The sequence below is a fragment of the Pocillopora damicornis genome, chromosome 5, assembly GCF_964200805.1.
Source record: "Pocillopora damicornis chromosome 5, jaPocDami1.2, whole genome shotgun sequence".
Taxonomy (NCBI): domain Eukaryota; kingdom Metazoa; phylum Cnidaria; class Anthozoa; order Scleractinia; family Pocilloporidae; genus Pocillopora; species Pocillopora damicornis.
The window spans coordinates 6171797-6232744 of record NC_142674.1 but is presented as its reverse complement, the minus strand read 5'-3'; the positions used below and the strand labels follow the sequence as shown (position 1 = coordinate 6232744).

Sequence of the window (60948 nt, the reverse complement as noted above, 5' to 3'; positions counted from 1 at the left end):
TTAAAAGAATGGAGATTCACATCAGTATTGGCCTGCAGAGCAGCCTTAATGAGCAAGTGCTCAGTATTTTCTAGCTGAAAATTTGATTTTGCAATAGTGGAAGGCTAACCAGAGAAAGAAATCTGTTCTAAAGGGGTAAGCAGTGTTCAAAAGGAAGGAGAGGGGAGGGGTGGTGGAGCTCGTCTATTCCTGCCCCCTCCCCACTGTTCACTTTAACTCTATATCAAACATGGCCGTTTGGATGAGCGATCTTGAGATTGTTACACCTGCCCTTATAGGACACCTGTAATGCAAGCTTCATCAGTGTAAGCCTCAGTCAACAAGATGTCATCCTTTTATTTCTCCACATGTATAGAGACATTTCAATTTTTTTCTCTTTAAGGGAGAACTGCATACTTTACTGATGAAAACTTATTGAAGTGACACTATCTTGTATCATCATTGACTTGAATAAATAAATATAACTCATATCTAGATACGAATAAGCCAGATAGAATCTGTCAATATCAAAACAGCAACGATAACTTGCCAACTTAGAACTTGGTTTTCAAAGAGAGCACATGGACTGCTCCTTGTGGAGGAGACTACTATCTCTTCACTTGCCAAACTTGGATAGCTGAGCAGCTTTTATTATTGGTTGAAGCAGTGGAGAGGCAACATCTGCAAGAAATTATATTCAATAAGAATTGTATTGTTTTTTAAATTTTAGATTTTTTTAAATTTTAGCTTAATATCTTTAACTTATAGACCACATTACTTATAATTACTAGTATGCCATTTTACCATACTATGGCAACCGAACGCTCAAAATATGTAGCAGTATTACGATGTGGAAGAAGGCAAAAATACAGATGAAAAGTGGAGCAACAAAATCAAATAATAGGAGAATGATAAATCTCGTATTTTATGGTTAAACACATAATACATTAGGATGAGGGAAAGTGGGGCAACTAAATGAAATAATAGTGGAATTATAATTCCTCTATTCAATTATGGTTTAACATGTAAAACAAGTGGACAATTTGCTTGTTGTTTGAATTTTTCCTTAAACTTAAAGGGGTGATGAAAATACCATGCAACTCCCAAAAATATCCATGCATATTACCATGTCAAGCCATCAGATAAGGTGTATCTATTGACTAAGACTCTGATCAGTGTCTAGGCAATGTTTAGTTTTGTGATTGAAGGAAAGGCAGTAAATCCTAGGATAAAATTCTCAGAGTAAGGATGAGAGGCAACATCAAACTCAACCCTTATGTGGCCCAAGTCCAGTTATCAAAATCAAAACCACAGCAGTGGGAGTTGAACATTCTCACCACTGTGCTATCCTCATCTTCCTATGACAAGTCTGCTTGGTTGTAAAAATGTTAAATGAATAAAGGGGTAAGTTTCTAATTAAGAAACTGTGGCGCTGCATCGGTGGGAGAGTATAGCAGGTAATTTAGTGTTAACAACTGGGCTGAAAATGTAAATTAGCCACCGTAAGGGGTAAAAAAGCTGACATTTCGAGCGTTAGCCCTTCGTCAGAAGGGTCTAATCGCTCTGACAAAGGGCTAACACTCGAAACATCAGCTTTTTTACCCTTTGGCTAATTTACGATGGCTAATTTACGTTTTCAACCCAGTTGTTAACACTAAATTACCGGTAAAAATGTTAGTTATTGTGTCTGACAGAATAGTCCATTTTACAGTTGTGTGCTTGGTTGCCAAGCATTTGAACAGGAGTGAGCTGAGGGTGACCTTGCTATGATACAAACCTTGCTGCTCTTCATATGAAAATTACTTTGTTATCAATTTGCTAACTAGATAGTGGTCTCTATCACAACAAGGTCACCTTCAGCCTCACTCCAAATCAAAGGCCTGGTAACTCAGTACACAACTGTAAAATGGTGTTTTCTTTTCCAGGACTATTCTTACCAGGACAATCAGACATAATTTAAAAAATAATCATCATCATCATTATCATAATATTAATAATAGAAATTAAAACATTAAATGATCATTTATCACTTACATGAGTCACAGCCATAGCACCACACACTCACATCACTGAAACTCAAAACCACTGGGTGTCCTGATTCAGAATTGTGATCCACCATGTGACAGTTGACATAACGACTGCAGAAGACAGAGGAGCATACAAGACATAACCAGTTCTCGCCAACATTACTGCATGTCCCACACGGCTTGGACAAGTCAACGTGGAGTGATGATACACTTGTTAATGACTATAAGAGAAAGACAAACAATTCAAATATCAATTTAATGTGCAGGTATCAAGAAGTGAGTTTTGCTGAGGAAACTTTGTTATCCTTGCATTGGCAAACAGTCAAACGTTACATTTTCTGTCGAGCTGAGTGGCCCATTCAGCCAGACCTTAGCCAGTTCCTAAGATATGAAACAACCACCAGTAAATTTTTGACTCTCCCAACATGTTATCCTACCCCCCTGTCTCACCCACTCCCCAGCCAGAAATTCACTAGCCTTCCCTGACAGTTCACTAATAACTTCATGTACTCCTCAGTCAGGGGTTTCAAAATGTTTCTAAATAGGCATCATACTCTCCAAAAGTAGGTGACTATAAAAATGGTCATTTAGACCAGAGGAATCCCCAACATGTTATCAAGTAGCTGGCAGAACTTTGGCAGTCGCTGGCTCATTGCATTTTTTTCCTATGTGAAAAGATGCCACTTGCCACTCATGAAAATGATGTTGCACTCAGAAATAATGCAATGTAGGAGTGACCCCCAGGATATTCAGTCATGATCATGATCTGCCCACAGGCAACCACTGGGGCACACTGACTTCCAAGATTGACTGAAGGCTCTTGACCACTAGTCTTAGCCGATGTGAAGAAAGACAGAGACTTAAAATAAATTAAATTATTGATTGTTTGAGTTAAACAGCTGGACAAAATGCAAAATGTCAAATCTTAACAACTGACTGCATTAGATCAGAGGAATATTTGTTGAACGTAAAGTCACATAAGCTATATTTGAATATTTTTAGAGGGCAGATTTTGCCATGAGCTTAATCGGTTCTCCGTATTATCTCTGTTCCATCGATCCTCCCATTAAGACCAAACGACAGATTTACCCTGTTCACAAACACGAACAGTAAACTGCGATAATCGAACTTACTCTATGAATATGTTTGGCATTGGTGACATATTCTCGAGCAAAGGCGAGCGTTTCCGCTTGTTGAGACACGTTAATTTTTCACCAAACCGAAAAAATAGAGATCGACGACTTAAAGCGCGCGGTTCTAACTCTGTCAACCCTGAAGATTTCTGTGATCAGATCTTCGAAGCGCTTAACAAATATATAACGCTTTCAGTTCGAACCTGAACGTGCGGGCAGTCTCTCTTCGGTTCAACAGCAACGAATCCTGCTGCGTCTGACCCTCCTGTAGCCATGATCTTCGACTAGCTACATTAACTAAGTGTCAAAATTTTTTAAAACCGCACCTAAGTCTGTGCTTTCTTCCTCAGGAGCCTGGGTAGAGCATGTGACAATTTCAGCCTCTGTATTTTTATTACCCCAGACAAACAGATTATAGTTTTGATTTTCTTGGTTGTACTTCCGATGCGCTTTATCAAAATTTGAATAACCTTCTTTCCACAGCGTGAAAATTTGCCTACCCGGAAGTAAACATCGACTGGCAAATTTTGTGAAAATAACACAGAGGGGGTCCTGTAGATGATATTCACTGCTGACCAAATGTCTTTTGATACTGGAACGAGTCTCTGTCAAACAAGGCCGATATCGCTGGGTACAAGAGTTAGTAGAAAGATGGCGGCCTTCCTTTAGGTAATTGAAATTTTGTGAAAAGGTTACTCTTGCCTGCCGACAGAATGGTCCGAATGAAAGTGATAAAATGTCCATCTGACAAATTGTCTTTAACAAATTGTCTTGTGGTGAACGAGAATGACTTCAGTCGCGACAGAGTCAAGTGAGTGTCGAGTTTGTGATTCTTGTGACGTGTAGTTTCTTGATGCCTGTATGATTTCTTTTGCCGATGTCAGCTAATATTTGTTTTCAAAAGGGAAAGATTTCGTAAAGATGGGGAATGCTCTGATTTCTATATAGTTTAAAGACAATAACATTTGAAATTACTAATGCTGGCTAAGATTAAATCTTCCTTAAATTTTTTTCTTCAAAACGAAAGTCGAAAGTGCGAGTAGAAACTAAAAGCGGAAATGTTATGTCCGCGAGATAGTACTAGTGTTAGCTTGGGATGTTCTGTAGTGATTAAATCGGTATATTTTTACATTACGGTAGCCTTTTCCAGGAGGATCGAGTTTACAAAATTAATCTATTTAAGAAACATGTCACAATGTCTCAAGCTTGGGTCAAAGAAAAAAATCTAAATCTTCCCGGAGGAATGAAGTTAGAGACCTTCTGATGAGGATAGTAGACAAAGTCAATTTGATGGTTGTAGAAAGTAAAAACTTCTCAATTATTCTTCACTACTCTGTATTGAAATGACTGATGTTGTCTCAAAGTCACTTTCTACATGTATCAGATCAACTATTTCAATGTATCGAATTGACTTTGTTGTTGTTGTTGTATTAAATTGACTTTAGTTTGTTTTGAATTGACTTGTATAGAAACAACTTTGAATCAAAACAACCATAGATCCCTCCCTGATATCACAATTTAATGCTCTATGGACTGATACTGAAAACTCTTTGGTGTGCTGTGGGAAAGATCTCCACATAACCCCACTGTATTCTAAAATAAAACCTCAGTCCTAAAGATAAAGTGCTGTATTCACCATTGATTTCCTCTGTCAAATAACTGTAAGCACAATTTGATGTATAGGGCTATATGGAAATCTCGGTGAGTTGTGCTTTATCACTGTACTCCAAAATCAGTTTATATATAACTTCCCTGTAGGATTTACATGTAATCCAGTCATTTCAATTTATTTTTATTGTTTAAAATGGATCTTTTTTTTCTTTTTTTGTCAGACATGTTGAGGTTCGGACCAATGCTCCACAAGGCTACATCTTTACCATAGAAGTATCACAGGATGTTCCACAAGGTTCTGTAGGATTCAGTCTTGTCCAGGTAAATTACTTCACGAACATCTCTCAAGATGTACATTCAAACTCACCTTGCTGTTTGCTACATGTTTCTCAGGATCTTATCCCTGAGAATCATCTGTAAATGAAACATTATCGTCTTGTCAGTATTCCTCTTACATCTCATTACCTTTCTAAGGGAAAATTCTCTGTGTTTGCTCCGAGAAATTCTCCTTTGGTCAATCCTAAAAATGAAAGGGTTAAAAATTCAAACTAATTTTGAAAGAAATGGTTTTAAATGTCTCTCAGAGAGAGTTCAATACTAACAGTGTTGTATTTGTTTCATTTTTCTGGTGGATTTGTCATTTTTTACATCTTTCAATCACTGGGAAAAAAAATTCAATTTGATTTTTGTTTGCTTATCATATGATGCATTTAGAATAATATTATTTCTTCCATCAGCTGAAGGACAAAGTTGATTTTATTTTGAGATTTATGACTTTGAATTTTACTTTACTACAATTTCAGAGAAAGTGGACCAATGTAGCACTTAACAGTATCATAGATGGTAAGACATCACTGAGATATCCTCTCACTACTTCACAGTTGTCATTAGAAGCTGGTAGCTAGATACTTTTTGAGTTGTGATCAAAGATAGAAAAAAAATATTTTTAAGCTGATTCTGACATTAATGTCTGGCTAGAAAAATTTACTCAAATAATATTATTTCCTGCAATGCTTTAAATCATATCTCAGAGAGTCTTGAATTCAAAATGTTTCCAGGGGAGTTGTAATCCCCAGAGCCCCTTGAAGGACTTTTTGCTTTGCAACATGCTATGCTTGTTACTCAAGCATAATTTCATTTCAGCTGTGTACTAAGTTAAGATTATACATCTTCTAATGACAACCCTGCTGCCTCATCTGTAATATAATTATTTACTTACATGTAGATTTGCATCCCACTGAATTTTCTAAAACAGAGGCACACAGGGATATTACAAAGATTTCAAATATTTTCGGAACAGGAAAGAAGTAAAGAACTTTCAAATACTTACTCTTATATTCAATCTTTGCCTTAAATTGATGTATGGAGTACTAAAGGAAAATCATCAGATCTGTGAGAAGTGGTCAAGAGAGTGGAATTTTTACAAACTCAAGCCTCTGATTTCAAAACCTGTTTCACTATATTATCACTAGGGTTGAAAGATGAAAATGTATTTATTTTAGTCTGTTAATATCTTTTCTAGTCGTTCCATACAGATTTGGTGAAGGATCATACCTGTCAAATATTACATTTGAAGCAGATTTTCTTCAGAAGGCCAAGTAAATATTCCTGTTAACTATGATTATTACATCAAGAACATTATGTACATCCATGTCGATTATTCTACTTGTTTTTCATGTGAAGGATATTAAATATCTCTTACTTTAACTAATTGCAAGGTGAGTACTGTTTGTTAAGAACCAATTTTTTTTTTGCTCTGATTTATGGCCCAAGTGCAAAGCATGTGGGCTTTAAATGGGAGTGAAAACATACAAGGTTCTGTGACATACAGTAGGGACTGAGAAAACCAGATTAGTGAGATATTTCTTGTATCTCTGGGTTCAAATACAGCAGGAAGATTTCAGTTCAACAAAATTTTCAATTTAGTAAGCTGTGCAGTGAAACATGACCTGCACTTAGAGCAGTTGGAAGACAAGCAGAGGGAATTATTCTTAAACTCTTCTTATCCCCCTAGAGTGACTGGTATCTGATTTCTCCTTTTTATATCACCCTGAAACAAACATTAAGGTTGGGAGAATAAAGGAACTGATCACCTACTGAAGTTCCTCTTGATTGTTAAACAAATTCTCCTTGTCAGCACCTTAGGAAATGTTTAGGGAACAGTATGGAGAATATGCATACTGATGTTAGGATGTCAGGGATTAAGTTAGATAATGAAGCAGAAGCATGGCTTGAATTGCTTGTAGAACTGCTTGTGTCTCATGAGCCCAGACACCATGCTAGATTGAATGCACCTGTTAAACTAAACTGTCGTGTTATACTGTTGTTACAGACTTGTAACATGTACATGTTTTGCAGTGTTTTCATCTTGGTCTTCTTTGTGGCCCAGGATAGCTGACTCGTGCGAATATTAAAATTTATCCAGCGATAATATCTTTTGTTTTATATTAACCTTTTAAATCCCAGAAATAACCACCATGTATTTTCTCCCTAAAATATGTTATCCAGCAAACATGTTATAATGCGAATGATCAAAATTAGGAGGTGGAAGCTTTTATTGTAATAACAGGATGGAAAATGTGGTGAAACAATTGTTTCATCCGTCAGCAGTACATTGTGGGTTGTATTAATATTTATTAATACAATCCATATGTCATAAATGGAAATGATTAATAGGCACCCCTGCTGTTCCCAGTATGGATTTTTGTTAAAAACTTCTCTCTCCCATAGAGAAGACAATGGAAAGGCAATACATGGCAATATGTGGGTTTCATATGGCCATATCAATGCTATATAAAACCCAGATATGGCCCATAGATTATCCCATATCACATTCATACATGGTCCACACCTGTCCCATATCACCTGGTTTTTAAGGGATGAAGCACTTGAAAAGTTTGGAGAGCTCTTAAGAAGCTATTGATAGCTGCTCTGTAACCTATCTAGGGAGTATTCCAAGTTTCCTGTAAGCTTCCTGACTTGATGAAGGCTTCCTGACACAAAAACTTGTAATTGTTAACCCTCGAACTCCCAAGATCTGATTGTTAATTCTTCCCTCTGCACATTTCCTTGTGAATTAATGGTGAAAATTTGGTGCTACGTGTAGATCAAGATAACAAATTGAATATTCTCATTACCTGTTTACTGGATGGTGTATGGATGTTATAGGGAGAAGTTACATCTTAATCACCTCTGGAGGTTGAAAGGTTCAATGTTGTTCATCTTTTCTTGCACTAGAGGTAACCAAGATGCCTATGATACAAACAAAATGGCAGAGGAATTTACACACTTATTTTATGACCGGGCTTTTTCTGTTGGTCAGCAGGTAAATGGCATTTAGTCTGAGGCTGTGATGTAATAGTTTAATGAAGCACACAGTAAATATTACAAGGATTTCAAAACAAGCCAGTAACTGCAGAGTTTTGTCCTGAAGCTACTTGATAACATGTTGCCGTTTACTCTGCTCAAAATAATTACCTTTTGGCCCCTGAAAAACTTTTGACAGTCACCAAATTTTGCTAAGTCTGATGCCTACTTTAAATACTTTGATACCCCTGAATTCCTTTTTATAATTATTTACTAGTTAACCAGTCAGTATGTGAAAATAATATTCTGTGTATACAATAAGTATAATACCACAGGGGTGAAAAATGTTATGGGCTGCTGGTCAGAAAGTAGTAAGTAAGTATTATTCACCATCAAGCCACAAAGGGGATAAAATTGCATGTCAAGAGTTAAATCTCTGACCATTTGGCTGTCTATTGACAGAAATAACCTAATTTTATTGGTTTCTGTGTGGTATATGCTTAGATGTGTGTTAACCTCTGTCAATGTTAGTGATAGTGGTTGTTATTAACCTTCAAAAACTGATGTTTGGCAGCTCACATTACCTCAGCTCTGATGAAAAATTATCAATTATTTTAGTTCTGTTCTTGTGTTTCTTTTATTGTTAATTTTGATTGTGACAATTGTTTACTGATGACAATTTTTATGATAAAACAGGCTGTATTTTCTTTTCAAGACAAGAAATACCTCATTCTTGTTGTAAAAAGTATGGAAGGTGAGTGGAATTATCTATGATTGGTCTTATTCATCAGTCTGTATTTTTCATTTTATCCCTCAGAGGAATGTTGGTGATACTGAAGATCACATAATACTCCAGCTTCAACCATAATTCATTGGTTAAAGTGTAATGGCTCTTTGTCTTACTTACATGGAGAATATTCTCTCTGTTACTTTACACTTATCTCCTGCAACAAGATTTCTTGGTGAAACTTAGTTTTCATCCTAAGAGATCTAGGAGAAATAAATGGATGAGAGGAAATTAAATGTTCTGACTCACTTCAACTTGGAAAGTTTATTTCTTCTCCTTGCTTTAAGGAGAAGAAATTTGTGAATTCTATGGAGATACAATGGACCAGTCTTTTACTTACAGTGAATCTCTGATTATTGCATTTTTTTCAATTTGATCAAACCTTGCTTGATTTTTTTCTTTTTTTCAAGTTATTGATGTCAGTCTTCTTGGTGGGGCCAAGAATAATGCTTCTCAAGGAACAAATGTATGTACTTTATGGTGCTGTCACATAGATGTCCCAGACATTTTTTATGTGATATACTCTTTTTAAAGTAGGACATGAATTTGCACAGTTCCATAATGGTTGTCGTTATGTGACCTGCACTTGCCTGTTTGAAATGTAATTGAAAAAAAAATTGAAATTGTAATTGAAAAACATGAGGCATAAATCTCCATATGAGGGCCATACAGTACTTAACAGCACAAGCAGGACCAGGGGGGAAAAAAAAAACACTTGTGATGGAGTGGCTATTGACTGACTGTGGCTAGGTCAGCTGGGTTACTATTTGGTTTCCAGTTATGATGCACAGGCTTTGCTCTGCTTGGTCCATTTATAATGACCCAGAGCCAAATATTTTCCTTTGTTGCCCTTCCATGCAGTCAAAAGTATCTAATTATTATTCAAACAAATAGCAACCAGGGTGTTTACTGTGTATAAGAGATTTGGAAATTCTCTGTTTAATACTCAGTACTCTTTGGCTAAATTTTGATGGCCCACACTATCTTTTTGTTTCCATTCAGATGTGGATAATTTTCCATTGGCACCCATACTTTAACTGTTTTCCTGCTCCTTCATTCTTAACCCCTTTCTCTCCCATGTTCTCATTAGAAATTCTCCTTAATGTCTGTGCTAACAATTCCTATGATTTTGGATCAGAGAATTTGGTATCGGATCAACTAATAATCCTCTGATCAGTATTCTTCTTAATTTAATCTCTTGTCAGTCTGCTTTATATTGTTATGACAATGTATGAGAGAAATTCTGTCTTGGTCACTAATAGGAATTAGAGGATAATGAAAACAATGAATGACCTACATCAACTTGAGGTGTATATGCAGCCTGATTTGCGACCCGTATCAATGTACTATACATTTTTTGCTTCTCCATACCATAGGTTGATATGGGTCTCATAACAAGTAATACCCATGTGCTTTTTGAAAGAGCAGAGGTAATATGAAATATTTATGGATATCATTTATAACATAACTAGAGCTAAATTATGACATTTGTCAATTTTACAGCATTTTCTTTTTCCTTATTTAACCTATGATTTATAAGTAATATTGTGGTTTCTTAATAAAATCTCTATTGAAGTCCACAATGCAATTCAGCCTTTAAACCAGTTACCTGTATCATCTTGTTTCTGACATCAACTTGCAAGCCAGTCTGTCAAGGTCTGCATAGGTTCAGTGAGTCATCAACATATCACCTTGATATTTACTAGTTAGCTGAGGCAGGGTGATGTACATTGTACCACAGATGAGAGAACTTTTGCAAATTACAATGAAATGGTGCATGCAGGTTAAGTACAGTTAGTGTAATTAAACACTGAAAGTGATATAAATATTGAAGTTTAAACTGAATTAAATCTAGTTAGGTTTGCCCTTCTCTTTGTTTAAAGACTATCAGTGATGATATACCCAGGGAAAATGAAGGAAAGAAGGGATTTTGACCTGTAACATGAATTTAATGTCTTCTCTTTTAGGGTTCCATGTTGAATCTGACAGGGACAGCCAAAGGGTAAGAGCAGATAGCACTGTTGAGTGACACTTCAAAATACATTTACATGACGTACCATTGAGCAATAATAGTAGAGACTATTGCATTCACCATAACCTGTCATCCCCTTTAGAGTGATGAGTGATTATCATCTAGTTTCTCCCCACAGTATTGACTCTAAATCAAGCATTATGGTCATAAGTAGAAAGGAAAGGAACACCAGCTTAAGAAATTCTTAATTGTTAAGCATGCTCTCCTTGTTATTTCCTTAGGAAACGTGTAGGAAACAGTATGAAGGATATGCTCACTGAAGTTAGGATTTAGAGGGTTTATATCAGTCCAAATTTACCTGAACTATTTTACCAGGGATGCAGTCACACTGTAGAAGGGAGAAGTGCTGAACCAGTCAACCCTTTAACTCCCATGAGTGACCAAAACAAAATTTCTCCTTACAATATCAACTCAATATCAACCAGATAAATGATTAGAATAAAGAATAATATCAATTTGGGGGATAATGAGTTGATCCAATAATAAATTCTCTGAACTAATATTATAAGTGTTGTATTGTTGACATTGAGGAGAAATACAAATTTGATCTGGGATTTAAAGGTAAAACAGAACTAGGGATGTGAAGGTTTTAGTGGGGATGACATTTCTAAGTTTTAATTTATACTTTTGAAGTGTGTAGGGATAATATTGTTATTGTTTGATTTTCAGAAAAGCAGCAACACAGTCCATTATCAGCAGAGACTGGGACTTCACAAAGCTGGGAATTGGAGGCCTCGACAAGGTGTGTTTTCCCACTTTTAATGTCTATGGAAATAATTTGTTGCATTCAACTGGTACCCAACAAAATGTCAAGTTGCATACGATAAAGAAACTACGATCTGTTGTAAACACAGTGTGGCTACAACCCTCTCACTTCAGGGGTGACCTATAGTTCATTTCCCCTCACCATATCACCACACTGCCAAGCGGAAGGTTGATGAGAAGACAGAAAAAAAAACGTCGGTTAAGGAGTATTGTCGGATTTGACACCAACTTCTCAGAGCTAGAGTGATAGAAAATGTCTGGCAGACAGTAAAGAGAATTTGTATTTAGATCTTTGGAGTCAAGGGGTACATGCTACTTGTAGTCAACACTTATTTCCTATAAAATGCTTGATGACAGTTTGTTTTGCTTTCCTTCCACCTGGCAACGCTGTATACATGTATTTTCTGTCATTTTGTTCTTTTGCAAACAGGAATTCTCTAACATTATAAGAAGAGCTTTTGCCACGAGGCTTTTCCCCCCAGAAGTCGTGGACAAATTAGGTGAGAACACCAAGAGCTTTAGATGTAATAAGTAAAAGGATAATGGAGCTTCTCCGTACAATATCAGCCCTGAATCACTGATTAAAGTCATGACTCTTAAACAAATTCTCCTTCTCGGCACCTAAGGAAATGGGAAGAGAACAGTCTGGAGAATATGCATACTGATCTTAGGGTATAAGGGGTTAAAACCTCGTATATCAGTCCAGAGTCCAACACGTACGGCAGGATCCGCGAGAGGAGTGCATTAATTTGGGGGGAGGGGGGAATGGTGGGGTATGGATTGTAGCACTAGGAAACTGTGTGAATTGTTAGCGTGAGTGAACATTCAACGGTCGAACGGAAAATAAATACCAGGCTTTGTTGTTCAATGCGCGGATAACGCTATCCAGCGGACAGCGGTATTCACCCAACGATCAATCAAAGTCAAGGAAATAACCAATAGCGAGATTCACGTTGCGACCTTTTATTATTTTTGTTCAGGACTTCGACATGTCAAGGGTATTCTGCTACATGGACCGCCAGGTATTTCTAACAGATATTTCTTGTGTATATGCTGTCACACTGTGGAAAATCAAAAACTCGAGCACCTATAAGCGTGTTTGATTTTTAGGAGATTGATGCTCGTAATGGCTGCTGCTTGATTTGAATTCTTTATCATTAAACGACTTTATATCGTAGAATCCTTATAGGGTGAAATTCAAACGTTTCTCAATGGTTTCGCCAGTGATTGATTATTCTGGGGTTTGAACAGTAAGAAGTTTAATTTATAAGTACCGTAGTAACTAACTGCGGAACTTGGCAAATTCAGGAACTGGAAAAACGCTGATGGCTCGGCAAATTGGCAAGATGTTAAACACAAGGGAACCTAAGATTATCAGTGGACCAGGTGAAGTATCTTATATAGTGGCTAATTGATACTCTCGACCAACTTGTGTTACAACTAGAAGAAGTCTTGATTTAGTAACTAAATTGCGTTTTCCCTCGCTCATTAAACACCTTGTTCCATTTTCCATTTTTTCTTTTTTCCATTTTTCCAATTTTTCCATTTTTCCATTTTTCCATTTTTCCATTTTTCCATTTTCCCATTTTCTCATTTTCTTCTGATTGGCCCTCTTCATTATTCAAATCGAAATGAGGTCTACCTACAAGCTCTGACTTAACTTGCGATCTTGTTTCAGAGGTTCTCAATAAATACGTTGGAGAATCGGAAGCCAATATCAGGTGAGAAAAGAGCAGAGACCGTGACATTGTAATGTGCATTCTAGGAGTCGTTCTCTGTGACTTGCAAAACAAAAACACTAAGAACACCAAAGTAAAGAAAATAAATTAAAGAGGATCTGGGATAGTTGAAGATGGAAAAGATTAGTAAAGATTACAAAATGCCAATTTGATAATGAATGGACCAAGGTTTTCAACATGCGCAGGCATTAGCGCTTTTACCGACAGAAAAGGACTGTAAGCGGCCAGAACGGCAACGCCAGGAAGACATCGACTGAAAAATGAAATTATTCTTTTGTCGGAATTTCTCGAGTAGCCGTATGTGTTTACCAAACATGTGAAATTTCAATACTCGCGTCGCAGATGAACAGTTCGCACATGTGGTGTAACGAAACTGTAACCCAGTCACCATGAAATAACTAAGCTTGTTCATATTTTATTTACAGAAAGCTATTTGCAGAGGCTGAAGAGGAACAGAAAAAGGTACAGTGCCGTCGCAACTGCTTTCCAAGCTCTTGGCTTTTCTTCTAAAACTTCCATGACGGTTTTTGCGGTAATTAAGATTGTGGGTTCCGTTATGGACTATTTCGTAAATGAGTGTTCTCCAGTTTAATAACGAAGAGCATTCTATAGAAAAATAGGAATTGGTTGGGGTTCAATGCACCCAAAGGAATCGGGGACGAGATTGTTTCTTACAAAAGTTTCAGGCAATTATGAGGTTTCTTTTGCCCGAGTTAAATGATTAGGCAAAGGATGAAACATAAGTCGTCGGCTTGGGCATATAGGTAGAGGTTAAGAGCCTTTTCTTCCAATGAGAAATTTCATGTTAGGAATTGGTATTTTTTCGCGTACCGAGAAAGCACAGGGTTCCCGATAGGATCAAGAGTAACTGTCAAAGTTCCCATTATCCGTATGCTGCTCCAGCGTAAGTAAAATTATAATCTTAGGAAGCGGTTAACATCCATACCCTAGGGCCGGTGTTTTGAAGGTTTTTTTTTTCGGGGGGGAGGGTGTTATCAAATGGTTTTCAGGGGGAACGTAGGGGAGATCAGCCGTCGCCAACTGAGTATAAAGAGTATAAAGGAGAAACTATAGAAACTTGACTGCCAGTTGACTGCCAATGAGGGGGAGGAGGGGTCATAATATTGTCACGGAGCCTTATGAGGAATCAGGTAAATTTTGTTTTTCTCCCCCTCCCCCTCAGGTAATAGATAATGACGGGTCTCTCTCAACCAACTGTGAGACAGGGGAGCGACAAAGTTACCTAAGGGGACTTCTGTTCAGTATTTGTGTTATCCTTGCAGTTTGGTGATAACAGCGGACTTCATCTTATAATCTTTGACGAGTTTGATGCAGTTTGCAAGTCAAGGTACATGTACAATGTAAGTACTAGTATCTTTTCAACTATTTCTATTTTTTATCGATGGCTGCTCCTGTTTCTTAGGACAGAAAAGACCGAGCCTTGTTAAATATGTGAGATATTTTTAACTAGGCTAGATGCGCTATTAGTATATACCACCGGTGTAAATAGTGCTTTTTGTGCTTGCTGATCGGCCAGTTCGGAAGTGATTAGCAAGTACTATTCACCTCTGAGCTGTCGAATAGACAAACCCGTGCATCAGGAGCTTGATTTCCGACCATTTTTCGATATATTGACATAACTAAAGATATTTTTGTTTCTATATGGTATGTGCTAAAATAATTAGTCAACTCCATATCAGAGGAGGAGGTGGATATTTACCTCCACTTTGGTGAATAAATGTTATAAGTAATAACAGGAGTCATCAAGCTAAAACCAGAATAACCGCAACAGCCAATCAGAACAAAGGGGATTATGACAAGTGCCTAATGAGAACTCAAAGTGAAAACAATCAAACCGCCCGAAACGCGGGAAAATGCCCTTCAACATATCTCCTTGTTTTGCATCTGATTGGTTGAGAGGGTAGAGTGAGTTTTCCTAACCAATTACATTTTAAAAATTGCCGTGTTACATTTAAGTATGCAATGAATTATTGTTCATTTTTTAATATTCTTACTTTAGAGCGGAGGCACTGGAGTGCAGGACTCAGTTGTAAATCAACTTCTTGCAAAGGTGAGTAGATTTTGATGTCTCTCAATAAAATTCTTCAGAAACAGATTTTCTCAAAAGCACACTAATCCATGTGCCCCATAGATTCTTTACGTCCTGATAAGAGGTTTTTTCTACTGTGTATACGAGATTTTCCCCCCAAAAGAGTGAGTGCGCAAAACAGGCTTAGGCGGGAATGATTTGATAGACTTAGAATGCTCGAGTATCTGAGGAATCTCGACATGATATGACTGTGGATGGAGGCCATCTACAATTAACAATTTTTCTGTTTGTTGCGGTTCTCACAATGATAAACAGGAAGCCAAAAAAAACAAAATACAATTAAGGTTCAGTTATATGTATCAGCTTCGTGATCGTTAAGTGTACAGATCGTTGTATAAAAATCGATGCTCTCTCCGTTGTATTCTTTTCCCTATGTTAACTATTAATTTTGCTTTAGATTGATGGTGTGGAACAACTTAATAACGTTCTTCTCATTGGTAAGTTTCGTTAATCTCATTCATGGACGCTATGGAAGTGATGTTTATCCTTTAAAGATTTCTCCCCGTCTCTCCCCTCCCTCAGTTACCTGGACTGTACCTACGTCTCTTTTCGCACGGCCATTTCCATTCTTCTACATAAGACATAAGACATAAGACTTAAGACAAAAGACGTAACACGTAACACGTGACACGTGACACATGAGTCATAAGTCTTCTACATGAGACGTTTATATTTGATAATTTCACTTGCCAAGGCAGTCATTATAAACTACAGACACTTATGTCTGCTTATCGGGAGGATATATTTGACGTTTTATTGTTTCGTTGCTCAAGGCATGACAAACAGAAGAGATCTCATCGATGATGCCTTACTCAGACCTGGACGACTTGAGGTTCAAGTTGAGATTGGTAAGTATGTTACAACGATCTTCATTCAAGTGCAATGCAGCTGTATCCTGTGGAACAAAGGCATCCTACAGTTGTGATGGATCCTCTTTACGTTTCCGTTTGACACTCTACCGCTCATGCGTGAACCACGAGGCTACGTCAAACATGCCCTCTGCCTTCCACGCTCTGCTCACGAGCAACAATGAATTTAGTAAACCGAAAACGGGACAGTAACGGAAAGGACGTTAACAATAATAGTCAGATTTTAGAAAAACTCGGAATCCATCCACCCTCCCATGGAATAAACTGAAAAAAAAAATTCAATCTTAAATACGACGTATTCAAGTTCAAAGACGCTAACCTGGCACTTTCGGGATGAGATCACGTGAGAAACTTTGTGGAAAAGAATCAAATTTGTCTGAGAATTGACATCGTTTTCCAAGGCCTTGCACTCAATCTCAATTTGAAACAGAAGCTGTGAGTATCTCATAAGTGTTCTTTTACTGAGTGAAAATGCTTTTAGAGTTGCGCGATAGATGTCTACAATAGTCACCTCAAAACGTTGTTTCAGCATGAGTTGGTTCTTCTTCAGGCCTACCAGACGAACAAGGACGCGTACAAATCCTGGAGATTCACACAGCAAAGATGCGAGAACACAAGTTACTGGCAGCAGATGTCGACCTGGCTGATTTGGCCGTCCAAACAAAGAACTTCACCGGGGCAGAGATTGAGGGACTGGTGCGAGCGGCACAGTCCACTGCCATGAACCGCTTCATTCAGGTATTGTAAGCGACTTTTCGTAGATAGTTTTTGTGCGGTGAGAATTCAGTAGAGACTTATGCAACGAACTGGCTTCAGCAAGCAATGCATCGTGGACTAGGTTTTATCATAAAACTTACTTATCACAAAAGTCTATGACTTAAGGAAAGATTCCACTACTTTCCCAAACAAAGCATGCCCAAACGAGGGCCAACTGCTGATATACACGACAGCAGTGTCGATCGGTAAACTTCCAGGGACATTATTGGAGATAATTATCCTTTTTCCTTCATTTCACAGCTCAAGAATAATTTCGAGATCGATCCTGAAGCAGCTGAGAAGATAGTTGTGAAGCATGAAGACTTTTACCATGCTCTGGAGAATGATATCAAACCGGTAAATGAATATTTTAGATATGTAGTGCAACTTTTAATTCAGTGTCAAAAATAATCTTAGATGGCAATGGGTTTTGCTTTACTTCGCTCTGTGATTGGTCCAGAAAGCTGGTGCCACTCTCTCAACCAATCAGATGGATAACTAGCACGAATCATGCCTTGGTCGCCCGCGTTTTCCCGCGCTTTAGTCAGTTTGGGTGGTTTTACTTACATGTAGGACGCTCAGTCGGACTAGTTATGTTGTAGTGATTGTAGTGGTTGGGGAATATTGCCCAAGCAAAAGGTGTTGTATGGGAAATAAACGGGGTTATAATGTCTTTCGTTGCAATTTTTTTCTCATGTCGATATATTATTTTAAATGATTTTCCATTATTTTGTTTTCTGTTGCACGTGTAGGCATTTGGACCCTCTGACGACAATCTTGATCTGTATGTCGCCAATGGTGAGTCTACTTGAAGTTAAATCTCCAGCGGGGATTTTGTGCAGCTTAACTCTCTCTTTAAGAGTAACTAGCAACCAATTTCTTCTTACAATATCACCCCTGTATCAGACATAAAAGTAACAAGAATAAATGAAATGATCAGCGACTAAAGAAGCTCTTGATGTTAAACAAATTCTCCTCATCAGCACCTTAGAGAATGTATAGACAACTGTTTGGAGAATATGAATACTGATGTTAGGGTGTAAGGGGTTAATCGTACTGTCAACCAACGTAGCTTTCATTTAGTGATTAATGCAGTCAGTCATTCAGTTTCTCAATCAATCAATCATTCACTCATTTATTCAGCCAGTCATCCAGTCAGTCACTCCCTTCCTCTCTCACTCGCGCACTCAGCCAGTTTTTCAGTCAATGAGTCATAAGTCAGTCAATCAGTCAGCAAGTCTTTTAATTAACCATCGCTCCGACGAAGGTCTAACGCTTGAAACGTCAGCCTTTAAACTCTTTACGGTGGTCAATTTACGTTTTCAACTCAGTATTTAGCACTAAATTACCTGTTATACTCTCCCACCGACGCAGCACAACAGTTTCTTAAGAAACTTATCTCCTTTTTTCAATTAATCGGTCAGTCGTTGGGTGAATCATTCAGTCAACTAGCCAATCAGTGAGCCGGTCAATCTGTCATTCAGTTACGCGGTCACTGTGTCTGTCAGATACTGTCGTCCGTCAGTGAGTCAATCTGTAATTCAGTCAGTTAACTTATCCTTCTTAGACTCACTATGTGCTAATCTCTGTTGACTTATTTTGTTAGGAATTGTCCGGTGGGGTACCCAAATTCAGCGGATAATAGATGATGGAGACCTTTTGCTGCAACAAACACGAACTCAGGACATCACTTCCCCAATAACAGTCCTGTTAGAAGGTGAGTACCCAAAATATGGGGAAAAAAAACAAACAAAAGAGAAAAAGAGTACCTAAGAGTTATGCGAAACGACTCGTAGGTGAAACGACCGCATTCAGCAATCATGTTTCAAAACTCTCTCTTTGGCAGGTCCTGTTGGATGTGGCAAGACGGCCCTCGCTGTGCACTTGGCTCTAAAGTCGGACTTCCCTTTCATCAAGTTGTGCACACCAGAAAACATGATCGGATTTGTGGAAAGCGCAAAATGTCAAACCATTAAAAAGGTAAGGATCTCACTGATACTCCTTTGAGGATTGGTACAGCCAATTTTGAAGACCAAAAATGGCCTTGTAGATTTCTGATGAATTCTATCGAATTCTTAATACAAAACATAAAGATTTGGGATTATGCCATTAGGAACTGAATGGCCAAAGAATAATATGAGTTGAACATCTGATAAGTAGATCTTCATGACTCACTTACACTGACTGTGCAACCGATAAAATGCTATGACGTCTGTGAAACGTAGATCGGTCTGGTTTTTCTAGTTTCGTTATCTGAAGTACTGTTGTTACTACAGTAATGTCCAGGGCCATTTTATAGTAACGATTTCTTCTGTTTTGGAATACTTTGATTTTTGACGTTAGATATTTGACGATGCTGACAAATCGGAGTTGAGCTGTATCGTCGTGGATGACATAGAGCGGTTGTTAGGTGCGTTCTCCAGCTGTTGAATTTACCCCATTCAATGAACTCGACTAACACAGTTCTTTCCCTAACCTTTAACACCCCAGTATGCAAACTTTCCATACAATTCTCTGTACAGAGCTTCTCTTGCCGGTGATCATTTCCCTTCATTCTCGGGACCGTGGTGTTTGTTCCAGGGGTGATATTGTACGGAGAAATTAGATGCTAGTCACACTTAGGGAACAAAGGGTTTTAAAATTATTTTCTTTATCTTCACTATCATTATCGATATTTTTTGGTTGTTTTGTTTTGTTTTGTTTTTTTTAATTTTTGTCACGTATACAAAAGGGTACTTGAAAGAATAAAATCTAAACGATGGGAGGATGGTTTTATTATCTCACTCACATTGTTTTACCTGGTTAAACCCTTTCACTCACAGACCAAATTTGTAATTCTCCTTACTATCAACCATACAATTCTTATGATGTTCGTTCAGAGAATTGAGTTTTGGATCAACTAATTATCCCCAAATCGATATTTTTCTTTATTCTCATCACTTACCTGGTTGATTTTGTATTGATATTGTAAGGAGAAATTCTGTCTTGGTCACTCATGGGAGTTAAAGGGTTAAATGATACTGTGTTCCACTGTTTTTTTTTTAACCTATATTTAGTAAGAACATCTTTTCTGGTTGGATTGATGTTCCCTTACGTCGCTTCGTTTACGTGAATTCATTAATTTTCAGACTATGTTGCTATTGGGCCAAGATTTTCAAACACTGTTCTTCAAGCTCTACTTGTGTTGCTCAAGAAAAAGCTAAGAAAGGTTTGTAAACCTACTATGCTCACATCCTTCCAGGTTTTACTTCTCGTTAGGTTGTCGACGATCACGACGAAAATGCCGATAACGACGGAGATAGCAACGATGTACTCTACGATAATTTTCGTATAGTTTTCGGATAATTTCGTGATAGCGAGGATAACAGCGATGGTGGTAATACACTTCGTCGTCAGCGGTTATTGACAACCACTATATGAACACTTGCCGTGAAAATGGTGACGAGAAAGACGCGGCAATGAGAAGTTTAAGACATTTTGATAAGGATTTTCCAAATTTAGACCGCTTTCAATAAGAGCAGCAGCAATTACAAATGACGCTTTTTTTTACTTCTTTTTCTCTCAGGGTCGTAAATTGATTGTGATCGGAACAACCAGCTGCCGAGATGTATTGGAAACCATGGGCATCGTGGAAGCGTTTAATACTGTAATCCATGTGCCCTCAATCTGGTCCGCAGACCAACTCAAACAAGTGCTACAGGTTTGTTTAAATTAATTACAAAATACAGGGAGTAGGTTTGAAAAGAAACTGTGATGCTACGTCGGTAAGGGGTATAACAAGATGATTTTGTTTTATCAACTTAGTTGATGATGTAAATTGGCCACCGTAACGAGTTTTTGAAGCTGACGTTTCGAGATTTAGCACCTCGTCAAAGCAAAATACGATGGGCTAATGCTCGAAACGTCAGCTTTACTGAAAAACTCTTTAAGGTGGCGACTCATTTGAAATTATCACTGTTTACCTCATGGATGTGAGCCCCGTCAAGTCTTTTTCCTTTAATTTCTTGTTTTTCCAACCTCTAGGAATCAAAGTTGTTTGAGGATGATGAGATTAAACAAATTGAGAAGAACATCGGCCAGAGAAGGTGTGCTAGATATACAACGGATTTATGACAGTTTGTGTTTCCTTACTAATAATGATCACCAATTTAAGAAGCTCGCGGTGCTTAAACAAATTCTCCTTGTCAGCACCTTAGGAAATGTATTGGAAACAGTATGGAGAATATGCATACTGATGTTAGGGTGAAAAGGTTAAGCATTTGTTAGGAAAAAAAATCGAAATAAAGGAAATAGCACGCGTCACTTCAGCAACCTTCTTTTCTTATTTCATATTTAATATTTTAACAGTGCTTCTCGCACTTCTCGAGTGTTCTTAAAAATTCCCAAGTGCTTATATAACTCAGCGATGCTCGAGGACCAAGTTTTTTTTATTTCTTCTCTAAAGTGTATTGTGAATTTCTCGCGCTCGTACCGATAACGTAGGCTGCGTACATTATATCTCAACAGTGCACTCGTGTGACGTAAGGCGCGTGCTTTATGGAAATATAATGAACTCGTTCTGACCAATCACGGCGCGCGCATTTTTTTTGAACATTTTATCGTAACCAATCAAACTGCGTGTAGGATGCAGCTTATCATATAATTAGTAATTATTTATTTATTGAATTATTTATTTGCTTGTCTACTTTGTTTGGTATGCTCAGTTTATTTAAATCTATTTTCAGACTCTGTATTGGAATAAAGAAGTTACTCATGATGGCGGAAATGGCAGTTCAGGTACAGTTGCCCCTTTCGTATCATCATTCAGATTTGTGGTGTTTGTTTACCTTTCTCAAGTTAAAAATGCCGTGTTTAACTGAAGAGAATGTGAACTAGCTGCTAAAGAAATTTTCAGTTGTGTCGAAAGTAATCTGAAGTTACTTTGTTTTTACTCTACTTCGCTATTTGATTGGTCCAGAAAACTTGCGCCACCCTATCAACCAATCAGATGCAAAACTAAATTCAATCACGACCTGGTCGCCTGCGTTTTCCCGCGCTTTGGCAGTTTGGTCGGTTTTACTTTCAGTCCTCTTTGGCTCTTGCTTTGGCTTTGGTTTTACGACGCGTAATCGAAAAGCGCTCCAACAGCATATAGAGTAGTTTCAAAAATAAGCTTAAGAGAGTTTTAAAAAATGATTGTTCTGTTAGGAAATTATGACTGGAATATCGGGAACTGCTTTGGTTGTGATTCACTTCGCCCTGAAATCGGTCTAAAAACCTTGTACGCCCTAGCATCAGTTTTCATAATCTCTGTACTATTCTCTATAAGTTTCCTGAGGTTCTGACAAGGAGAATTTGTTTTACAATCAAGAACTTCTTTAGTTCGTGATCATTTCCTTTATTCTCGTGACCTTGACGTGTGATTCAGGGGTGACTTTAAAAGGAGAAATTAGAAGCTGGTCACTCTAAGGGTTTAAACTAGTGAAATTTAAAACGTATGGTAATCGTAACTAGTTCACTCGTGTTTTTTCGCGTTTGAGTTTGGACAGATATTTTGTTGTTTTGTTTTGATTGGCCAGGATGTTGAAGGTAAATTTGGTAGAGCATAAATACTCTTGTACTCTTATACTGTAACACAGATACAGATAGCTTAATTTTTTTTTGTTTCATCTTTTAGACTGTCAAGCGGGACCGAGTTGATAAATTTGTATGTCTTCTGGAAGACGAAAACTGGTGAGTACTGATTCGCTAAATCTAGCGTATGCCAGCTTTGTTTTAATGGTAGCGTTTGAGGTTTCTTCTGGAATAAATTGGGCTATATATGCAAAGAATGTCTTTTCACAATTGGACTTTTCAAGCACTTTCAAAGTTAGTTGTCTTTATCAAGGCGTAGTCCTTCGTTTTTCAAAGCAAGCGAGGTAGTAGATTCAAAGTCTGAGAAAGTATCAACTGTAAGAGTGAATTTATTAAATTACTTGTGGCTACTATGGGCAAAGAAAAAATGTCATTTTGCCCGACGAGACACTAACGTATCCTCCAAAATGTGATGATCTTCACATGTTTTAGTTCCAAGAAGCTGAAGTCAACCTTTTTTCTTGTTGTAGCCTAAGAGGCCCACAGACATAATGCAAGACCATCAACAAAAATGAAACGACTGCAGGTTTGTTCTAGCTGGCTTTTAGCATGCATTATAGGCGTCTTACTCGGGCGAGTTAACGGTTCAAGCTAGCCGTTGTTAATCCAACCGGCCATGTTTGGTTCAGATTTTAAATGGACGGTGGGGGGAGGGGAGAGCGGTGATTGCTACTGCCCCACTTCTCTCCTCACCCTCTTTTGAGTGTCGCTCACCTCCCTGATAAAAATTTATTTCTCTCCTGACTCTTCCGCTGCTGTAAACATCGAATATGGCGGCTCTGATTTTCACCAAGAAAATACTGAGTACCCTCTCACCAAAATCACGCCCGTCCTGCCGGTTAGCTGGTTGAAATTTTACTAACTAACCTCGACTAATATTGTTAATTACTGGTGCCTTACCTCTGTGAGACCCGAAGGTGATTTTTTCTCTTTTGATGTTACTCCTTTGTTTTGCAGATGCTTTTTGTTCCAAGCAATTCGAGAGTTAGTTCTGTTCCACACTGAGGATCGAATCCTGTGCATGTGTAACATTTGATTCAGGACAGTCAGCTACAGCAGTTGAATAGCTCTCGTAAAGCGTGCTCTTCGATTAAGTGTCTTACAACCAAAACCAAAATCTTGTACAGACAACGAAATATCAAATCGGCGGGAAAACACGAAAAATCAAGTAGTGATTGGTTGGAAAGGTTGGCGAAAATTTCCAAGGCCAATCCCAGGGCGGAGTAAAGCTAAAACGAACCAATCCCGGATTGCTTTTGTTACTTAATTGAAAATTACTCTATTATACTGTTAGAAAGAGAAACAAGTTAAAATTTGATTACTACACAGGAAGTGACCAGCCATCTACGCATATACCAACAAATTCAAATACATATTACATATTTCTTGGAAAACACTTTGCGTTGTATTTTGAAATTTTGAAATCTCTTATATAAAATTAAGGAGAAAATTAAGTGAAGCATGCAACTACGTACGATTTGTAAAATGCACTTTTAGAGTAAGTCTCTCTATAATCCGTAATTTTCTGATTTTAATCAAAGCGAGGTATAATTTGAATATATTTGTGTGTCTGTGATAAATTTTACGGTGTTTACCTTGTCCTTACACTGGAGGAATGAAATCTCATTTCATCACGTTTAATATATACGATCTTCAGAGTTAATAGCAAGTAAAATATGCGAAAATAAGAAAATTTATTAGGTTTAGTAACCCCAGTGATGGTGAAGTCAAATACGACTTAATCTTGATTCTAAGTTGTCGGTTAACTCTAATTAGTTGTTAAAATTTATGTGCATGCTACAATAAATTCCCTTTGAAATGATATTTTAACGGTCTTATGTGCGCATCTTGCTACGTTTTACAACTGAACGAGCCGACTCACCGAACATTTTATTGAGAATGTTCGGGCCGCTCTCGGAAAGTCGGAAAACCAAGAGAATACAAATATAATCTCTTGAGAGAACCATCTGAATTGCAGATTATTTCTAAAATTAGTATTAACATTTTCGATAATTCTCGCACGTGGAAAGAGCTTATGAACCAGAAGACATTTCAGCGTCTTCTCCAGCTTCTCCTAGGCCAAAAAATGTGCCTTTTCAACGTTATTACCTTGGGTATAGTCAGTTCTGTCAAGACCGGCTTGAGTTTCATCGTGACTGCAGAATCGAGAGCCTTAAGGTTGTCTCTCTGATGCTAAATTTCTTTCGTTTGAATATGTTTTAAGAGATGCAGTGTTCTTGTTTTCGTTGTTGCTACTTGAAAGTTAAACTAAAGACATTCGCATGGAGCAAGAGCCTGATACATGTTGAACAGTGTAAGAAAATTCTTCAATGCAAACCGCCATAGCAGTTGACTCATTAAACCACGTGACTTTAAGAGCGACAATATTTTATTATCAATACCTTGATCTCTTTTTTCCTCATATCTCATTTTTTTTCTCGACTTATTTTTGTACTACAAATATTTATTAACTTCTTTTCACCAACAAGTCACCAACAACAGTTCTTCTCAGAACTACACTCACCCGGACGATCACACTACACAAACTACTAACTTCTTTTTAACCTCGTTTGCTCGGGCATTACTGAGAAAACTTGGCTCTCGATCGTTCTTGTACGGACCGAGCTGAACTGGTTCGTATAAAAACGACCCAGGCCCACTATTCTTTAGTACAGCTCAGCAAGCGAGGTTAAAAGGTGTTTATTACTGACCGAAGACTGACCGAATTACATGGCACTCGAAGACTGACTCGAAGTCTGACCGAAGACTGGCCGAAGATTGACCGAAGATTGACCGAATTACATGGCGCTCGGGCTAAACTTGCCGATTATGAATTTACCCACTTGCGATAGCAAAACTTCGGGGCTTTTAGTCGTTTCCGTGGAAGCGGTCCATATGGCAAATCAGAATCAGAAGGCAAGGATTTACCTCAAGACTACCTTGCTATATAACAACTTACCTTTATATTGGTTGAAACGCTCTTGATATTTCCCTGACTCTCAATTTCCACTAAAGAATAAATGAAAAGGGGATCGTAAAAATGTTCTAAGGACTTCCCCTTATCGTAAATCTTGCGCTGGACTAGCAGAGGGGGGTTTGGGTTTTAGTCCTGACAGGGTCATTGTGTTTCGTTTTTCTGGCGAAATTCGACTGAGTAAGGTAAGAACCAAAACCAAAGTAATCTCAACAGCCAATCAACGGAAAGGTAAATATCACAACGAGCCAATGAAAACACTGAGTAAAAACAAGCAAACTTCTTAAAACACAGGAAAACACTTGTTACCAAGTCGCGATTGAATTTAGTTTTGAATCTTATTTGTTAAGAGGATTACCTTGGACACTCACTTGAAAATCTACCTATACCAGACACCTGATTTCCTCTCACAGTGCAGTCCATCCACGAGTATGGGTGTGTGCCAGCAAACTGTCAGGAAACCTAACAAAATTTTGCGGGTAACCTGCGCTTGAGCCTGCGATACACTAGTATCCCATCAGTCCAAGGGAGGAAGCTGCAATACAAATTGTGTCTTGCTAAGAAAATCACGGTAAGCACGAGGAGCTTAACCAATAATTTTGAATCAATATCAGTATCTGGGCAACTGCCTACCTACCCCTCCCCTAACTCAACAACAGTCAATTGATAACAAGTTAGGCTTAACATCGGGTTAGGGGAGGGGTAGGTGGGCGTGTATTTATTACAATTTCTTTCCGTCTTTTCCTCTAGACCTCTAGAAAAGCGTCATAAATAGAGCTGAAAATAATCTTCAAATCAAGAAATGCAAAGGAGGAATAAAGGGTAACATCCCAAACAGTATGTTCAACGTTTAGTTTGACAACGAATTAAGTCAGCTGGTCTCACAAGTCTGTTGTCTACGAAACTTCTAACCCTGGGTTTAGCGAATGTTTACACCTGAATTCAAAACAAAACTATTAAAATGATTTCCACCAGTAAATGTTTGAGCCAAAGTTTTTCTTTACTGAACACATTTAATTTAACCAAATAAAACTACAGAGAAAAAAAATCACAATACAAATTGTCAACAGACTGCACAGTGAGATCCAGGTAAAAGTAGGGATATATTCAGACGAAGCAGTTTCATTTCGGAACGCAACGAGTGAGAACTGAAAATCGTCTGTAAAAGGAACGAAGGAAAACTGAAGTAAATGCTGCTTGGTGGTCTTATTGGATTTCGAAAAACGTCTTAGTCAAGGGCTGTTCAAATGTGGTGCATGCGCGCTTAAAGTGCGCATGCGCATTTGTTCTTTTTCTTTTAAAATTCTTTTTGCAAGTAACATCTATTCAAATGTGGTGAATTTTCCCACTAAAAGACTTAGAAGAAATACTGCGCTCAAAATACGCATGTGTCATAAATGAACTTGACATTTATTCCCTTGTCGTCTTGTATTATGATCTGCTGTTAGACAAGTCTATAATAGCAAAGTGATAGTCGTTTTAGAGTCATCTTTTATTGTCTTGCAATATCTACTCAACAATCCACACGTGTTTCGTTTAACAAATCATAACATTTATTTTAATTCAATTTAACTATTAGTTAATTTTTAATGGTAATAGGACCGAGTGGAGTTCAACTCGGTCTGTAATCGTACGAGTGATAAACAAAATCGGACGACCGCGAAGCGGGAGTCCGATTTATTTATCACGATTATGATTACTGACAGAATTGAGCGACAAGAAATCCTTTTACCAATTAATCATGACCATTTCAATTTCCGAAAAAACAAATACACCTAGAACAAATATCTCCAAATATCTAAAGACAATGTCTTTAGTTAAATATTCTTCCATTTTGGAAATTGCCCTGTTTTTTCTTTGGATGAGTGGTTGTTGCCATGGTTATTGTAATCAATTCTGTGATTGGTAAATTTAGCTGAGTGGACATAGTGTGATTGGCTGCTTCAAATGTCCGACTACAGGTGTCCGATTACAGCCAACTGTCCGATTATTACTGTCCGCTCAAGAACTTCAGGAGCTCTCAAGGAGACCTACCAGATCCAAAGCCCGCGATTTAAAGTTTTCCATCTCTTTTTTAACCTGAAGCTAAAATGGAGGTATAGTTAAAGCAGCACGTTAAAGATCTTTTCCCTTACTTAATTTCTAGAACGATGACAGCGTAAAAAAAAAGTTTTGTTTGTCTTTCAAAATGGCGCCAACTTTTTTTGAATTGGCTACCGCTTTGATGAATTTAGTAGCCAAGTGGCTATCAGAAAAAAAAATTAATTTCACGCCCTGTATTTCTATAGATTACTTTCTAACTTTGTGGGTGCCTTTCGAGAAAGATTCTTACATTTCGTGTTTCCGCGCGACATGGAGACATAGCTTCTAGCTAGGGTCATGTCGAGCTTGCTCTTAACTATATCAGAATTTTCCTGGTAGACAGATCGTGTTGCAGCCATCACGTTTTCTTGTTCAAGCGAAAGAAGGTTTAAGTCATTGGGTAAATTACTAAACTGGTCAAAGAAACAGTAATTGTAAGGCTAGCTTCAAACAATGAAAGCAGATCCACCGAGGGAAAAAGTTACAGGCTGAAATGTTGAAGAAAGACTGAAGCCAGACGTAAGGATGTTTCAACCTTTATGTTTTAATCATATCATAACTGATTTATCGTTTGTGTATATATATATATATATATATATATATATATATATATATATATATATATATATATATATATATATATATATAAATGACTACAAAGCAGGATTAACGAAATTTCAAGTAATCGAGCACATGTTAACGAGAATGCGAGCATGCGAGCAGTTGCGAAAATTTTCGAGCACGAGCAAGCGAGCACCCGTGTAATTTTAGCCAGCAATTCGAGCAAAGGCCAAATTTAATACGTCTTTGCTCACAACCGGTGGCTGATTCTTTATACTGAAACATATTCGATTTTCGAGTTTGATGTTTAGTTTTAACGCTGTTTAAGCGGGGAATTTTATTGTTGGGATAATTTATGACAATTCAACCGCCAAATATTTCTGAATAATTATATCTAATTCACGAGGATTGGACCCACCCAGATTCCATAGATTTCAAGGTTTTAACAAGATGACATTATTCGGTCATTGTAGAACGCTGACTGTAGATTGAGAGAAACTAACTACACCCAGAGCTAAGGGTACAGACTCTTCCAGAATTACCAATTGATCGTTAATTTCGTGGTCAAGCCCTTGGCCGATCGTGCAAAATTGCACGATGACTTTGACCTTTTCGGATATGCTCGGATTACACCCGATCGCTCTGAAATTTCGGCTGTAGCATGTAGACATTCTAAGCCAATCACATGGCGAGTTTTAGCTCCGAACTATCAAACGTGACCTCGGAAGCCCGATCCGAAAATTATTTGCGCACGATTTCAGTCTGCGATAATGGAGTCCGATGCGAAACGCTAGAGATACGGCGTAGCTAAGGCTTTAGAGGTGATTTTTGACGATGGAAGTGAACATGGTGGTATCTCTAGTGGTGAGGAATCCGAATTAGATAGAAAACTGGAAAATCCTAGCGAAGAATCGAGGTAAGTAATCTGTTAACATTCTTGCGATACTTAAATGCGTGGCGCATGTGGTGTTGAAACATTTACTTTTACTTTTCGCGCACGAGTCCTTGTTTTTTGCCTTGAGACAAACCTGTAAATGTATATTTGTGACTGAAAAGCAACATATATTATGATCAAACATGATTTTTGAGCGACAGAGAAAATAATCTTCGACAGACTGTTAGAACGCAACGACCTAAATTATCAGCCGATGACAGATATGAAGCAGTGTGCGTCCGAACTAAATCAAATAAAATCTTTTATTTATAAAACGATAGTTGAATATATATCGACCTGTACATTATCTTATATGTTTTGTATGTTTTTTAGATGTGGTTCTACTTGTTACATGCTGAAAATTCACAAAACAAACAAATTATGCTCGAGAATGAGTGGAATGATATAAAATGACAGTTTCCGGTTTCACTTCTGAATTGTTTACTCTTGAAAATACTGGTGGTGCATTGCAAGTGAAAGGCTTTTGATATATGTTGCGCTTTATGTATTTTGAGGTTGATTATCTCATTTGTCCCTGTTTCAAGGCAAAATTTCAGAAGTCAAACAAAGAAATATAGTTCCAATGATTGCACTGTAGACTTCAAGAGGGATTAGTAAATTTGGGCTTGGGGTGATGATGAGATCAGACTAATTAGTCAGTGTGTCAATCAGTGTTCACAAGATATGTGTAACACATCTCAGATTTGTTATCTTCCAACCAATTTTTTATGGAGATGTTGCCCATATAACAAGGAACCTCTTAAGTTAATTTTTGCCTTATTACTTTGTATTATTTGGGTATCACTTAATTCACAGTTCAAATTTATATGATATTTTATGCTAATTAATGTTAGTTTGAAAGCATTCAATGAGGTTGTTTCCTTTTTCTTGGAGAGGAAACATGAATTCAGGAAAGCTTATTTACTGCTGTTTCAAGTGAGGTATAGCTTACTTCCCTTGTGTAAATACTTGGTGAGGAATAAATTTTTCAATAATCTGGGTCAATTTTTATGGTTTTGGGGTACAGTTTGGAAAAAAATTCTAATTAATTCCATATTTGTTCTTTTTCAGCCAGAGTCTCTGGATGTCTTGCCCATAAGATAAGGAATATTTTATCTAAGAAATGTTTCCTTTTAACTCCAATCCATTCAGGCTCAGGCTGTTTCAAAGTCAAAAGTTGTACAATAATTTATGCAAATTGTATGCCATTTTCTTAGCATGATTTAAAATCCATGGATTTTTGGAGGCTAAATATATTTTTTCTGAAAAGCTAATTTTGTCCTCTTTTAAATGAGATATAGCACTAATCACTAGTGTAAATACTGTTGACAAAAAAAAATAAAAGAAAAAAGGTTACCATCATTTGTCATTTTTTTCAGTCGACTACTAAGAGTTAAAAGGCTCATTTTGGACCTAATCTTCTAAACTCATAGGAGATAAGACTCAAATGCTGCGATTTCATCTTGAACGCAAGCTTCCATTGAAATAATCGTTGATGCTTGGTACCTTAGGAAAGCAAAGCTGGCCTTATCCGGCGGCGTTCACTCAATGCGCAGAGTCACTGCGATTTTTCTACAAATCTAAAACATGACGCAAGTCATTATAGTTAAAAGTGCATATGGCTTGATTTTCCTTTATCGATAAGACAGTAAAGTTTAAAAATCTTTTATACTCCCCACTTTATTTGCGTAATTTACAACTGAATAGAAATTTCTTTTGTATTTGTGGAAACTCACTCAATTGATGTAGACCTCATTACTCTTCGATCAAAATGTCAGCTTTAGGAACTCTACATACGGTAGCCAATGAACATTATCAACTCAGCTGACAGAACCAAACCGTCTCGTAACATCCTCCACCGAGGCTTTACCACAGTTTATTCAGCAACGAACCCACTTTGTTCATTATTATATGACTCGTTTGCTTTAAGTTATTACTCAGAAATATTTATAAAGCATGGAGGATAATTTTTTTCCCCAATCGCGGCTCATAACTCAGCGCACACAAAACCGAAAGCAACGCAGGCGAAATGTAATGCTATTAGTTGGTCTCACGAAGTAGACGGCTATACCACGCGAAATTTCGATTTTATTGCGTTTAAGATCTTTATCTTCTTCGGTTAATTTGATCGACTGATTAGTTGACCTTGTCGTCTGAAGAAGATAGAGAGTATATTTTTACCACGATTAAAAAACGCAGCCCACCCAGTGCGTTATTCATATGGTAATTAATGTTTTGGTCCGGAGTTGGTGTATCATTGATGCTTGTAAACCTACATCGTATGTCCATTTGCTTTCAACAATACTTGCAAAGTAAAGGATCGAAATATTTATAATCAGCACAATGTAAATCAGCTATTTCAAATGCAAAACAGTCCAATCTCTACATAAGTGACATTGAAGACAAATCAAAGTGCTCTGTGAGCAAACTCGTGAATTGACACATGATTTTTTAGATTGTGTTTAATGTTATCTGGTTTAGGGAATTTTGTGGTTGATTGTCATATCTAGAGTACGAGCAGTAGTTCAGTGTTCGCTAATGTAGCAAAGAAACAAAATAACGTTGGGATAAGAAGGCATTACAATTGAAATGATCATGCTATTACATTTGACAAGGTGGATGATGTCATGTGTTTTAAACGTCTATCATTTTTGTTTCTGGTTCAAAAGAAAAGGTTGGAAGTAAATGTGGGTGAAAAGTGAAATTTACTGTCTTTCGTTGTAAATATTAGAAAATCAAGGCAATACTGTCTTAATGAAAACATTAACGATTCCCTCTTTATCAAATGAGACAAACGGGAACGAGTTTTGAGTGATATATCTAAGCCAAGCCTGCCACCGTCATTTTGGATCTCCGCCTGGGTAGATTTAGGTCACGGGCAATGTATGATCAATAACAAGATAGAATTTCATTTCAGGCCTATTTATCAATTTTGTGGTGTGTAACTTTCGCATTTTAGTACGTTGTTTGTATGTTGAATCTTCAAATTGTCTTGAAACTTAAAAGAAAATTGTTCTTTAAAAATTCACTGAAAATCGGTAGCTAAAATTGTTTGTTTAGGTGTTATCTGATTTTCGTGTTAACTTGTTATTTCGTCAGTCGCCGGCATCTTTTGTTGCTTCTCACAGGAAAAACACACGCGACGAAACGTAATGATCAATTTTGTCCTCAATCTCACGCTATAACAGAAAAAGCTTTTGAACATCTGTAAACTCCGAGCGCTTCGCAGTAAGTGATATTTTCAATGAATCTTCGGATTATTTTCAAGTTCAAGGATTGTAAATTACAATTTTATGAAAAACGAAGGTTGTTCTGTTATTTCAGTGTGAATCCTTGCATGCCTGCCAGTCGCTGGCGCCGCTTGTTGAAACTAAAACGAAAAAAAAAACTCTTTTAAGATTATCATTGGCTTCTTTTTCACCCCACCACTATTCTTAGCAATAAAGGTCGCCATTTCGTCTGTTTATTGCTCGCCAAAAACTATAAAATGCACTCAAAAGCCTAAAATCTAAAAAAAGTTTACAGGAATCGACCAATCGAGCGAGCGAGCGAGCGAGCGAGCGAGCGAATGCCATTCCCCACATCGTATCTATAACTCGCTCTTGCGCATGCGCGCAATTCACGAGTTAAAAAGGGGCAAATTAACTAAGGTTTGAGAGAGAACATAAACAACACAGGACGAAAAAATAATGATGAGTCCACCAGTTTATTAAAGATTCGCTTACAGTTTCATTACCGACATTTCATTCCTCATTAACAATATAAATTTGTTGGATCAATATCAGTATCCGAGACACTGTGCACCCACCTCTCCCCTTACCCCAAAAAGTCAACTGATATCGCAACTTTTTCTCCGCTATTCGTCCGAGGGTGACTAACTGCCCTTTGTAGAAGGATTTTCAGAGACCCTAAGCAATCAGGACAGTAACGCTGTTAAAGACGTCTATTAAAAAATGAATTTATACAGTTATATTTTCACGAATGGCTGGATACGTATACCGTCTCTTACGGTCACGCCTCAAATTCAGCAAATGTATGTGAGCAGCGCTGAGTTCCAAATGGAAACTTAAATAATTTGCGGTCGGGGTTTCCGCTCTCACACTGCACAAATTGATGTTGTCTTGCAGAGGACGGCTAAAGAGTTTACAAAGTTCTCAAACGTACGTGTTGAGTTATTGCTCTGCTAATTAAATCTTTCGTTTTGACACGTCCTCGTTACCGTGACCGTCATGCTTTGCTTAAGTTCCATAGTTCTTAGTGTTTGTGACGCCTAACACGCACCCCATAAATTAACCATCGCCTTTACGGCAAGCGGCCGTTATAGAAAGGTTAAATGGGGGAAAATGTATGAACAGTCGACCAGGACAGAGCAAGAGGCGGTTTTAGGGCGGTAGCGTTACTGAACCATCGACTGCAAAAGTTTCTTGAATAAAGCCGCAAGTTTCCAATTTTTTGTAGTATCGACAGGGTTTGTTAATCAGTTGTTTCAGGCTTTGAACACATTAAGTGATGGCAACAAACAATGGTTAGACAATAGTAATTAAAGTTTGAAAACATGGACGTGTTTTGCCCAAGGGAAGCAATTCTAATCCAGTCGGCTTTTTAACCCCTAATTTAAAAGCTTGATAACTTTTTGTCTCTTAGTTCTCCATTTTCAAGATCGATGTTTATTGTGATTGGCACGTTTTTAACAGCTTGCTCAATTAGACTTTGCATTTTTGGGTATTGTTCCGTTATAGAAAATAAGTAACAATTTTTCACCGGAGTGGAGGTGAATTATTGTTTTAGTCTAAACCGCAAATAGTTTATTTCTTTATACACCGAAAAAAAGTCGAAAACTTAACTCTTGACAAACGATTTTGTCTAATCGGCTGCTCGGAGGTGAATATTACCTGCTATTCCGTCCCGAACCATCCAATCAGCGCACGAAAAGCACAATTTACCCATGTGATATTGATCATGACTGTTTTGATCAAATTTAATCAAAACAGCCGCTAATAATGTTGGTTATTTTTCATCAATAACTCCATACAACACTGGAGATAATCGGACAGTCTGATTTAGTTGTACACAGTGTTTATAAGTTCTAATGAAGAACAGTATTCTTACATAACAGCCTGCCTCTTGTGTGTAGCGTCCGGAGATTGAATACGGCCTCATAAACAGCCATTACTTTTCAATTCGATGAGATACTCTTAATTATAGTTACTTTAATCAGTAATATCAACAAGCATCCCGCGATAGAGTATTTTATTGCTGGAAGAAATTTTATTGCTATAAGTAATTTTTCGATCTCAATCTTCTGATGATCTATTTTGATGAACTGAAGGTCTTTGTACTTCATAATCATAACAGTAAAAAAAAAGAAACCTAAAGAAGCTTTTATCTTCACCTTCCCGCGGGCACTCTCCAGCGATACAATATCAGAAATTAGAAATGAAATATCACCTAATCACATAAAAGTACCCTTTGCATTCTTGCTTTCAAGAAATGGTTTAAAATGACGTAAAACTCCAAGAAGAAAAAAAAGGGTTAAGAATTAACAATTCTTCAGTTAGTTTATTTTCAAATCGCAATTAACAACTTGAAAGGGAATTTTGGAACCGCAAAAAGGGAGAGTTAGGAACAAAATATTAGGCGTGGAAAAACGATGAGACAGCATGCAAATTGACTGGCTTTTGTCTTTCTTCAAAATTTTCTTCAAAAATGTCAGTCTTGGTCATATTCAGCTTTCCTTTGCCACTATGCAGAAGCAGATTTACGATGTACAAGAATGAGTCTATAAATTGACACTAACAACATGACTTTTTGACAACAGGCTTTAAAATTTTCACCCCTCGTCCCCAAACGTCCTTCACCTCAAGCACTTAGTTTATCAGAATTAATCTCCCGACCAGCGTTTTGGTCACTGAGCAAAAAGGGTTGAAGAAGAACTTAAGATCAAAGGGTTTCCTGTCTATGCGTCGCAGCCCGTATCCTGCTTTGTGGCCTCAAGCGCTTTCCCACATTGGAATACCTATTATTAGATTTACGGATCTACATTCCAATTACATTAAAGAGCTGCACGTAGTCCTTCCATAAGTTGTTCAGTTTCATACGGACCACTTAAGTAATATCGAGAATCGTCCAGAATCGTCCAGAATCTTATGCAAGTTGTGCAAAGTAATTGCCTTCATATATTTTCAGTTTTTCAATAAGGATTGAGATAAAGGGAGTCGAAACCGAGTTCACGAAGGAGAAACCTTCACAAAAGGAATTCTCGTAAGCGAAAGTAACTGCTCACACGATGCGAAGTCGTGGGATTAGGTTTGACACTCAAAACACGCCTTAAGCTTAGAGCAGCCTAAACTTTTTTCAAGGCTTTAGTCATTCCTGACCTCCATTTGGACCGTCAGGCTGGATTATTTGACATGATTTTCATTAGCTTGTTGGTTCGTCTGTTATTCTTGTGAGATAAGACAGGGAGAGACACTCCCTGCACTTTGACAAAAAACAGTTAAGGGGGAGGAGTGGGTGGATACGGTCTCATCTCTCCCACAAAGGAGAGGAACTGCGTCAAGGCATTCATCCGAATCTAATCTATACATATGCTAATTCTTATGAATGGCTTTTCTCCGCTGGTGATATTGTATCATCACTGATCTATATCTCCTCCATGTGGTCACATGAATTTTTCCATGTTTCATTTTAAGCTAAAAATGAAGAGCCTTGTAGTTTTGATGTTTGCTGTCGTCGCTCTGAGTGTCATGGAATGCTCTGTAGCAGGTACAAAATTTTTTTTTTTTTTTTGCTCATTTACATTTGCTTACGTCTCAAGGAACCAATCACCATTTATCCCTGAAGGCGGGGGGGGGGGGGGGTTGTGTGAGGAGTCCGTGGATTTTGATTTTGCCACAACAAAACTTACCTGATCCCGTAAAGCTCTATGGTATTCTAATGATCCCCCCTCATTGGTGGTCAGTTTTCTGTAGTTCCCCGTTTCAAAAACTCTGATAAAGACGACTGATCCTCCCTTTCCCTTCGTGGTCCCTGAAAACCATGTGTTCCCCCCCCCCCCCCCCCCCCCACAAATCCTCGGCCTCGGCCTCCACCCTTTCCCCTGACTCTCAGGCGATAAATAATTATTGGTCCGCAACAGGCGGTGTCCGCACTCCGATTGCGTTGCATCATGGTCATGAAAGAAAAAATGAGTCATCTTGAGGCGGTCGCGTGAACATCTCTTGTGCCAGCGAGAATAGCAGACTGGGTCCGCAATAAGTATCACTATATGACTGAAAAATGAGCTGAACTCGAGTTAAGTGTTTGATGCGTGCGAAAAAAGGGTTTTATGGGATTCTGTAGCAAGACTGTTTTGAAATCTGCTCGGTTCTATACTTCTCGGCAAACGCTTGTAATTTTCCTTTCTTATTTTTTTTTCCTAATTTCAAACCGTCCCAGACCCTTGCGCAACCCGTTCCGGACTTATGCACAAGTGTTTTCAAAATGACCGCCAAAAAAATAAAGAAACCTCTCACCTCGTTCATAATTCATCTGTTGTTCGAGAAAAGATTCTTGACAGATGCGAAGGCTCGCTGCAAAGGGGTCTTGTTATCAAAAAGTACAATTTGCAATTTAAAGCTCATGTTCCAAATCATTGCAAAGCTAAGCTCATCAAATTATTTTATTCTTTTCAGCTGAGAACTTTAACCCCAAGGCGGATCCAGGGGAAGAACAATACATTGCAGGAGATACGCGTAAGCTTATTCAAATTATTCCTTACTAAGACTATTCCGTTTAATTATTCCAAACCTAAGATCTAACCGCCAATTTTATCGACTAGCATCTAATTTCTCCTTACAATATCACCCCTCAATCACACATTAAGGTCATGAGAATAAAGGAAATGATAAACAACTGGAGGAGCTCTTAATTGTTAAACAAAGTCTCCATGTCAGCAGCTAAGGAGATGTATGGGAAATAATATAGGAAAAATATATATATATATATATTGATAGAAGGGCTTAAAAAGTGAAAAGTTTTTAATTTTACCTTCGACTCACCATATTTTATTGAAGATTTCTCTCGTGACCCCGAGGAAAAGGACGAAGTCGATGGAATAGTGGAAAATGACGAAGACGAGTTTGGTAAGTTTTCTGTAGATACCTTTAAAAAAAGAGTGATAGTCTGGGTCTACATTGCATTGATGGGATTGTTTTGTTTGCATAAATGCTGAGCTATTATTAAATATTTCTTTTCTGGAGTACGTGATCATTTGTGAATTGCAAGGGTTCAGGGCTACAGAGATCACATAATAGAGCCGTTTTCTTACGACAGCTATCGCACTTCCCTGTTTCTATTAGAACTGGCATTAATTGAAGGACGCTTTTGCAATTGTTGGCACCCAGCTGTTTATGATGTTATATTTCCCTTTTCAGTAATTTTTCTCTGGCGTTGTTAAATAAGCAAGTGAATTAATTTTTCTCCTCAGACATTCTCCTTGAAGACTTAAAAAATTCAGAGGAATTTCTCGCGAAAATGTTCAAATTTCGTGATAGAGGTAAGCACATCACTTAGCAAGACATTACTTGTGGGTAGACAGAGTGACCTCGCATCTTTTTCAAGAGACCACATTGCGCACTAAAAATCGTCTTTTGTCTTATTTTTTTCTCTCTCTTTAGAGACAATGCGGAAATTTTCAGAGCAACCAATTAACCTTCATGAAGATCATGTGAGGTCATATGGGCAAGGTAATGTGCATGATTATTTCACATGCTATAAATTTAACATTATTTTTATCTAACTTTCTTATGTTCCCGGTCCCCTCATTTTGACATGGCGTCAGTAACTTTCGAAGGTAGCACTCCTCTACTTATTTTTCTACAGAGATCACATAATAGAGCCGGTTTCTTACGACAGCTATCGCACTTTCCTGTTTCTACTAGAACTGGCATTAATTAAAGGATGCTTTGCAATTGTTGACACCCAGCTGTTTATAATGTTATATTTCCCTTTTCAGTAATTTTTCTCTGGCGTTGTTAAATAAGCAAGTGAATTAATTTTTCTCCTCAGACATTCCCCTTGAAGACTTAAAAAATTCAGAGGAATTTCCCCCAAAAATGTTCAAATTTCGTGATAGAGGTAAGCACATCACTTAGCAAGACATTACTTGTGGGTAGACAGAGTGACCTCGCATCTTTTTCAAGAGACCACATTGCGTACTAAAAATCGTCTTTTGTCTTATTTTTTTTCTCTCTCTTTAGAGACAATGCGGAAATTTTTAGAGCAACCAATAAGCCTTCATGAAGATCATGTGAGGTCATATGGGCAAGGTAATGTGCATGATTATTTCACATGTTATAAATTTAACATTATTTTTATCTAACTTTCTTATGTTCTCGGCCCCCTCATTTTGACATGGCGTCAGTAACTTTCGAAGGTAGCACTCCTCTACTTATTTTTCTGAAAATTTTGATCACATTAAGGGTATCTTATGTAAATTAGACGTAGAGTCAAAGCTGGAAATCGAGATATGAAATGTGGTAGAGAGGCCGAGGTTTTATCGTATTTCTCTCACAAGATCGCCAGAATTTGCAGCGTGGTCATGTATTTCACGATGTGGGGACAGAGTTTACATAGTTGAGACTACCACTCGCTCTAACGAAGGGCCAATGCTTGAAACGTCAGCTTTAGAAACTCCTTAAGGTGGCCAATTAATACCATCAACCCATCAACTTAATTGATAAAACCAAATTATCTTGATCCCCCCCTCCCCAACTAACCTGGGAAGACAGTTCCATGCAATATTCAGGCCTTTGAAATATTCTTTGTAAATGTCACATTTCAGTATCTGACGTCGACAGAACACTTCGCTCTCTTTTGTTTAACTAGGCAGCAAATACTTTTTGCGTATTCTTTCTTCAAAGGGCTCATTAAAGTTGTGAAGATTGAAGCGATGACTGGTTCCGATGATCCGCTACGTAGAGATGAGGGTCAAAGTTCTGACTATGGTAAAAATCCACGGCTGTTGATCGTTCTGAAGAATGGCGGGGAGTATCGCGCAGAGCTGTGCAACAAGAAGACAGCAGGTCAAAAATATACAATACAACTGGGAGCCAAAACTGATTTCAAACCGCGACTTATCTGCACCCACGGAGACATAGACAAAGTTTATCTCCAGGCTCAAGGAGGGGATGGATGGTACGTTGCATCGATCAACACCTACACCGCAGGATCAAACAAAATCTTCACTGAGCTGACCACTGATCCAGGCTTTAGTATGTGGGTGGACGGCAATGAAAAACACCTTTACCCTTACAATGCCAGAAAGCTCCTCCTTACCGATGCTGTCGCAGGATCCTGTATCACATACATACGCGTAAACGCAGTGACGGGACGCATGGATGGAGCTGAATCTTCAACGTCGTACACTAAGTATAGAAGTCACATGATAGTTCTCACTTTATCAAACAACCAAAAATATCAGGCCGAACTTGAAGGACCCATGTATCGAGGGCAATCCTATGTGCGAGAGCTAAACTTTGCAGCCCGGTTTGGAACCACAAACTGCGTGTCGTTATCTGACATTAAGGAAATCCACCTAAAAGCTAGTAGTGACGGATACGAAGATTGGTACATATCATCCATTCGCACCTCTGCTAAGACTGGTGTGGAACAGTACATGGATCTGACAAATGATCCACACCTTAACAAGTGGCTTAGAGGGTACGATTCAAAAGAAATCAAACTAACATGGGTACGTCAAGAGACCCTCAATTGTGAATACGGAAATCCAACGTGCGAATGCATGGCACACGCAAAAGTTTGTAAATTTAATCTTGAAATTGACGAAATGCGAACCTTCACCAGCTATCAAAAGTTGTCAGTGGATGAGCCCACAGGGGTTGCGATGCGAGGATCTCAGGGAGTGATTTATTATCTCGATAACGATGGGTCTCCCACACCACTCCAGGATAACAGAACATGTTCAACACAAGACAGCGCCAAGTGCACTTATCCCCAATTTGTTGATGGCAAAACGTATCGTTTGGCAATAGCCGTCAATGGACTAATTCCTGGACCTACCTTGATTGTTCACGAAGGGCAAACTGTTGAGGTGCATGTTCACAATAATCTCACCACTGAAGGCATTTCAATTCACTGGCATGGGATGCATCAGAGAGGGACACCTTGGATGGATGGTGTGGGGCAAGTAACTCAATGTCAGATAGGACCATCGTCGACCTTCACGTATGTGTACAAAGCTGAACCTGCCGGCACGTTTTGGTACCACTCTCACAGCGGTGCTCAAAGAACAGATGGCTTCTTTGGTGGACTTGTTGTAAAAGAAAGTCCTGAGAAAATGACCCAGATTCGAGATAAACTCCATAGGTACCGTGCATTTGAAGACCTTCCAGATCAGCACACCTTAACGCTTCTAGACTGGCAACATGAGGCTTCCTTGGACCTGTTCACACAGATTCACGCCAGTTTGGGCTTTTACCCAGGCAAGCCGTTGGGAGAGGTGCCAACTAAAGATGATTTAAAGCGGCAGTATAACTCCACGCGTAGTTATGAAAAAGGAGAGGTTGGGCCAGTCCCGTATTTTTCTGGAATTATAAATGGAAAAGGGAGGCATGATGATGTTCCATACATCAAAACCAGACTAAGTATATTTACTGTTCAGGCCGGTAAGACGTATCGCTTTCGGCTCATTGGAGCCCAAAATCTGTACGCCTACAAATTCTCCATTGATGGTCATAAGCTGACTGTGGTGGGCACTGATGGATATTGGATCCAGCCTGTAGAAAACGTTGATTACATCATCATTCACACCGGAGAGAGGTTTGACTTTCTACTTGAAGCAAAACATACAAGAAAGGACTACTGGATACGTGCAGAGACTCTGGAGATTGATCACAATGGTCAAGGGCCACCATACAAGTCATTAGAACATGTGGCAGAAGCTATTTTGCACTACGAACAGGATGGAGACTCGGCCGACCCCAATGTTAATGTGCCGTCGACAAATTACGAAGATATAAAAAGAAGGTCTCCTCCCCTACAGTGCTCCTTCTACAAACCATGCAAAGCAGTAAACTGCCCATTCAAAAACTTCCATCCACGTTATCATATTACCTGTATTAATGTCCAAGACCTACGTTTACTTGAACCAACTCCACCAGCGGAGCTTCCGAACGCAAACCCTAAAACCCCAGGGCAATGCCAAAATTGTCGACATTTCATCAACTTCAACTTTGAGGGTGACTCTCAAACTAGTGCAGTGAATGGGCGCAATTTCATTCTTCCCTCCTTTCCTCCTCAAACCCAACCTGAGGAGTTTCTCAAAAAGGACAATATTTGTGACCTGAAAGCCGACTGCAACCCATCAACACCCGCGTGCTCATGTGTGCAAGTAATAACTATTCCCCATAAGGAAACTATTCAATTGGTATTTTCAGCAATTGGTGCTTTCCACAACGCTCATCCAATTCACCTTCATGGCCATACCTTCCATGTAGTTCATGTCGGATACCCAGATTATGACCCAAAAACTGGTTTTATTACAAACCACAACAGTGATATATACTGCGATGACGTTCACTGCACACAACAGAACTGCGATAAGTGTAGATGTACCAGACCAAGATGGAACCGAGAAAAGCACTTTTCTATAGATTCCCATACGATCAGAAAGGACACAGTTATGCTCCCTGCTGGAGGGTACGTTGTTATCAACTTTCTATCCGATAATCCTGGCAACTGGTTTCTTCACTGCCACATAGAGGTACACCAGCTCGAGGGAATGGCAATGATCGTCAATGAAGCTCCACACGAGCAAAGTCAATTGCAACCACCGAAAGAGATGAACAAGTGTGGAGACGTTGAGATAAGTGTCCAAACGTATCAAGACTATCAATCCAAGTTCTACAGAATGTACGCTTAGCTGCCAAAAGAAAGGTTTTAGCACTCTCAGCAGCCAAAAGTCTAACTACAACCACTTAGCTCTTAGTCAAAACTATAACAAAATTCTCGAACGTGATTGGTTATCACCAGCCCGATTTGAGCACTAATAGGACAGTGCACGCGTCATGCTTGTGATTGGACAGTGTAATAGGATATTTTAAGGGATAGTAAACACGTCGTGCCTATGTTAGTGGACAAAACGCGTCATGTGCGTGCGTTGTCACGCATTTCACCAAGTTAACAGTTTTTTTACTAAAAACGTATAACCGATGTCTATTTTCTTTCTCAGATTTTGTCATGGTTTTGACTATTTTGTAACAGGGCTTCGTGTCTTCCGATTCTGTCTGTAATCATACCTGTGATGAACAAATAGGTCTCCCGCTTCGCGGTCGTCCTATTTTGTTAATCACTCGTATGATTATAGACAATTCAGTCCTATTACCATTATTAATTAGAAAACAATCGGTGGAAATGCATGTGCTAAAAGCCGTACTTTCTCTCCGTATCTTTCTCTTCGTGCGAAACACAAGACTAGCAATTAAGTTGCTACTTCTCGTTATTCGATGAATACCCGAAGCAATGGGTCGTGCATGTATGTAACTTGACAGCCTTTATCAAGAGGCAAATTCTACGTCGACTTGCCTTATTTTCAGATCCAAACTTTCTTTCTTTTACTCAAGGTAACGCAAAGGAAAATCATGGTATCGAATAATAAACACACATCAGACGCGCATAATACCTATATGTGCGTACATTTGTTCGCGTATATATGCGTCTAACAACGTGCAAATGTGTGTACCAAATTTCTATGCGTAGTTAACGAATAGGTACGCGGCTCTGTGGTTGTTGACGCAATCTCTGTTGGAAACAGAGTGGCATTGTTAGGAAGGTATTCCTCAAGTTTTTCAAAAATTTCAGTATCCTCAACAACTTCAATGACACTTTATGAATGCTGATTCAATAAGTAGCAATGTCGTTCATTACGTTATCAGAATGCTTTCCACGCATTTTCTTTAAGATTTTTATCAAGTTCAGTAGGCATAGCAAAGGCTAGAACGGGGCCTAGTTCCTGCAAATGTTAGCCAATGATAGCTACCGCACCTCAACCTTGAACTTCAATACTAGTCCTAGTGCGAGTTCTCATAACATCACCTCTAGAGTTTGGCTTGTCGGGAGGGAGGGGGATCACTACCACAGAATTTAGGCCAACCAGTAAGCAGAGAGGATAATGGGAAATATCGATCCTAAACCCTTCGTATCGTTACTATGTAAGATTACAAGGCTATACATGTACCCAGCTAATGATGGGTTTAATTTTGGTAAGCAAAACACGTATCACCCACAACCAAATATTATCTTGGTCGATTTCACGAGACAATGGACTTTAGTCGCGTTTAAAGTAAATTGTTAGCTGATTAGGAAAGAAGAGAAAAATGAGATAATCGTGAATTTCGTCGGATTTCAAGTGAACCGTTTAAGCTGATGGAAGACATTTCGGATGTTTAGCAATCAGTTTGTAGTACTCGTATCTATAAGCTACCTTGAATTTCTTATTACCTTTTGAAAGTGCGTTAAAAATGACCTACTTGATTTCCTAAGATTTTCGCAGGTTCAGGATTCTGTACTTTGGACGAAACTTAGATATTTCAGACTACTACTCAATTACGTCTTTGCTGAATTTTTTCATTACTTTGTTTACGGTGTATTTTAAGTTTTTTTGCCTTTTTTTGTAGATATTCAGTATTTAACCAGTAATATCTTTGTATTCATAGGCTTTGCTGAATGTTTGAATACCTCGCTGAGTAGAAGTTTACTATAAGCAGTACTGTTGTACTTTATTGAGTGCCCTTTAATTGAGTGTCGTAAAAAATTAACTTAATCTCAACAGCCAATCAGAAAAAAGAAAAGCAGTACAAGTTGCCAATTATACCCGCACCTGTGCGAGGCCCAGGAAAACATTTTAGTTTTGGATCTGATTGGTCGAGAGGATGTTGTGATATTTCTGGACCAATCACCAGTCAAGGTAGATCAAAACGAGAGAAGTTATACATTACTTTTGATACTCAGTTAAAAGGTGTTCTTATGCATCATGAAGACTTCAGTCATAAGGAAAAAATAGACGCAAAAAATTGCACGTAAAATTTGGTTGAATGAGAATATCAACAGTTGTTTTATTCATTAGTCTCTGATTTGATGTTTTAAAAGTTCATATAGACATTTTGCATAAGTGCTATTTACTCTTTAGGAGGGTCACCTTTGACAAACAGTAACACACATTAATTCATTAACTGAGTTGATAATGTAAATCAGTTACGGTGTAGAGTTTATAAGCCGACGTTTCGAGCATTGGTCCTTCGTCATTTGCTCTGATGAAGGGCTAACGCTCGAAACGTCAGCCTGTAAACTCTTTACGGTGGCCAATCTACATTATCAACTCAGTTGATAAAACCAAAATTATCTTGTTATACCCTCCCACCGAGCAGCACCACAGCTTCTTTGAAAACTTACCCCCTTCAATCAATAACACATATACATTGATAAAGTTGTTGAGTAATTGACTGTGATCTTTCGCACGCATGTTTCATCTCCTTGGAGGAGTGCATGAAGATGAAACGGAGGTATTTGAGAGTGAAGAGACGTTATCCACGCCTGCGTACTGTTCAAACTCGGAAGGAGCAGTCTTAACTAAATCAAACGCTTCGTTAGTTACCTCGGTAACACTCTTATTGACTGCAACCGGGTCTGTATACCTTTTAAAGAAACTAAACAGATTTCTCTTTGGCTGTCCTTCAGCTTTGTTTTTCCCTCCGGCAGATTTTTGACGTTTTACAGATTTGCTTTTGACATCACCACAAGAGGCACTCCGTTTTAAGGACGTCTTTGTTTCCTGTGTAACACTTAAGTCCGTAGAACAAGCCTCGGGTTGACTCTGCGACTGTTGTCCATGTTTCAAAAAATAAGACTTAAGTTTCTGTTGTTTCCCAGAAAATTCTGGCATAAACTTCGCACCAAGGGAAGGAGGTTTCAAAGCAGCTTGAAAAGAAGTCTTCAAAGTTGCTACAACTGGACAGTGATCTGAGCCCTCGACATCGGCCAGTATCTCACAGTTTAGGAATTCTTTATCAACAAGTTCTTTATCGGCAAAAATGTAATCAATTCTTGTACCGTAATTGGTTTGACGCGCACTGGTCACCGTGCACCAATTGGTGTAAGCGTCACGCTGGGAAGGGTGAAAATAACGGAATGAGTCTACAAAAAGCCCACCTTGTGCTTGGAGAGGATCACCTGTGTCATGGTCTGGATTAGCGCCGTTAACTTCACATGGAACCAAAAACTGATCCAACCACTTTCGTCCAGGATGAGCATTGAACAGTTCCTGAGGAAAGAGTAAAAACATCTACATGTAGATTTGTAAGATCACACAATTATCCTTCTCTTTTAAGACCTTTTGTGTTAGCAGAAAGGTAACATGTGGGTTGGAGACGTTCTTCCATATTTCTGGGCAACACCCTGATCGGGTTAAAAAGAAAGGATTGAAATGATTTTTTTAATGAATTCAAATTTATAGTAAAACAAAATTTTTAAAAAATTGGACCAATGACGACATATGGATGAATCTATGTCACATGATGAACCATTTCATTATCAATAATCAAATCATATGGTAAAAACAGTGACGTTGGGTCAGCATTCGAGCAGAGTGGGCCACTCTACCAGAGCTTGTCCACAACTCCCATTGCATGAAGTTACTAAGATTGTTGCTTTTCCCACTGGATGTTGTTGGTCCATGGCAGGTTACCCCCAAGCATTTCCACAACTCTCCCTGAAATTTGGCCTAAACCCATTTAGTCTGCTGGGTAGAATGAGGAAATGGGAGAGTTAAGTGTTTACCCTAAAAACACAACACAGTGAGCAGCCTGGTCTTGCAGCAAGACCTCATGACCTCGCATGAAGGAGAAGCTGCTTGTGCCCATTGGACAAGTCTGACATACTAGCTGTGACCCTAAGGCTATTAAATCTCCCAAAAAACAAAACAAATGGAAAATGAAATTTTTATGTTTATTATTAGAGAAGGGGAAAAAAATTAAAGTATGGCCAAAATATTTACCTCTTTATCAGGATCACAATGATCTATCATTTTATGTGATGTGTTAATGTCACCAAGAACATTATGACGTGCCTACATTGAAAAGAAAAACAAATAACTGAGGAAGGTCAAATCTTGACATTTCAGTATGGTAAATACATCTGTAGATGTATCTTGAGGCTCATGCTCCTCTCTTACCAGCCTGGTATAAAGTGACAGGTTGGTTTCTAGGGTAATTTAACAAAAATATTCTTTCCTAAAGATACTGTTGGGTTCCACTGACAGGCAAGAGAAACAGCAAGTTGGTTATTAACTACAAGTTGATTAACCCTTCAACTCCCAGAAGTGATGAACATAAAATTTCTCCCTGCTATAAGCATACATTCTTCAGCAAACAGGCGATGAGAATATTCAAACTTATCAGGTAGAAGCTGCTATCTTGATCTACCACCAAGTTCTCATCACGAATTTACAAGGAAATGTGTAGCAGCTAGAGGGGAGAATAAACAATCAGATCTTGGGAGTTAAAGGGTTAAGGCACACATGATTAGCACTGAAATTGCCAATGCCAGTTTGACAAAAGCCAATAGCCATTAGCTAACCAATCCCTTCAAAAAGTAAAACAATGTTTAATTTCCACACCTTCATTGAGGCATAACTGGGTAGTTTAGTATTGTTGACTAAATTGATAACACTAATTGGCCACTATAACCCTTCGCTCTAGATAAAAAAGGGCTAACACTCAAAACATCAGCTTTGAAACTCTTTACAGAGGCCAATTTATACTTTTAACTCAGTTGAGAACATAAAGTACCCTGTTATACTCTCCCACCAATGCAGCACCACAGTTCTCTTGGAAACTTATCCCCTTTATTAAATTGAGGCACAGCTTTTTTATTTATTAAATACAAATATTAAAGAAAAAAAAGCCAAACAAAAGAAACATACAGTTTCTGTACCTTCCTGCATTGACAAGGGATTCAGCTCTCTCCTGCAGCAATTTATAAAAGTTCATTTTAAAATCCACTCTTTCCTTATTCTCCTTGTCAGCTCTGGGACAGTACACATTAATAATAACAACTGACTTGCCCTCAGGGAGAGTATGTTCTGTGAGTATAGCACGACCCTCATTATCCAGAGCTTCTAGCTCATCAGGTGTGAAGTCAGTGTTACTGCCATAACAGGCAATACATGGCTGAGGAGTAAGGCAAGACGAGAGACCCTCCTCAGCAGCTTTAGGTGTCACTGCATTGCGGCAAAATGTTTCAACTCCTGTGGAAAAAGCACCCACAGTTGGCTAAAATTACAAACAGTGCATTCTTAAGATCTGGAAACTCATTTATGCATACATTTCCTCTCTATGCAATTCAAGAGAATTGAGGTGTAACATAACCTTGTATACATTAAAAGAGTAACATCATCCATTCAAAATGGAACTTTTATGCTTTGCAAAGAACCAAAGGTGAATCCACATGCAAGGCAAGAGTTCCACAGCAATAGGAGTTTATTCTTTTCTTCCCCCACTCTCCTCACCCCCAGAAAAGATACAGTGCTCGTCAATTTAGAGTAATCCACCAAGGCCTAATGTCCTTTGAAAGGTGAATAACACTATCCAAAGAATAAGTTGCTGGTATGTCACATGATAATGTACTGTAAGTGGCTGAGGTATTGTTGGAAAAATAAATATTTGGCAGAGAAGCAAAGCTTTGAGGGAAAATGTGAAATTTTGAGGATAATCTCTCAGCCAAGGACATTGTCAGCCCACATACCAGCTGCCTGAGAGGGGTTTAATTATTTTATAACACCTTCATTTAATTTTGTGTCGCGTGTTGACAGCAAAATTTTACTGACTATTTTGCACTTTCCGGAGCAGCATTTGAGATAAGCTTTTTAATGTCACTACCAGTGGAATCCACAAAACAAGTTTGTTTTCTTCCACTTAAACCAATGAAGGTGAAACTCATGAGCTGGCTTTTTTCTGCTGAGTTAGTTGCTTTCCCATGGAAATAATTGGAGGATAAATATCAATGTAAATGGGTGTTATAGCATGATAATTGTCCAAGGATTTTGTTCAGGGAAAGTAGCCAATAGAGTTGCACAAAAAATTATAGATGTGCTACATTAGTGTCAATATACCATGTTGCACTATCAACAAGACAGAGATTATCCAGAGAATAGCATAATCTATTCAAAGAAATGGGACCAGGTGTTCCTGCAAGTTTGCCGAAGATCAATCCTAAAATATCCTTGGTGGGGGAGAAAATGTGAGAAATTATGTGCCTTCCAGAGAAAATCACAAAAGACCCCCATTTAAACCAGCTTTAAGATGAACTGGGCCATCATGAATAATCACTGCATTATTAAATTAATTTTAAAAGTGAATCTATATGCAGCAAGGGTCAGACCTGAATGTTTTACTCCCAAGACCAGTCTCCTATGAGACACTCAGAAAATACAAAATACCACATCCCACACCGACTTCCTTCACTCCTTATACTATAAAATGAGCGAAAACGAGAGCTAGCTCTTAAGTTTAGTGGCACATGTCGGCTTGCATAAGCTCAAAAGCTGTACGTTACAGTTTGATTTTCAAAAGCACAACCAAAATTGGTGAGGAGGGAAAAATTGCTATCTTTTACATACCACTGAGTATCCAGTCTTCACTTTTGAGAAGCTAAAATAAGCATTGTAACCATCCACAATTGCTGTCACTTCATCTAACACATCACCTATAGTGTAAAATAAATGCAGTTTGTTCATGGTGAGTATAAAACTGCATAACCACCCTAACTTAGCCCGCAGAACAGGTTTAATTTTGGCAAGTGAGTGCTCAATATTTTCTTAGCAAAAATTGTGGCTGCTATCTTTGATTTCAATGGAAGCAGAAGGCTGGGGAGAGAAAGAAATTTGTACCAAGACAGTCAAAAATAAGGAGAAGGCTGGGGATGGAGGAGTGAATACTACCTTCCCCTGCCCCCTACTCTCACCATTCACTTTAACTCCAAATCAAACATGGCCAGTGGGATAAACAATTGTGAGCTTATAACTTTAACTTGCCCTCATGAGACACATGTATTGCAGAATAACCCTAACTGTAAAAGTCACCAAATTTTGATTTAAAATGTGACATGTTTACACAAATCCCCCTCAACATTCAGTCTCACCCCTGCCCTCCTTCACACAAACAATTAAAACAAATCAAAATAAAAATAAAAAAATAAATTTAGAGCTTTTTTAAAGTACATTTGCTATTAGAAAATGATTGATATGTGACAAGCACACGGCTTGGTTGGAAATCTATTGCTCATTGCACTGGTTAAAACCCATAGTAAATTCTTTTGCTTTAGATTGATTAAAATAAAAAAGCAATAAACAGCACTTTCCATCAGTTAACTGGCATAATAAACCAATTGGGACGTTAGGAGAACACTAGAAAGGTTTGTAAATCACAAGCTAGATACCAGTTCTCCATCATCCTGTGTTGGTTATCACAGTGGTAAACCAAAAGAAAGTGCAGTCTATTGCATAATTTTATCTTTTTTCAAGCACTTCATCATCAAACCCTTGCCCAAATTAATGCATATCCAAAAACACTTATTTTACCTTTAAGCTATTATTTACAAAGATTGACATTACTGGACAAAATTTCTGTATGACCCCTTACTTAAGTATGTATCCAGTTCTTTGATATAACAATTCAATGCCAAAAGCAATAGATTACCTCTGCAAATAGGACTGTTTTAGAACAGATATGGATTTATGGATTTATAAGTGGCTTATGCTCCACTGAGACTGTGCTAGCATTATAAAATACACTATAACATAGATAGTAAATTTGTCTGATCAAATTCAATTGCGTGAGTGTGTTTCATATTCCTGTAGTGCATGCTCATTGACTCCAAATCAAACATGGCCAGTTAGATCAACAATTGTGAGCTTATAACTTTAACTTGCCCTCATGAGACGCATGTATTGCAGAATAACCCTAACTGTAAAAGTCACCATATAAAATAAAATGTTATACCATCCCAAATTTTGGTTTAAAATAATATGACATGTTTACACAAATCCCCCTCAACATTCGGTCTCACCCTCCCACCCTCCCCCCCTCCCCCTTCACACAAACAACTAAAACAAATCAAAATAAAAACTTACAACTTTTTATACATTTAGAGCTTTTTTAAAGTACATTTGCTATTAGAAAATGATTGATATGTGGCAAGCACACAGATTGGTTGGAAATTTATTTCTCATTGCACTAGTAAATCCATAGTAAATTCTTTTGCTTTAGATTGATTAAAATAAAAAAAGCTCATTTTATAGTACAAGGAGTGAAGGAAATCAGTGTGGGATGTGGCATTTTGTATTTTCTGAATGTCTCATAGGAGACTGGTCTTGGGATTAAAACATTCAGGTCTGACCCTTGCTGCATGTAGATTCACTTCTAAAATTAATTTAATAATGCAGTAATTATTCAGGATGGCCCAGTTCATCTTAAAGCTGGTTTAAATGGGGGTCTTTTGTGATTTTCTCTGGAAGGCACATAATTTCTCACATTTTCTCCCCCACCAAGGATATTTTAAGATTGATCTTCAGCAAACTTGCAGGAACACCTGGTCCCATTTCTTTGAATAGATTATGCTATTCTCTGGATAATTTCTGTCTTGTTGATAGTGCAACATGGTATATTGACACTAATGTAGCACATCTATAATTTTTTGTGCAACCCTATTGGCTACTTTCCATGAACAAAATCCTTGGACAATTATCAGGCCGTAACCCCCATTTACATTGATATTTATCTTCCAATTATTTCCATGGGAAAGCAACTAACCCAGCAGAAAAAAACCAGCTCATGAGTTTCACCTTCATTGTTTTAAGTGGAACAAAAGAAACTTGTTTTGTGGATTCCACCGGTAGTGACATTAAAAAGCTTATCTCTGGAAAGTGCAAAACAGTCAGTAAGATTTTGCTGTCGACACACGATGCAAAATTTAATGAAGGGGTTATAAAATAATTAAACCCCTTTCAGGCAGCTGGTATGTGGGCTAACAATGTCCTTGGCTGAGAGATTATCCTAAAAACTTCACATTTTCCCTCAAAGCTTTGCTTCTCTGCCAAATATTTATTTTTCCAACAATACCTCAGCCACTTACAGTACGTTATCATGTGACATACCAGCTGCCTGATAGGGTTTAATTACTAATTATACACTGGATAGCAACTTATTCTTTGGACAGTGTTATTCACCTTTCAAAGGACATTAGGCCTTGGTAAATTACTCTTAATGCACAAGCACCGTATCTTCTCTGGGGGTGAAGAGAGTGGGAGAAGAAAACTGTGATTTCCCTCATGATACGGCAGAAATTGGGATATATTGAACTCCCTTTGCTGTGGAACTCTTGCCTTGCATGTGAATTCACCTTTGGTTCTTTGCAAAGTATAAAAGTTCCATTTTGAATGATTATGTTACTCTTTTAATGCATACAAGGTTATGTTACACCTCAATTCTCTTGAATAGCATAGAGAGGAAATGTATGCATAAATGAGTTTCCAGATCTTAAGAATGCACTGTTTGTAATTTTAGCCAACTGTGGGTGCTTTTTCCACAGGAGTTGCAACATTTTACCGCGACGCAGTGACACCTAAAGCTGCTGAGGAGGGTCTCTCGTCTTGCCTTACTCCTCAGCCATCTATCGCCTGTTATGGCAGTAACACTGACTTCACACCTGATGAGCTAGAAGCTCTGGATAATGAGGGTCGTGGGAGAGTATAACAGGGTACTTTATGTTCTCAACTGAGTTAAAAGTATAAATTGGCCTCTGTAAAGAGTTTCAAAGCTGATGTTTTGGGTGTTAGCCCTTTTTTATCTGGAGCGAAGGGTTATAGTGGCCAATTAGTGTTATCAATTTAGTCAACAATACTTAATTACCCAGTTATGCCTCAATAAAGGTGTGGAAATTAAACATTGTTTTACTTTTTGAAGGGATTGGTTAGCTAATGGTTATTGGTTTTTGTCAAACTGGCATTGGCAATTTCAGTGCTAATCATGTGTGCCTTAACCCTTTAACTCCCAAGATCTGATTGTTAATCCTCCCCTGTAACTGCTACACATTTCCTTGTAAATAAGTCATGAGAATTTGGTGCTAGATCAAGGTAGCAGCTTCTACCTGATAAGTTTGAATATTCTCATCACCTGTTTGCTGAAGAATGTATGGATATTGTAGGGAGAAGTGTTATATTTATCACTTCTGGGAGTTGAAAGGTTAATCAACTTGTAGTTCACCACCAACTTGCTGTTTCTCTTGCCTGTCAGTGGAGCCCAACAGTATCTTTAGGAAAGAATATTTTTGTTAACTTACCCTATAAACCAACCTGTCAATTTACACCAAGCTCGTAAGAGAGGAGCACGAGCCTCAAGATACATCTACAGATGACTTTGTATTTACCATACTGAAATGTCAAGATTTGACCTTCCTTAGTTATTTATTTTTGCTTTCAATGTAGGCACGTCATTGTTCTTGGTGACATTAACACATCACATAAAATGATAGATCATTGTGATCCTGATAAAGAGGTAAATATTTTGGTCATACCTTAATTTTTTTCCCGTTCTCTAATAATAAACATAAAATTTCATTTTCCATTTGTTTTGTTTTTTGGGAGATTTAATAGCCTTAGGGTCACAGCTAGTATGTCAGACTTGTCCGATGGGCACAAGCAGCCTCTCCTTCATGCGAGGTCATGAGGTCGTGCTGCAACACCAGGCTGCTCACTGTGTTGTGTTTTCAGGGTAGACACTTAACTCTCCCATTTCCTCATTCTACCCAGCAGAATAAATGGGTTTAGGCCAAATTTCAGGGAAAGTGGTGGAAATGCTTGGGGGTAACCTGCCATGGACCAACAACATCCAGTGGGAAAAGCAACAATCTTAGTAACTCTTTGCCGCAATGGGAATTGTCGACAAGCTCTAGTAGAGGGGCCCACTCTGCTCGAATGCTGACCCAACTTCACTGTTTTTACTATATGATTTGATTATTGATAATGAAATGGTTCATCACGTGACATAGATTTATCCATATGTCATCGTTGGTCCAATTTTTTTAAAATTTTGTTTTACTATAAATTTGAATTCATTAAAAAAATCATTACAATCCTTTCTTTTTAACCCGATCAGGGTGTTGCCCAGAAATAAGGAAGAACGTGTACGACCCACCTGTTACCTTTCTGCTAACACAAAAGGTCTTAAAAGAGAAGGATAATTATGTGATCTTACAGATCTACATGTAGGTGTTTTTACTCTTTCCTCAGGAACTGTTCAATGCTCATCCTGGACGAAAGTGGTTGGATCAGTTTTTGGTTCCTTGTGAAGTTAACGGCGCTAATCCAGACCATGACACAGGTGATCCTCTTCAGGCACAAGGTGGGCTTTTTGTAGACTCATTCCGTTATTTCACCCTTCCCAGCGTGACGCTTACACCAATTGGTGCACAGTGACCAGTGCGCGTCAAACCAATTACGGTACAAGAATTGATTACATTTTGGCCGATAAAGAACTTGTTGATAAAGAATTCCTAAACTGTGAGATACTGGCCGATGTCGAGGGCTCAGATCACTGTCCAGTTTTAGCAACTTTGAAGACTTCTTTTCAAGCTGCATTGAAACCTCCTTCCCTTTGTACGAAGTTTATGCCAGAATTTTCTGGGAAACAACAGAAACTTAAGTCTTACTTTTTGAAACATGGACAACAGTCGCAGAGTCAACCCGAGGCTTGTTCTACGGACTTAAGTGTTACACAGGAAACAAAGACGTCCTTAAAACGAAGTGCCTCTTGTGGTGATGTCAAAAGCAAATCTGTAAAACGTCAAAAATCTGCCGGAGGGAAAAACAAAGCTGAAGGACAGCCAAAGACAAATCTGTTTAGTTTCTTTAAAAGGTCTACAGACCTGGTTGCAATCAATAAGAGTGTTACCGAGGCGACTGACGAAGCGTTTGATTTAATTAAGACTACTCCTCCCGAGTTTGAACAGTACGCAGGCGCGGATAACGTCTCTTCACTTTCAAATACCTCCGTTTCATCTTCAGACGCAGCTTTAAATGTTTCTAAAAACGAACCTGTCCCTGAAAACGCAATGAGTCGCAAAGATTGCGCAGAGAAGCGTAAAGTGGATGCGGCAATTTGGAAAAGTATTCTCTCTGGGCCGCGTCCGCCCCCTTTTTGTAGCGGTCACAAGGAGCCGTGCGTCCTAAGGACAGTGAAAATCAAAGGTCCAAATCAAGGGAGGCAGTTTCATTGTTGTGCCAGACCACAAGGACACAGCTCCAATCCTGAAGCTCGTTGCAATTTCTTTAAATGGGTGAAGTGGAGTTGATTTCGGAGGCTGTGTGAATATCATGGGGTGTTCCCATAAGAACATGAGAGCTTTAAACTGTCATTTTCCGAAATAGATAAAATTTATCCGTCCTTCTTTAAAGGAAACAAAGATCTCCAATGAACCTGTTTGAAAGAAATCGTTTGAAAACACTTCTACCGGATTGAAGGAAACATCAAATGAACATTTTGAAAGCAATTTTATCAATCAACTCTAACGAGGAATATGTGGTTAAAGTCCCATTTCCAAACATATTCCTTGTTCAAAGTTTTCAGAGTTTGATCAGGTAACCAAAAATTATTTTCAATTGTGTATTGAAATGAAACTTGCATCTTCATATTTTCCGCCAATTTTTTTTAAGGGTGGGGGGGAAGGGGGGAGGAGGGGTAGTTGTGAGTGCTCTCCTCCTTCATGCATTCCTCCAAGGAGATGCGTGCGAAAGATCACAGTGAATTACTCGACAACTTTATCAATGTATATGTGTTATTGATTTAAGGGGGTAAGTTTTCAAAGAAACTGTGGTGCTGCTCGGTGGGAGGGTATAACAAGATAATTTTGGTTTCATCGACTGAGTTGATAATGTAAATTGGCCACTGTAAAGAGTTTACAGGCTGACGTTTCGAGCTTTAGCCCTTCGTCAGAGCGAATGACGAAGGACCAACGCTCGAAACGTCGGCTTGTAAACTCTATACCGTGACTGATTTACATTATCAACTTAGTTAATGAATTAATGTGTGTTACTGTTTGTCAAAAGTGACCCCTCCTAAAGAGTAAAAAGCACTTATGCGAAATGTCTGTATGAACATTGAAAACATCAAATCAGAAACTAATGAATAAAACAACTGTTAATATTCTCATTCAACCAAATTTTACTTGCAAGTTTCTGCGTCTATTTTTCCTTATGACTGCAGTCTTCATGATGCATAAGAACACATTTTAACTGAGTGTCAAAAGTAATGCATAACTTCTCTCGTTCTGATCTACCTTGACCGGTGATTGGTCCAGAAATATCACAACATCCTCTCGACCAATCAGATCCAAAACTAAAATGTTTTTTCCAGGGCCTCGCACAGGTGCGGGTATAATTGGCAACTTGTACTGCTTTTCTTTTTTCTGATTGGCTGTTGAGATTAAGTTAATTTTTTACGACACTCAATAAAGGGCACTCAATAAAGTACAACAGTACTGCTTATAGTACACTTCTACTCAGCAAGGTAATCAAACATTCAGCAAAGCCTATGAATACAAAGATATTACTGGTTAAATACTGAATATCTACCAAAAAAAGGCAAAAAAACCTAAAATACACCGTAAACAAAGTAATGAAAAAATTCAGCAAAGACGTAATTGAGTAGTAGTCTGAAATATCTAAGTTTCGTCCAAAGTACAGAATCCTGAACCTGCGAAAATCTTAGGAAATCAAATAGGTCATTTTTAACGCACTTTCAAAAGGTAATAAGAAATTCAAGGTAGCTTATAGATACAAGTACTACAAACTGATTGCTAAACATCCGAAATGTCTTCCATCAGCTTAAACAGTTCACTTGAAACCCGACAAAATTCACTATTATCTCATTTTTCTCTTCTTTCCTAATCAGCTAACAATTTACTTTAAACGCGACAAAAGTCCACTGTCTCGTTAAATCGACCAAGATAATAGTTGGTTATGGGTGATACGTGTTTTGCTTTCGAAAATTAAACCCATCATTAGCTGGGTACACGTATAGCCTTGTAATCTTATATAGTAACGATAAGAAGGGTTTAGGATGAATATTTCCCATTATCCTCTCTGCTTACTGGTTGGCCTAAATTCTGTGGTAGTGATCCCCCTCCCTCCCGCCAAACTCTAGAGGTGATGTTATGAGAACTCGCACTAGGACTAGTAGTGAAGTTGAAGGTTGAGGTGCGTTAGCTATCATTGGCTAACATTTGCAGGAACTAGGCCCCGTTCTAGCCTTTGCTATGCCTACTGAACTTAATAAAAATCTTAAAGAAAATGCGTGGAAAGCATTCTGATAACGTAATGAACGACATTGCTACTTATTGAATCAGCATTCATAAAGTGTCATTGAAGTTGTTGAGGATACTGAAATTTTTGAAAAACTTGAGGAATACCTTCCTAACAATGCCACTCTGTTTCCAACAGAGATTGCGTCAACAACTACAGAGCCGCGTACCTATTCGTTAACTACGCATAGAAATTTGGTACACACATTTGCACGTTGTTAGACGCATATATACGCGAACAAATGTACGCACATATAGGTATTATGCGCGTCTGATGTGTGTTTATTATTCGATACCATGATTTTCCTTTGCGTTACCTTGAGTAAAAGAAAGAACGTTTGGATCTGAAAATAAGGCGAGTCGACGTAGAATTTGCCTCTTGAAAAAGGCTGTCAAGTTACATGCATGCACGACGCACCGCTTCGGGTATTCATCGAATAACGAGCAGTAGCAACTTAATTGCTAGTCTTGTGTTTCGCACGAAGAGAAAGATACGGAGAGAAAGTACGGCTTTTAGCACATGCATTTCCACCGATTGTTTTCTAATTAACAATGGTAATAGGACTGAATTGTCTATAATCATACGAGTGGTTAACAAAATAGGACGACCGCGAAGCGGGAGACCTATTTGTTCATCACAGGTATGATTACAGACAGAATCAGAAGACACGAAGCCTGTTACAAAATAGTCAAAACCATGACAAAATTTGAGAAAGAAAATAGACATCGGTTATACGTTTTTAGAAAAAAAAACTGTTAACTTGGTGAAATGCGTGACAACGCAAGCACATGACGCGTTTTCTCCACTAACATAGGCACGAAGTGTTTACTTTCCCTTAAAATATCCTATTACACTGTCCAATTACAAGCATGACGCGTGCACTGTCCTATTAGTGCTCAAATTGGGCTGGTGATAACCAATCACGTTCGAGAATTTTGCTATAGTTTTGACTAAGAGCTAAGTGATTTTATTTAGACTTTTGGCTGCTGAGAGTGCTAAAACCTTTCTTTTGGCAGCTAAGCGTACATTCTGTGGAACTTGGATTGATAGTTTTGATACGTTTGGACACTTATCTCAACGTCTCCACACTTGTTCATCTCTTTCGGTGGTTGCAATTGACTTTGCTCGTGTGGAGCTTCACTGACAATCATTGCCATTCCCTCGAGCTGGTGTACCTCTATGTGGCAGTGAAGAAACCAGTTGCCAGGATTATCGGATAGAAAGTTGATAACAACGTACCCTCCAGCAGGGAGCATAACTGTGTCCTTTCTGATCGTACGGGGGTCTATAGAAAAGCGCTTTTCTCGGTTCCATCTTGGTCTGGTACATCTCATCTTATCGCAGTTCTGTTGTGTGCAGTGAACGTCATCGCAGTATATATCACTGGTGTGGTTTGTAATAAAACCAGTTTTTGGGTCATAATCTGGGTATCCGACATGAACTACATGGAAGGTATGGCCATGAAGGTGAATTGGATGAGCGTTGTGGAAAGCACCAATTGCTGAAAATACCAATTGAATAGTTTCCTTATGGGGAATAGTTATCACTTGCACACATGAGCACGCGGGTGTTGATGGGTTGCAGTCGGCTTTCAGGTCACAAATATTGTCCTTTTTGAGAAACTCTTCAGGTTGGGTTTGAGGAGGAAAGGAGGGAAGAATGAAATTGCGCCCATTCACTGCACTAGTTTGAGAGTCACCCTCAAAGTTGAAGTTGATGAAATGTCGACAATTTTGGCATTGCCCTGGGGTTTTAGGGTTTGCGTTCGGAAGCTCCGCTGGTGGAGTTGGCTCAAGTAAACGTAGGTCTTGAACATTAATACAGGTAATATTATAATATGGATGGAAGTTTTTGAATGGGCAGTTTACTGCTTTGCATGGTTTGTAGGAGGAGCACTGTAGGGGAGGAGACCTTCTTTTTATATCTTCGTAATTTGTCGACGGCACATTAACATTGGGGTCGGCCGAGTCTCCATCCTTTTTGTAGTGCAAAATAGCTTCTGCCACATGTTCTAATGACTTGTATGGTGGCCCTTGGCCATTGGGATCAATCTCCAGAGTCTCTGCACGTATCCAGTAGTCTTTTCTTGTATGTTTTGCTTCAAGTAGAAAGTCAAACCTCTCTCCGGTGTGAATGATGATGTAATCAACGTTTTCTACAGGCTGGATCCAGTATCCATCAGTGCCCACCACAGTCAGCTTATGACCATCAATGGAGAATTTGTAGGCGTACAGATTTTGGGCTCCAATGAGCCGAAAGCGATACGTCTTACCGGCCTGAACAGTAAATATACTTAGTCTGGTTTTGATGTATGGAACATCATCATGCCTGCCTTTTCCATTTATAATTCCGGAAAAATACGGGACTGGCCCAACCTCTCCTTCTTCATAACTACGCGTGGAGTTATACCGCCGCTTTAAATCATCTTTAGTTGGCACCTCTCCCAGCGGCTTGCCTGGGTAAAAGCCCAAACTGGCGTGAATCTGTGTGAACAGGTCTAAGGATGCCTCATGTTGCCAGTCTAGAAGCGTTAAGGTGTGCTGGTCTGGAAGGTCTTCAAATGCACGGTACCCATGGAGTTTATCTCGAATCTGGGTCATTTTCTCAGGACTTTCTTTTACAACAAGTCCACCAAAGAAGCCATCTGTTCTTTGAGCGCCACTGTGAGAGTGGTACCAAAACGTGCCGGCAGGTTCAGCTTTGTAAACGTATGTGAAGGTCGATGATGGTCCTATCTGACATTGAGTTACTTGCCCCACACCATCCATCCAAGGTGTCCCTCTCTGATGCATCCCATGCCAGTGAATTGAAATGCCTTCAGTGGTGAGATTATTGTGAACATGCACCTCAACAGTTTGCCCTTCGTGAACAATCAAGGTAGGTCCAGGAATTAGTCCATTGACGGCTATTGCCAAACGATAAGTTTTGCCATCAACAAATTGGGGATAAGTGCACTTGGCGCTGTCTTGTGTTGAACATGTTCTGTCATCCCGGATTGGTGTGGGAGACCCATCGTTGTCAAGATAATAAATCACTCCCTGAGATCCTCGCATCGCAACCCCTGTGGGCTCATCCACTGACAACTTTTGATAGCTGGTGAAGGTTCGAATTTCGTCAATTTCAAGATTCAATTTACAAACCTTTGCGTGTGCCATGCATTCGCACGTTGGATTTCCGTATTCACAATTGAGGGTCTCTTGATGTACCCATGTTAGTTTGATTTCTTTTGAATCGTACCCTCTAAGCCACTTGTTAAGGTGTGGATCATTTGTCAGATCCATGTACTGTTCCACACCAGTCTTAGCAGAGGTGCGAATGGATGATATGTACCAATCTTCGTATCTGTTACTACTAGCCTTTAAGTGGATTTCCTTAATGTCTGATAACGACACGCAGTTTGTGGTTCCAAACCGGGCTGCAAAGTTTAGCTCTCGCACATAGGATCGCCCTCGATACATGGGTCCTTCAAGTTCGGCCTGATATTTTTGGTTGTTTGATAAAGTGAGAACCATCATGTGACTTTTATACTTAGTGTACGACGTTGAAGATTCGGCTCCATACATGTGTCCCGTCACTGCGTTTACACGTATATATGTGATACAGGATCCTGCGACAGCATTGGTAAGGAGGAGCTTTCTGGCATTGTAAGGGTAAAGGTGTTCTTCATTGATGTCCACCCACATACTAAAGCCTGGATCAGTGGTCAGCTCAGTGAAGATTTTGTTTGATCCTGCGGTGTAGGTGTTGATCGATGCAACGTACCATCCATCCCCTCCTTGAGCCTCGAGATAAACTTTGTCTATGTCTCCGTGGGTGCAGGCAAGTCGCGGTTTGAAAGCAGTTTTTACCAATTGTATTGTATATCTTTGACCTGCTGTCTTCCTGTAGTGCAGCTCTGCGCGATACTCCCTGCCATTCTTCAGAACGATCAAGAGCTGTGGATTTTTACCATAGCGAAGACTTTGACCTTCTCCTCTACGTAGCGGATCATCGGAACCAGTCCTTGCTTCAACCTTCACAACTTCAATGAGCCCTTTGAAGGAAGAATATGCGAAAAGTATTTGATGCGTCTTTAAACAAAAAAAAACGAAGTGTTCTGTCGACGTCAGATACCGAAATGTGACATTTAGAAAGAACATTTCAAAGGCCTGAATATTGCATGGAACTAAGTTGATGGGTTGATGGTATTAATTGGCCGCCTTAAGGAGTTTCTAAAGCTGACGTTTCAAGAAGTGGCCCGTCGTTAGAGCGAGTGGTAGTC

At 38.6% G+C, this 60948-nt stretch overlaps 4 protein-coding genes, 1 long non-coding RNA gene and 2 pseudogenes across 11 annotated transcripts in view; 4 read left to right on the top strand and 3 right to left on the bottom strand.

The window, feature by feature from the left end:
- Positions 1–316: 316 nt before the first annotated feature.
- Positions 317–3683, bottom strand: LOC113682993 (protein deacetylase HDAC6-like). The gene is made up of 3 exons (XM_089207968.1): positions 3343–3683; positions 2014–2227; positions 317–660 (listed from the first exon to the last, which is right to left on the bottom strand). Exons 1-3 carry the CDS (start codon positions 3412–3414, stop codon positions 596–598), a joined length of 351 nt encoding a protein of 116 aa, XP_089064094.1. The 5' UTR covers positions 3415–3683; the 3' UTR covers positions 317–595.
- Positions 3684–3749: 66 nt separating this feature from the next.
- LOC113682967 (vesicle-fusing ATPase) lies at positions 3750–24551 on the top strand. The gene is made up of 32 exons (XM_089207966.1): positions 3750–3950; positions 4972–5071; positions 5554–5593; positions 6273–6348; positions 7988–8075; positions 8753–8810; positions 9254–9309; positions 10220–10273; positions 10811–10845; positions 11545–11617; positions 12071–12140; positions 12621–12662; positions 12949–13026; positions 13319–13361; positions 13805–13841; positions 14663–14740; positions 15400–15450; positions 15887–15926; positions 16263–16337; positions 16909–17096; positions 17376–17471; positions 17867–17912; positions 18721–18831; positions 18961–19094; positions 19458–19524; positions 20243–20322; positions 20680–20814; positions 21138–21199; positions 21839–21890; positions 22771–22826; positions 23198–23253; positions 23685–24551. Exons 1-31 carry the CDS (start codon positions 3853–3855, stop codon positions 23217–23219), a joined length of 2241 nt encoding a protein of 746 aa, XP_089064092.1. The 5' UTR covers positions 3750–3852; the 3' UTR covers positions 23220–23253; positions 23685–24551.
- A 4033-nt stretch (positions 24552–28584) lies between these two features.
- On the top strand, positions 28585–30640 carry LOC149044858 (uncharacterized). 2 transcript variants are annotated; one of them, XR_016186519.1, is made up of 2 exons: positions 28585–29260; positions 30350–30640. It is a non-coding gene; the product is annotated as an uncharacterized LOC149044858 (long non-coding RNA). The 2 variants fall into 2 exon arrangements; XR_016186518.1 differs by having other exon boundaries at positions 29612–30640.
- A 5267-nt stretch (positions 30641–35907) lies between these two features.
- Positions 35908–42807, top strand: LOC149044857 (uncharacterized). Its single transcript, XM_089207965.1, has 5 exons — positions 35908–36043; positions 37333–37401; positions 38327–38395; positions 38518–38586; positions 39181–42807. The coding sequence occupies exons 1-5, from the start codon at positions 35944–35946 to the stop codon at positions 42198–42200; spliced, it is 3327 nt and encodes a 1108-aa protein (XP_089064091.1). The 5' UTR covers positions 35908–35943; the 3' UTR covers positions 42201–42807.
- Positions 42808–44801: 1994 nt separating this feature from the next.
- On the bottom strand, positions 44802–49315 carry LOC149044856 (DNA-(apurinic or apyrimidinic site) endonuclease 2-like; annotated as a pseudogene). Its single transcript, XR_016186990.1, has 4 exons — positions 48954–49315; positions 47267–47604; positions 46329–46400; positions 44802–45596 (listed from the first exon to the last, which is right to left on the bottom strand). The product of XR_016186990.1 is annotated as a DNA-(apurinic or apyrimidinic site) endonuclease 2-like (transcript).
- A 1847-nt stretch (positions 49316–51162) lies between these two features.
- On the top strand, positions 51163–54748 carry LOC149044855 (DNA-(apurinic or apyrimidinic site) endonuclease 2-like; annotated as a pseudogene). The gene is made up of 5 exons (XR_016186989.1): positions 51163–51268; positions 51920–52077; positions 52624–52703; positions 52815–52884; positions 53619–54748. The product of XR_016186989.1 is annotated as a DNA-(apurinic or apyrimidinic site) endonuclease 2-like (transcript).
- Positions 54749–56771: 2023 nt separating this feature from the next.
- Positions 56772–60948, bottom strand: part of LOC113682968 (multicopper oxidase 3) — a 10086-nt gene continuing 5909 nt past the window's right edge. For all 4 annotated transcript variants that reach the window (XM_089207956.1, XM_089207958.1, XM_089207957.1 and 1 more), the window contains one exon: positions 56772–60720. In XM_089207956.1, the coding sequence (XP_089064082.1) occupies positions 57704–60720 (3017 nt within the window). In that variant the 3' untranslated portion in view covers positions 56772–57703. The remainder of the gene's footprint in view (positions 60721–60948) is intronic.

Bases quoted from the DNA above. Each gene is read 5' to 3' on its own strand.
- LOC113682993 (XM_089207968.1), bottom strand. From the start codon at position 3,414: ATGGCTACAGGAGGGTCAGACGCAGCAGGATTCGTTGCTGTTGAACCG. The intron at 2,228-3,342 runs GTTCGAACTGAA...TTTCTCTTATAG, and splicing joins GAGACTGCCCGCACGTTCAG to TCATTAACAAGTGTATCATC. The intron at 661-2,013 runs GTAAGTGATAAA...AATTTCTTGCAG, and splicing joins GTGCTATGGCTGTGACTCAT to ATGTTGCCTCTCCACTGCTT.
- LOC113682967 (XM_089207966.1), top strand. From the start codon at position 3,853: ATGGTCCGAATGAAAGTGATAAAATGTCCATCTGACAAATTGTCTTTA. The intron at 13,842-14,662 runs GTACAGTGCCGT...TTATCCTTGCAG, and splicing joins CTGAAGAGGAACAGAAAAAG to TTTGGTGATAACAGCGGACT. The intron at 17,913-18,720 runs GTGAGTCTACTT...TTATTTTGTTAG, and splicing joins TGATCTGTATGTCGCCAATG to GAATTGTCCGGTGGGGTACC.
- LOC149044857 (XM_089207965.1), top strand. From the start codon at position 35,944: ATGAATTTTTCCATGTTTCATTTTAAGCTAAAAATGAAGAGCCTTGTA. The intron at 36,044-37,332 runs GTACAAAATTTT...ATTTTATTGAAG, and splicing joins CATGGAATGCTCTGTAGCAG to ATTTCTCTCGTGACCCCGAG. The intron at 38,396-38,517 runs GTAAGCACATCA...CTCTCTCTTTAG, and splicing joins GTTCAAATTTCGTGATAGAG to AGACAATGCGGAAATTTTTA.